Genomic DNA, 60,948 nt, shown 5'->3' on the forward strand with positions numbered 1-60,948 from the left:
TAAAAGGTTTTCTCTCACCACTGTCATTCAAGGCCAAGCCCAAGTGAGGCTGTAACGCACCCATCACCCACCCGTATACCAAGCTGTTTTATCCTTAAACCAAGTTCAGGCTTTCTCCTCTTTCAGCTGGTCTTTAGTCCCACAGGTGTGAGCCAAGATAGGAGTACAGTAACCATAATGAGTGATATGGAAGTCTGCACTCTCTCTTCATGCACTCGTTTGCGCCCTTATTCATGCTTAGTTCGAGATGTACCATTTCATCCTATGTAGAACTCCTGCTGAGGCTTCCCTAGTGACTCAGTCGGTACAGAATCCACCTGCAAAGTGGGAGACCTGGGTTCAGTCCCTGGGTTGGGAAGAGCTGCTGGAGGACAGCATGGCAATGCACTCCAGTATTCTTGCCTAGAGAATCTCTCAGACAGAGGAGCCTGGCAGGCTACAGTCCACGGGGTTGCAAAGAGCTGGACATGACTGAGAAACTAAGCAGCAGAACTACTGCTGATGCTGACCAGCTCTATGACTTGAGGATCCTAGAGAACCCAGCTGGTGATGGATAGCTCAGGAAGCATCATCATTTAGTGCCTCATGGCCAGAGTCCCATTTCAGTACACTAGGAGCTCTTTTTCAAAAGATGTGTAATTCCTGCTATAGGTAGCATAACTTTGCTCCAAAGTCCCAGGAGTCTGCATTGTGATCTTCCTATTGGAGTGTGCTTCACACTGCATCTTTTCTCATCACTGATACCTGGAGTACCATAGCATCTGCCAGAATGTATGGCCCAAGCAGACGGGCTGTGTGCACGAGTTGGAACTGCTACCAGGAAAGACTGCAAGATATGATCTCTGCAGTTGTACAGATCTGCATTATCAGCAAGTCCCCAGGCTTGGTTTAACATTTTGTTGTCATCAACTTGAAATTACTAAAAATATTTTCTTCGAACTTGTGTTTGGTAAGTGAAGTCCCATGGGACAATGGAAGAAGTGCATAACCAGTGGAGATAAACCAGGATTGAGGGTAGAGCAGGCAGTAGCCAAGCACCAAAAAATTGTCATACCCCATCTCCAGGCAAGCCAGAGAGTCTCAGGGCTCCCAGGTGAACAGGCAGAGACCAGAGCCCAGGCTGGCGGCAGCAACAGTGGAGAGAACAGTGGAAAAGCAGCTGCCAGCAGCAGAAGAAAGGAAGATTTTCTACTTAAAACTGATACTGAGACCTACTGTAAGGGTAGAGCTTGTCCATCTGTTCCCCAACGATGTTTGCACAGATCTCTTGAGATCCAGGACAGGAACTGCCAGCTTTCAGGCAATACACTTTGTCCGTAAATCACTACAAAATAAAAGCACACATGTGGGTATTGAAATGAAGCATATCAGAAAAGTATTAGACTTCTTCAAAGAGTTTAGAGTCTCTGGTTTTGAAAACTTCTACAATGTCGCAAATCAAATATCCACGAGCTTAGATAGAAATTAAATTTAAAGATCATTGCATGGAGACTTCCCTGGTGGTGCAAGAATCTGCCTGCCAGTGCAGGGGACACACGTCCCCTGCAATCCTTGGTCGGGGAAGATTCCACATGTCACTGAGCAACTGTGCCACAACTACTGAAGTTCATGTGCCTAGAGCCCGCGTTCCACAAGAGAGGCCACTGCAATGAGAAGACAGCACACCATAAACAGAAACCCATTCACCACAGCTAGAGTAGCCCCTGCTTGCTGCAACTAGGGAAAGCCCACCTGCAGCAACAAAGACCCATAGCAGCCCAAATAGTTAATTAATTTTTTTAAAAGATCATTGCACTGGATGGAAAAGAACACTATTTTCTTATGTAGCTCTGGAAAAATTAGTTATTAATGATGAAAACGACTTAAAATTTTACTTTTTTCTTATAATTGAAGGTACAGTGGTGAAATGCATATACAGGCACTTATATAAAAACTTGAAGCCACTTGAGTTTTCTTGTATACCCTTCACAAGTCATAGGAAATGTCAGAGGAAATATTACAATGTAACTATTACACCAGTTAGAACTTTACAATTGCAAAAATCATAAAAATGTATGATTTACATTTAAAATTAAATTCATATCTAAATAAAACTGATCTGTAGAAATAATTAAATGTTTTTATAAAAATTATTCCACAGTCATCAGCTCTACCTGTGCTAAAATTTGTATTTTGAAATAATCTCTCAAAAATTTATCCCACTGTTATACACTCTATAGAGTACCCTTAAAAGCTCCCGTATAGGTTATATTAGAAGAAATATCCTCCTTAAAATTAAAAATTATCAAAAATCATTTGCAATTCAAGCATTTGCTCAGAGCCACTGAGATTGCTTTCAGTTATATCAATTGAAAAATGACATTGTTAAAAATACACATTTTAAAGGCCTAGGAAATGAATTTGTAGGGAAGCAAGCCAGAAAAATTAGATCAATCAAGATATCACATTAATAAAGTATTATTTATTGTATTATATAAATTATAACACCAAAAAATTTTTTGCCGTTTGTTAAGATTAGTGTTCTTTATTCATCTATCACTATAACCCCAATTGTATTTTGTAAGCAATTCAATATTTCTTAATGAAAATGTTGGTATCTTATCATCCTCAGTGTCACTTTTTTCCTGTTATTTTAACAAAAAGCCCCACAGATTGTGTTAGCAGCCGTGTCTGCTACAGTGTGCTTTTCTGCTCCAGCCATTCAGTCATGTCCGCCTCTCTATGACCCCATAGATGGAAGACTGCCAGGCTCCTCTGTCCATGGGATTCTCCAGGCAAGAATACTGGAGTGGGGTGCCATTTCCTACTCCAGGGGATCTTCCTGACCGGGATTGAACCCATGTCTCTTGCATCTCCTACATCCGTAGGTGGATTCTTTACCACTGTGCCACCTGGGAAGCCCTATCTGCTCCAGCCCCTACCCAAATCTGGTATCCTTTCCAGTCATGCTGCATACGGGCTACAGCAATACTCCTACATAGAATGGGTTGTGTATGAATACCAAAAGGCCTACCAAGCAATGTGCCTCACCCTCCCCTTTTTTTTTCAGCAAGAAGTAGAAGAAGCAGTGATTTGTTTTTACTTCCTGACACAACCCTGGACCCTTAAGATCCTTTGCTGCTGCTGCTGCTGCTAAGTTGCTTCAGTCATGTCCGACTCTGTGCGACCCCAGAGACGGCAGCCCACCAGGCTCCCCCGTCCCTGGGATTCTCCAGGCAAGAACACTGGAGTGGGTTGCCATTTCCTTTTCCAATGCATGAAAGTGAAAAGTGAAAGTGAAGTGGCTCAGTCGTGTCTGACTCTTTGCAACCCCATGGACTGCAGGAGTGCTGGAGTGGGGCGCCATAAGATCCTTTACTGAGTGCCAAGTCCCTGAATTTTCATAGGGTCTCTCTCCTATCCCCAGGAGCTGTGTCACATGAAAGATATCTGCCTCTTGTTCATCTTACCTGATCAGCATGATATCATCAGTGTAATGGATGGATAGATGTTCTGCAGGCTGCCCAGATCTGTTTAAACTCTATTATGACATATGCTTATAATTGGTGTTTTAACACCCTGATCGGCTAATTTATTCATCTTGTCATTTATTATCTCTTTTTACTAACTGATTTTTCTTTTGGTTATGGGTCACATTCTCCTTTTGAGGGGTTCTGTGTAGTAGTTATTTTTTATTGGATCTAGGCCATTGTAAATTTTATATTGTGTGTCTAAATTTTGTAGCCTTCCCTTAAAGAGTATGGGGCCTTGTGTTGGCACGCCAGTTGTTTCTTTCAGATCAGGTTGATATTTTGAGACTCGTATTCTAACTTCCTTATTACAGGCATACAGTACTTTTTCATTCGTGGTAGTTTAGCTCTGTTACAAAAGTGTAACCTTTCTCCGTTCTCCACTGAATGCTCCTTGTGATCAAGAAAGACTTTCCCTTCTGGATAGTTGGATCGCAAACATTTCCAACTACTCTCAGAATTATTACATCTCCCTGGTCATTCATTGCCTAGGTTGTACTGTCTTCACCCAAGGCATGCACATCTTAGTGTTCAACAAAGTCTCACAAGGATATCTTTGCAGATTTATATATCTTTGCACCTACATATGGAGAAGGCAATGGTACCCCACTCCAGTACTCTTGCCTGGAAAATCCCATGGACGGAGGAGCCTGGTGGGCCGCAGTCCGTGGGGTCGCTGAGAGTCAGACACGACTGAGCGACTTCACTTTCACTTTTCACTTTCATGCATTGGAGAAGGAAATGGCAACCCACTCCAGTGTTCTTGCCTGGAGAATCCCAGGGACTGGGGAGCCTGGTGGGCTGCTGTCTATGGGGTTGCACAGAGTCAGACATGACTGAAGCGACTTAGCAGCAGCAGCAGCAGCAGCACCTACCTAGCTTCCTCATCTTTGGAACGTTGCCCCCAAGTTCTAGCTATTTCAGCCCCCCTCAACTGAACCTTTCTCCTTTCAATTCAACTTTATTCTACATTTTATCCCTTTTCTGGCTCCCTGGTTCAGAATGTGCCTCCCCATTGAAAACTGGGGCAATTGTTTATTTTCCTTCATACATAGATTACAATCTTGCACTGACTCTTGTCCATTGTGTGAAAATATACATTTTGTCCTGTTTTCTACTTGTTCAGAGCAGGAGGGTTAATCTGGCCCTGTTTCTCTTTCATGGCCAGAGGCTGGAATTTTGAGGTTATTAAAAGTGAAACAGGTTATGATAAAAGATGGTGTTGTACCTAAAAAATTTTATGGAAATTTTTCAGTAGCTGGATTTTATACATTTCGGTTTAAACTCTTGGGGAAAATGACAAAATGAATAAGCATGACTTTTTTATCAAAATAATTTATGAACAATTAATTGAAGTGATGGGAAAATGCTTTCTTATAAGTGGTAAGTCATGGGACTTCCTAGTGGTCCAGTGGTTAAGAATCTGCCTTCCAGGGCTTCCCTGGCGGCTCAGTGGTAAAGAATCTACCTGCTAATGCAAAAGACATGGGTTCTATCCCTGGTCCAGGAAGATCCCACATGCCACCGTGCAACTGAGCCCATGTGCCACAGCAATTAAGCCTGTGCTTTAGAGCCTGGGAATCACAACTACGGAGCCATTGAGCTGCAGCTACTGAAACCCACACACCCTAAAGTCTGTGCTCAGCAAAAAGAGAAGTCACTGCAATGAAAAGCCACCACACAGCAACTAGAAAGAAGCCCCGCACTCACCACAGCTAGAGAAAAGCCCACGTGGCAACGAAGGCCCAGCATAGCCAATAAATAAATAAGTAAATAAAAGTATTTTTAAAAAAGAAAATTCCACCTTCCAATGCAGGTGACAAGGGTTGAATACCTGTTGGGGGAACTAGGAACCCACATGCCGTGGGGCAATGAAGCCTCTGTGCCACAACTAAGAGCTAACAGCAAAAATAAATAAATGGTTGTGTTTTTTAAAGTGGTAAGTCAAATTCATAACCAGACACCAAATAGTATTACATATTCTGTTCAGGATGTGGCAAATACTGATCAGTTGTCAATTATTGTGCACAACTCTTCTAAAAGGAAACCCTATTAATAATTTTTAATTTTTTTAGCCAGCTGAAAACATTTATGAAATTTTAAAGTGAGACAAGATTTGGGCTATTTTAACATGCAGTTGAGCAACATTTACAATCAGTCATATGTCAGCACAGCTGTTACCACGATTAAGCCAAAAGGCTGCAGGCTCTTTAAAAACAACTTTACACAACAGGAGCCGTGCAAAACTCATTAGCTTATTTTTGTGAAAGGAAAGGCTGCCTTCAAAGTACTTGACATTGTTAACTACGTCAATAATGTGAAACAGCTGTGTATTTTATTTTCAGGTTCAACTACTATATGGAATATTTTAAACACATATACCATTGGGAATTTTTCTTTGAAGAGTCTAAGTATAGTAAAAGGTCTGTGCTTTACAAAGGTGTTCAACCCTTACAACATAAGACTCAACGAAAATGGACTCTAAAGTGTATTTGCAATGATAGAAGACAAACCAGAATACCCAGGAGATGTAATAACATTATTCAACCCATTGCTAAAACTCAAACATAACATTTTAATTGAAATTTTAAAATGCTTCAATGAATCAAGTGATAAATTATAGACTCCTGATGTGGATACATATAATAGTAGGTACCTTCTTTCATCATCCTTAGATTTATTGATTCAAAGCACTGAGATAAAATTGAGATTAAAAATTAATGAATATGAAATCAAAGTGATAAAGATGAGTGAGAAAATCAAGCGAAATTATTTTGACACTGAAAAGTGAGTAGTGATAATTTTTTTTCAGATCGTAACAAAGACAATTAAGAGGAAGAGACAAATTGCAAATAAAATTAATAAATAGGCTCTTGAATCATTTGATAATCAATTGGTAAGGAGAAGTGAGTCATATAAATTCATTTTAAAATATTTAAATTTTTTTCTGATTTGACCTCAAACTAACATCAATGAAGATGATCTAAACTCAAAATAGGTGATTACAATGAGTGCACTGATCACTAAATTAGTGCTGTCAATTCAAGGAATATCTAAGATTAGTAACTATGCAAGAAAATTTGAAATGTTCATGTAAAATATTTGATAGAGCTTCTGAAATTTCATACACACATACACACATGCACACAAACAATGAACTATGAAGATGAAAAGATTTTTTCTGAGGTATTAATGAAAAACAAATACTGATCATGCTAGAGAAAAAATAAATTATCTTTGTATTATCTCTATAGAAAATATTACAAACCATTGTCATATGAAGAGTCACTTAAAGACTCCATAAAAATTGGGGAGAAAGTTTGGAGAGAAATGTCTGACAGTTACCTAATAAAATATTTCATTACTTAAAAATTTTGCATTTTTCATAATATTTTTCAACTTTTAGTAATTTATAATATTACGTTTTCTTTTCTGTCTGGTGTTAGTTGCTCAGTTGTGTCTGACTCTTTGTGACCCCATGAGGGGACACGCTGTAGGCCACCAACCTCTGTCCATGGGATTCTCCAGGCAAGAATACTGAAGTGGACTGCCATTCCCTTCTCCAGAGGATCTTTCCAACCCAGGGATCAAACCTGAGGCTCCTATATTGCAGGCAGATTCTTTACTCTCTGAGCTACAGGGAAGTCCCTTTATTTATTTTCTCAGTCTCAATACTAACTTTTGTATTTAAAATTGCTATTCTTTCGCTTAAGGAGCCCCCCAAATTGTATATAAGCTTCAGGTCATATAAAATCTGTTTTTGCCCAGTCATCATCATCTTCTCATCTAACTGGTCTACCTTTATGCATTCTTTTCCTCTTCTAGTCTGTACACCATGCCATAGCCAAAAGGATCTTATAAAAATTTATGTATGACTATTTTTCTCCTCTACTCTTCCAGTGATTTCCCATTAGCCTTAGGCTAAAGACCAAAATATTTAACATAGGATATGGACCCTGCCTACCTCTCCCTCTCCTCTCTGCCTCAGCTGCAATCATGCTGGCTTCTTTGTTATTTGAATGCACATCCTTAGAGCCTTTGCACACGCTGAAGTCCATGTCTAGGAGACTTTCTGTGTGTGTGTGTGTGTGTGTGTGTGTGTGTGTGTGCGCGCGCGCGCGCGCGCGCGCACGCGCACACGCACCTTCGCTCATTCAAGTCCAACTCTTTGCAACACCATGGACTGTAGCCCACAAGTCTCCTCTGTGCATGGAATTTTTCAGGCAAGAATACTGGACCATTCTTTCAGGCAAGAATACAGGTTGCCATTTCCTCCTCCAGGGGATCTTCCCAATCCAGGGATCAAACCAACATTTCTTTTGCCTCCTGCATTGGCAGACAGATTCTTTACCACTAACACCACTACCTGGGAAGCCTAGGAGGCATTCTACCACCAACTATTCTATTAATATATTACCTTCTTTAAACTTCAGACTGTCATTCAAAGTTATTTCCTCAGGGTATCTTAGATCAGTAAAACTCAAACATTCAAAAAATTAAGATCATGGCATACGCTCCCATCACTTCATGGCAAATAGGTGGGGAAACAATGGAAACAGTGACAGACTTTATTTTGAGGGGCTCCAAAATCACTGCAGACGGTGACTGCAGACATGAAATGAAAAGATGCTTGCTCCTTGGAAGAAAAGCTATGACCAATCTAGACAGTGTATTAAAAAGCAGAGAAATTACTTTGCCAACAAAGGTCCATCTAGTCAAAGCTATGGTTTTTCCAGTAGTCATGTATGGATGTGAGAGTTGGACTATAAAGAAAGCTGAGTGCCAAAGAATTGATGCTTTTGAACTGTGGTGTTGGAGAAGACTCTTGAAAGTCCCTTGGACTGGAGGGAGATCAAACCAGTCAATCCTAAAGAAAATCAGTCCTGAATATTCATTGGAAGGACTAATGCTGAAGCTGAAGCTCCAATACTTTGGCCACCTAATGCGAAGAACTGACTCATTTGAAAAGACCCTGATGCTGGGAAAGATTGAAGGCGGGAGGTGAAGGGGATGACAGAGGATGAGATGGTTGGATGGCATCACCGACTCAGTGGACATGAGTGTGAGCAAGCTCCCGGAGTTGGTGATGGAAGGGAGGCCTGGTGTGCTGCAGTCCATGGTGCTGCAGAGTCAGACAGGACTGAGTGACAACTGAACTGAAGTACCCCCTTAAATGCTCATCACATTCTACTTTTCCTTCATACCATGTTTCCCTATTTGCAATTATATACTTTTATGATTGTTATACTGTGTGTTTCTCTCCTGTGCGTGCATGCTCAGTCATATCTAACTTGTCGTGACCCTATGGACTGTAGCCCTCCAGACTCCTCTGTCCGTGGGATTTTCCTAAAAAGAATACTGCAGTGAGTTGCCATTTCCTTCTCCAGGGGATCTTCCTGACCCAGGGATCAAATCCGAGTCTCCTGTGTCTCCTGCCTTAGCCAGGTGGATTCTCTACCACTGAACCACCTGGCAAGCCCCAAATTTCTATCCCACTAAATTGCAAATTCCATGAAAAAGGGAGTGTGTCTTCAGCATGAGCCTAACATTTGGAACAAAGCTCGTATCTAATTATACAATCTCTGGCCTCAAATAATTTGCAATCTAGTTTCAAAACAAAAACAGTGATAAAATTTTACAATTTGGAGCATCAGTGCAGATAGATTATTTTTATTTGTGCAGAAAGTCTTACTGGAAGCCTTGAAATCTGAATACATAGGGGTTAGTTTTTCCATCAGGGTGCAAAATTAGCCAAGCTTGAGGCTGTAACACACTACACTGGCCATCTGGGGAGTACTCTGACCAGATTCCCAACACAATTCTCTTTTGCAGTGGAAACCTACTGCATTCTCTTTTTTCACAGCACTTTAAAGAAACTTTTTTGGAGTATAGCTGATTTAAAATGTTGTGTTAGTTTCTGCTATACAGCAAAGTGAATCAGTTATGCATACGTTAAATCCACTCTTTTTTAAGATTCTTTTCCCATATAGGTCATTACAGAGTATTGAATAAGAGTTTCCTGTATTATATGATAGGTCCTTCCTAGTTATCTGTTTTATATATTCTACTTAATTTTTAAAAGATTCTCTTGTCTTCTGTACTTACTTTTTAAGAATAGTAATTAAACAAAGGACAATATCTTTTGCATAAGCCTGATTGTATGTATGACATTCCTAAGCACTTCCATAATGATTTTTACCTTATACTACTACAGAGCTTCCACAAGTTTGAAGATTTCCAGTCAGAGGGCTCAGCTTAGAAAAAATACACTTTATCTGTTAGGAAACAGAAGGTACAGCCTGCTATTCTCAGTTGATAATAAGGCTTGTTCACCTTGCCAGGGATATTTCTTTTACTATTGTTATATTCACTAGTTTGTTTTCTTTTTTCGATTCCACATATAAATGATACCACACAGTATCTGTCTCAGTATGACTTACGTCACTAAATATATACCCTCCAAGGCAGGAGATAGTTCTGTTTCCTAGACTTGGGCAGAGTAGCAGCTGTTCTAGAGCTATCATAGAAATATTTGGAGTCCTAGGTTCATGGAATTTCGCCCCAAAGTTTACTTAATATTTGGTTGGGTAACCATAAAGCAGTGTACTTATTTTTGCTTAATTGCACAGTCTCCAACTTCATCTAAGAGGTCTTTCATAAACTCACCAATTGAATGTTAGGATAAATATTCCAAAATCCATCAGGGGTTATTTAGGCTGCCAAAATATCCTGAAACTGTTGGTTTGAAATCACGGTATCAGCTGAGGAATAGTATAGTCAGGTTTACAGTTAAAATGAGTTGCAGGAAATATTAAAAGCAATTATATATATAAGGGCTTTCAATAAGCATTTGTTGACTCAGGGATTCAACTTCAGCTTCTTCAGCGTTACTGGTTGGAGCATAGACTTGGATTACCGTGATACTGAATGGTTTGCCTTGGAAACGAACAGAGATTTTTCTGTCGTTTTTGAAATTGCAACTAAGTACTGCATTTTGGACTCTTGTTGACTATGATGGCTATTCCATTTCTTCTAAGGGATTCCTGCCCACAGTAGTGATATAATGGTCATTTGAGTTAAATTCACCCATTCCAGGCCATCTTAGTTCACCGATTCCGAGAACGTTAATGTTCACTCTTGTCATCTCCTGTTTGACCAATTCCAAACTGCCTAGATTCACGGACCTAACATTTCAGGTTCCTATGCAATATTGCTCTCTACAGCATCGAACCCTGCTTCCATCACCAGTCCCATTCACAACTGGGTGTTGTTTTTGCTTTGGCTCCATCCCTTCATTCTTTCCAGATAAGGCAATGGCACCCCACCCCAGTACTCTTGCCTGGAAAATCCCATGGACGGAGGAGCCTGGTAGGCTGCAGTCCATGGGGTCGTGAAGAGTCGGACACGACTGAGCGACTTCCCTTTCACTTTCATGCACTGGAGACGGAAATGGCAACCCACTCCAGTGTTCTTGCCTTGAGAATCCCAGGGACAGGGGAGCCTGGTGGGCTGCCGTCTATGGGGTCACACAGAGTCAGACATGACAAGCGACTTAGCAGCAGCAGCTTCATTCTTTCTGGAGTTATTTCTCCACTGATCTCCAGTAGCATATTGGGCACCTACCAATCTGGGGAGTTCATCTTTCAGTGTCCTATCTTTTTGCCTTTTCATACTGTTCATGGGGTTCTCAAGGTAAGAATACTGAAGTGGTTTGCCATTCCTTTCTCCAGTGGACCACATTCTGTCAGACCTCTCCACCACGACCCCGCCATCTTGGGTGGCCCCACATGGCACAGCTTAGTTTCATTGAGTTAGACAAGGCTGTGGTCTGTGTGAGAAGGGGACGACGGAGGATGGGATGGCTGGATGGCATCACGGACTCGACGGACATTGAGTCTGAGTGAACTCCAGGAGATGGTGATGGACAGGGAGGCCTGGCATGCTGTGGTTAATGGGGTCGCAAAGAGTTGGAGACGACTGAGCAACTGAACTGAACTGACTCAAGGATTAAACACAGTAAGACCCAGACTTTGCCCACCAGCTTCCACTACCTGGGAGGCATATTCCTCCTTTTTCTTAGTTAGTTCAGTGGCTCAGTCGTGTCCAACTCTTTGGGACCCCATGGACTGCAGCACATCAGGCTTTCCTGTCCATCACCAACTCCAGGAGCTTGTCTCACCCTCTGTCATCCTATTCGCCTCCTTCAATCTTTCCCAACATCAGGGTCTTTTCAAATGAGTCAGTTCTTCGCATCAGGTGGCCAAAGTATTGGAGTTTCAGCTTCAACATCAGTCCTTCCAGTGAATATTTAGGACTGATTTCCTTTGGATGGACTGGTTGGATCTTGCAGTCCAAGGGACTCTCAAGAGTCTTTCCCAACAACACAGTTTAAAAGCATCAATTCTTCGGCACTCTGCTTTCTTTTTAGACCAACTCTCACATCCATACATGACTACTGGAAAAACCATAGCTTTGACTAGACGGACCTTTGTTGGCAATTTCTCTGCTTTTTAATACGCTGTCTAGATTGGTCATAGCTTTTCTTCCAAGTAGCAAGCGTCTTTTAATTTCATGTCTGGAGTCACCGTCTGCGGTGATTTTGGAGCCCCCCAAAATAAAGTCGGTCACTGTTGCCATTGTTTCCCCATCTATTTGCCATGAAGTGATTGGACCAGATGCCGTAATTGCTTCCTGTTGACTGATTCCCTCCTCCTTTTATCCGATCTTTCCCCCATTTTCTTTTTTTTTTTCTTTCCCCCATTTTCATCCCTGCGCAAAGCACTCCGAAACAGGTCCTACCAGAACCCAACCTCTGCCCGAGTTGGGAGCAAGGGCGGGTTCGCCGGCCGGCAGCCTCCTCGCCCCTTCCAGGCCACTTCCCGCTTTCCCTACCGGCTGCTCCAGCCCAGCTCCCTTTCCGTCCGAAGCCCCGCCCCGTCTCCCGTCACTTGACCGCACGGCGTGCTCCGCCTCCTGCCCCCGATTCACGTGATCGCGCCCGGGAGAAAACGCCTGACCTGAGCTCCTGCCCCCTACTGTACACCCTTATCTTCCAGTTGCTCGTCAGTCATCCGCACGTCTCTACACTCCGCCCGGGGTCCCCCCCGGAGCCCTGTCTGCCATGCGGTTCCTGTCTCTGGCCCCAGATAGGCCCCGGCGAGGCGGCCCCCGCCACCTGCCCTCCGGCAGCCCAGCGCCAGCGCCGCCGCCGCCGCTGCTTCTGCTGCTGCTGCTAGGTGGTTGCCTGGGGGTCTCCGGGGCGGCGAAGGGCTCTCGGAGGCCCAATGTGGTGCTGGTTCTCGCTGATGACCAGGACGAAGTGCTCGGCGGCATGGTAACTCTTCTTTTTATTTCTGCCCCGCCCCTCCATTTCCCGGGCTGACTCCTGGGTTTCTGGCCCTTTTCCCCGACCCGAACTCACTCACCTAGCTACCTCTACCCCGAGCTGATTTGCTTTCGCCGCGCCGGGCCCATACGCAAGCTTATAAAGGTGAAGGACTCTATTTTCTCTTTCTCTCGTGTCGGTTCTGGGTCCACACACATGCATGCACCACACAGAGCTTTTAGTCTGGACCTTACTGCTGAGGAGTTTGCTTCATGTCTCGAGACAAACATGTGGACGTCAGTTAGGGATGGGGTGAACCAATAAGTAGCAGATGATGGCTAAGAGTACGCAAGCCTTGATTGTCTTTTGGGCTAGAGGACAAATCCAGGCCCCTCTGTGAGGGACCTAGGCCATTTACGCATTTGACCCTGGGAACGATGTCTGTGCCTAATGTTTATAAAAGAAGTGCTGACATGAACTGTTCTGGTAGGTAGGTTGTCGAACTCCTCAGGGAATGCTTTGCCTTACAAGAATCAGGAAGATTCAATTAACCTAATTGAACACCTGGCTTATGCATTAAATACTGTCAGCATTCCGTTTTGTATCAGATGGATGTTTTTCCGAGACTTCGTTGTTTGCCAGGGTGAATTTTACTTCTGTATCTTCGTGTTCTCTTATTTGTGACCTTCAAGAACATCTACTTAACCAACCCCCTACCTCCAGGAGGCCCAGAAGGTGGCTTGCCTCAGGCACATGAGTGGTTGTGGCAGTACAGACAAAATCTTGACTAGTGCTCTGATCCTGGGCATGGCATTCCTCTTAATCTTTTTAAAAACAAGTTCTTTATTGCTTTCTTCCTTTCAGTTCTCTTTTTGCTTTGCAACACTTTAGGCACGAGGTTCCTAAGTTTTACTGTGTGGGAACACTCTAGCTCAGTGTCCTTCAGATTGCTGATTTCAACCCATAAGTGAGTTACGAAATTAGTTCAGTGAGTAGCCACCAGCTTTTTTACTTTCCTATGGAATAGAGTAGAATAGAAAATGTGTGATACATGGCAGTCAAGGTAAGCATATCCATATGTAGATATGTTTTATCTGTGTTCAAGAGTATAAGAATCTTTTCTAAATGATGTTTAAGATGCTTGCATTTTAACTCCATACTTGTACCTGCCACGTGTACCTCATTGCCTTTTAGTTTCTGCCCAGTCCCACTAACATTGAAGAATCTTGACTTAATGGCCCTCCTGGATTTTACTTTTTTCCCACCATTCCAGCTGCCACACTTGCCCTCCTAAACGAAACTTTTACCCACACCCCCTGCATTGGGAAGGAGCACAGAGTCTAAGCCACTGGACCACCAAGGAAGTCCCACGTAACTCCTTTTTAAGCACATTTTTGTATGTATTTTTGAAGTGTTTTGGCTAGAACAATCAAGCCATCTCCATCAAAAATTAATAATGGTTTAGTGACTTAATTAAAAGGCCAAGTCTTCATAGCTCAGTTGAATACAAAATGCATCACTTGACTGTGAGATATTCAGGATTCAGTTTCTTCAGCTCTCATAGACCACCAGTGTGGTTTGTGTGTATCTGAGGTTTCTTCCCCTTAGAGTGTTAGTCAGGTTTACTCCTTTAAACCAGTAGCAGATTCTTTCTATAGATGTTTGTGCTGGAGAGAAGAGCCAAAATTAAGTGGAGGAAAAGTCAAATTTAATACTCTCAATTTTCTGGAAAATTCTGACTTCTGTAATCTTTTACAGACTATTCTACCACTAATAGTCAAACAAGACTTGAAAGGGAAGAGCAAAGAAATAATGGCATTTGAGAACCTACTTGGAGCTAGTTGGACTTCCCTGGTGGCTCAGATGGTAAAGAATCCTCCTGCAATGCAGGAGACCTGGGTTAGATCCCTGGGTTGGGAAGATCTCCTGGAGAAGGGAAAGGCTACCCACTCCAGTATTCTGGCCTGGAGAATTCCGTGGACCACATAGTCCATGGGGTCGCAAAGAGTTGAACTCGACTGAGTGACTTTGACTTTCACTTTTGGAGCTAATCAGAGTGTGAAGTGTTTTATCCTGTGTTTCAGTCATCACAGGAATCCTCTGCTGTAGGTATTATATTTACCTTAAAAAATGAGAAACTTAAATTTAGAAGGGGCTAAGTAACTCATATAGCAATGTGGTTGATGCTTTTATTCACTCAGTTGTGTCTGACTCTTTGTGACCCCCTGGACTGTAACCTACCGGACTCCTCTGTCCCTGGGATTTCCCAGAAGAAAAGACTGGAGTGGATTGCCATTCTCTTCTCCAGGAGATCTCCCCAACCTGGGGATCGAACACAGGTCTCCCTGCCTTGCGGGCAGATTCTTCACCACTGAGCCACCAGGGAAGCCTCACATAGCTATAATTAGGGGCAAATCCTGGCATCTTGTAATCTCAGAACCCTGAGAGTAAATGCTTTTTCTCCTATTCTAAAATACTGTGATAATACTGATTTACCAGATATCATTCAACATACCCATATCAGCATAGTCACTTATACCATACATAGATCAGAGATTTTTTCAGGTGACATTCAGGAACACAAGTGAGGTCATGCAACTCCTTAATTTACATGCAATACTTTGTGTATATTATTTTCTTTTTTGTGGAGAGAGGGAGGTCTCTGACCCCCGCTCCCCGCAGAAAAGATTATGAATTGCTGCCATAGTTGGCAAATAAACAGGTGTCAATCCCCCAGACTAACTTAACTTAGGTCGAAGGATTATAGCACTTGTATGGATTGTAGTTTGATGTGGAATCTTGCAGTCATCTACCAAAAAAGTAGTAGCTTTTTATGTGGTAGCATCATCTTTAACAGTTCATCTTTTTTGTTGTAGGTTTCATCTGTGGAACTCCATTTTTAGTTTTTGTCCAGGGAACTGTTCATCCGTTTCTTGGTTTTATTGGTTTTGTTGTTGTGGTGTGACGGACATACTGTTCTTCAGCGAAGCACAGGTTGCTCTTTGTAAAGTCATTCTCTCTAGAAAAAGTGATGTTTGGTCAAAATCTCAAGGAACTGAGGAAAGGGGACATAGCGGGAAAACAAATACATCATGTCTTTGCTTAAGGCAAAGTGATCTTTCATTTTTAAAAGTTAGCCATAGAACTATCAGAATGGTCTAAATGTTGTTTCAGAGCAGCTGTGTTTGGGGCCCAGGAAAGTAAATGAGTCCTTTAGCGTTGTGGGTTTTTTTTTTTGTTTTTTGTTTTTGCTTCAGACAAGTAAAGCAGCACATTAGTCATATGCAAGTGTAAGATTGGTGGTTTCTTAAAGAATGTAGTTTGGCCTTAACCTGTCCAGCCTCTATCTGTGTTGAGATCTCAAGGACTGACTTTATCATTCAGGTTAGCATGAGTTCACATATACATTTTTGGTACAAACAAGTTCCTGTTCAGGACTTGTTTGATTAAGCAATGAGCGTGGTTATCCCTTGTACTACTGTTAGCAGTATAAAGGTTATGATTATTAATACCCCTTTGCTACTTAAACTGAAGGGCTTCCCTGATAGCTCAGTTGGTAAAGAATCCTCCTGCAATGGAGGAGACCCCAGTTTGATTGCTGGGTCGGGAAGATCCGGTGGAGAAGGGATAGGCTACCCACTCCAGTATTCTTAGGCTTCCCTTGTCGCTTAGCTGGTAAAGAATCCGCCTGCAGTGAGGGAGACCTGGGTTCGATCCCTGGTTTGGGAAGATCCCTTGAAGAAGGGAAAGGCTAGCCACTCCAGTATTCTGGCCTGGAAAATTCCATGGACTGTATAGTCCATGGGTTCTCAAAGAGTTGGACATGACTGAGCGACTTTCACTTAAACTAAAATCTGAATACCTATACGGCCCTGCATCGACATCTGGCTCCTGCCTCCCTGTCTTGTCTTTTTACTGCATTCTTCCCTTTACTTTTGCTACTTCTAGCACACTGGCCTTTGTTCCACCCTCATGGGTGTTGCTTTCCTTCTCTGGCAGCGTTTTACTTGTTGTTCACTCACCCTGAAAGCATCTTCTCCTGCTTTGCTTGACTGACTCACCATGTGACTGTCGGTACTGAAGTTACATCCTGAAAGAGGCCTCTCCTGACCACCCATCTAAAGTAGTTTCCCCCTTTCCGAATCTCATCAACCTCAAGTACGATGTCCACTGCCTGAAATAGTTGTCTGTTTCCCTGTTGTTTAAGTGCAAGGATCATGAGGGCAGGGACCTTCTATCTTTTGTCCACCACTGCCTCGATCAGTGCCTGGCACACTTTGTTTAGTAAATGTGTTATAATCACACAATTTAGTCTTAGTAAAATCACTCTCCAGTAGCTTTGTATGAATACCAGTTTGACTATTAAGTTCCCTATGATCAGCTCACACAGTCCTTTTCCCATTTACACATTGCATTCCTATTTCCCCTCCCTATGTATTCACTGCAAATGGCATATCTTCATTCTTTTTTACGGTTGAGTATTATTCCATTGTGTATACATTCAGTATCCTCTCTACGCATTCATCCATCAGTGGACGTTGAGGTTGTCTCCGTGTCTCGGCTGTTGTAAGTAATGCTGCAGTGAACATGGGGTACATATATCTTTTCAAGTTAGCGTTTTCATTTTCTGCAGATACTCAGAAGTGAAACTGCTGGATCATATGGTTAGTTCTGTTGTTAATTTTTTTAGGAACCTCCATATGATTTTTCATACTGGCTAAACCAGTTTATATTTCCATCAACAAATGCATAAGAAAGAAAGAAAGAAAGTGGACTTGTTCAGTTGTGTCCAGCTCTTTGGGACCCCATGGACTGTAGCCTGCCAGGCTTCTTCGTCCATGGAATTTTCCAGGCAAGGATGCTAGAGTGGGTTGCCATTTCCTTCTCCAGGGGATCTTCCCAACCCAGGGATCGAACCCAGGTCTCCCTCACTGCAGGCAGACTCTTTACTGTCTAAGCCATCAGGGAAGCCTGGTATGGGTTCCCTATTTTCTGTATTACCAACACATTTTTTTTAAGTTGTGCATGTATTTAATTTTTAAAAAAACTTTTAATTTTGTATTGGGGTATAGCTGATTAACAGTGTTGTTATAGTTTCAGGTAAACAGAGAAGGAACTCAGCCATGCATACACATGTATCCATTCTCCCCCAGACTCCCCTCCCATCCAGACTGCCACATAACTTTTAATCTCTTGTCTTTATAATAATAGCCATTCTAATAGATATGAGGTACTATCTCATTGTGTTTGTAATTGTCTTTTTGAGTATAGCCATTTTATCAGGTGGGAGGTTCTATCTCATTGTGGTTTTCATTTGCATTTCCCTGACTATTAGAAACATTGAGTATTTTTTCGTGTACCTTATGGCCATTCATATGTCTTTTCTGGAAAAACATCTATTCAGATCCTCTGCCCATTTGCATATTAATCCTTTGTCAAGTATTTTCTCCCATTCAGTAAGTTTCCTTTGCTCTGTAGATTTTTTTTATTCTTTAATGAGCTGTAGTTGATTTACAGTATTGTGTTTCAGGTATACAGCAAAGTGATTTAGTTGTATACATACATATACTTTTTCAGATTCCTTTCCATTAGCATTTATAGTACGATAGTGAAATAGTCCCTTATTATTGTTGTTTAGTCATTAAGTCGTGTCTGACTATTTTGCAACTACATGAACTGTATTCTACCAAACTCTTCTGTCTATGGAGTTTACTGGCAGGAATACTGGCATGGACTGCCATTTCCTCCTCCAGGAGATCCTCCCAGCCCAGGGATTGAACCCACATCTCTGGCATCTCCTTGGCAGGCAGATTCTTTACCAACAGTGCTACTTGGGAAGCCCATAGTTCCCCATGGTACATAGTAAGTCTTTGTTTTTTAATCTTTTTATATATAGTCATGTGTATCTGTTAATCCCATACTCCTAATTTATCTCTTCATCCCCCACCTTTGGTAACCATAAGTTTGTTTCCTATGTTTGTGAGTCTGTTTTTGTTTTTGTAGATAAGTTCATTTGTATTATTTTTTTAGATTCCACATATATGTGTATCATATAATATTATATGTCTTTCTATGTCCTTACTTATTATGATAATCTCGAGGTCCGTCCATGTTGCTGCAGATTTTCAAAATTTCATCCTTTTTATTACAGAGTAATATTCCACTGTGTGTATATGTGTGCATGTGTACACACACCCACCCCACATCTTATTTCATCTATTGATGGACATTTAGGTTGCTTCCACATCTTGGGTGTCATAAATAGTGCTGCTGTGAACATCAGGGTGCATGTATCTTTGCAAATTTTAGACTGTCTTTTCCAGATACATGCTGAGGAGTGAGACGGCTGGATCATGTTGTAATTATACTTTCAGTTTTTTAAGGAACCTTCATACTGTTCTCCATAGTGGCTGCACCAATTTACATTCATACCAGCATTGTTGGAAAGTTCTCTTTTCTCCTCACCCTCTCCAGCATTATTTGTAGACTTCTTGATGATGGCCATTCTGACAGGTGTGAGGTAATACCTCAGTGTAGTTTTGATTTGCATTTCTCTAAAAATTAAACAGTGTTGAGCATTTTTTCCTGTGTCTGTTGGCCATCTGTATGTCTTCCTTGTGGAAACATCTTGTTAGGTCTTCTGCACTTTTTGATAGGGTTTTTGTTTTTTTTATACTGATCTATTTGTATATTTTGGAAATTAACCCCTTGTGGGTCCCATTGTTTGCAGCTATTTTCTCTCAGTCCATAGGTTATCTTCTTCTTTATGATTTCCTTTGCTGTGCAAAAGCTTGTCAGTTTGACTAGGTCCCGTTTGTTTATTTTTGCCTTTATTTCTTTTGTCTTGAGAGACTGATATAAGAAAATATTGCTACAGTTTATGTCAGAGTGTTTTGCCTCCTCCTTCTAGGAATTTTATGGTGTCATGTTTAAGTCTTTAAGCCATTGTGGGTTTGTTTTTGTGTATTGTATGGGGGAGTGTTTTAGCTTTATTGATTTTCGTGAGGCTGTCCAGCTTTCCCAGTAACATTTATTGTATATTCCTTTCCCATTGTATATTCTTGACTCCTTTGTCATGAATGAATTGACCATAAGTGTGTGGATTTATTCCTAGGATCTCTATTCTGTTCTATTAATCTATGTCTCTGTTTTTATACCATTTCTGTTCTGACTACTATAGTGGTGGGTTTTTTTTTTTTTTTGGTGTTCAGGTATGTTGGTTTATAATATGTTTCAGGTGTGCAACGTAGTGATTCAAGATTTTTATAGATGATACTCAATTTATAGTTACACTGTATTGGCTGTATTCCATGTGCTGTGCGGTGTTTCTGTGTACCTTATTTTATACATTTTATTCATAGTAGTTTGGACCTCTTAATCCTTTACTCCTGTCTTGGCCCTCCCACCTCCACCTCCTTACTGGTAAACCACTAGTTTGTTCTCTGTATTTGTTAATCCCTTTCTTTTTTGTTATATTCATTAGTTTGTTTTATTTCTTAGCGTCTGCATATAAGTGATAACATACAGTGTTTGTCTGATTTATTTCACTAACCATAGTACCCTCCAGGTTGTTACAGAGGGCAAAATACCATTCTTTTTTATGGCTAAGTAATATCCCATTGTAGGTATATACCACATCTTCTTTATATATTCATCTGCTGATGGAGACTTAGGTTGCTTCCGTGTCTTGGCTGTTGTAAATAATGCTGCTATGAACATTAGGGTGCCTGTATCTTTTCAAATTAATGTTTTTGTTTTCTGCAGGTATATATCCAGGAGTAGAATTGCCGGGTCATATGGTCGTTCTATTTTTAGTTTTTTGGGGAACCTCCATACTATTTCCACAGCGACTGTGCCAATTTATATTTCCACCAACAATGTACAGGGGTTCCCTTTTCTCCACATTCTTGTTAGCATTTGTTATTTGTGGTCTTTTTTAATGATGGCTATTCTGACAGGTGTTAGGTAGTATCTTATTGTGGTTTTGATTTGCTTTTGTCTGGTTAATGATGTTGAGCATCGTTTTTCATGTGTCTGGCCATCTGTCTGTCTTTGGAGAAATGTCTGTTTAGGTCATCTGTTTCTTTTTTTAGAATAAGTTTATTAATTTTTTTGTTTGCTGCGCTGGGTCTTCATTGCTGCCTGGGCTTTCCTATAGCTATGGCTTGCGGGGACTACCCTCTAGTTGCAGTGTGGGCGCCTCTTGTTGTGGAGCATGGTCCTCAGGGCACACAGGCTTCTGTAGCTGCAGCCCGTGGGCTCAGTATTGTGGGTCCCAGGCTGTAGAGCAGGGGCTCAGCAGTGGGGGTACGCAGGCTTCTTTGCTCCGGGCCATGTGGGATCTCTGGATCAGGGATCAAACCCATGTCTCCTGCACTGGCGAGTGGATTCTTTACCACTGAGCCACCAGGGAAGCCCTGGTCTTTTGTTTCTTAATCAGGGTTGGTTTGTTTTTTTTATACTGGGTTATGTGAGCTGTTTACATATTTAATGTTAATCTCTTGTCAGTCATATCATTTGCCCCTATTTTCTTCCATTTGGTAGGTTGGTTTTTGTTGATGCTGTTCGGTCAATAGTTTGTTGGGCATAGGCTTTTCAATCTCATTAGGTGCCATGTGTTTTTTATTTTGTTTCTTGCCTTAGGAGGCAGATCCAAAAATATATTACTACTGTTTATGTCAGAGAGCATTTTGCCTCTCTTTTCCTTAATGATTTTTATGGTTTCCAGTCTTACATCTAGGTCTTTAGTCCATTTTGAGTTTATTTTTGCATATAGTGGCAGAAAATGTCCTAATTTCATTCTCTTACATGAAGCCATCCTGTTTTGGCAGCACCACTTATTGAAGAGACTGTCTTTTCTCCTTTGTATATTCTTGCTTCCTTTGTCATATATTAGTAGATCACAAGTCTCTCTTATTTCTGTCTCTCTATTCTGTTCCATTGATCTACATGTCTGTTTTTGTGCTGGTGCCATATTATTTTGATTATTGTAATGTTGTAGTATAGTCTGAATCAGAAGAGCATGATACCTCCAGCTCCATTCTCTTTACTCAAGGTTATTTTGGCTATATGGGGTTTTCTGTGTTTCCACGCAAATTGAAAAATTGTTTGTTCTAGTACTGTGAAAAAATGGCATTGGTGTTCTGATAGAAATTGCATTGAATCTGTAGATTGCCTTGGGTAGTTTGGTCATTTTAACAATATTAATTTGTCTGATCCGTCAGTCAGGTGTATCTTTCCATCCGTTTGTGTATTTTTTAGTTTCTTTCATCACTGTCTTATAATTTTGTGAGCGCAGGTCTTTGACTTCCTTAGGTAGGTTTATTCCTAGGTATTTTATTCTTTTTGCTGTGATTATAAATGAGATTGTTTCCTTAATTTCTCTTTTTGGTAATTCATTGTTAGTGTGCAGAAATGCAACACGATATCAATTTTATTAACTGAATGTTAATGTTGTGTCCTGCAACTTTACCAGATTCATTGAGCTCTAGTAGTTTTTCGGTGATGTCTTTGGATTTTCCATGCATAGTATCATGTTGTCTTCAGACAGTGACAGTTTGACTGCTTCCTTTGCAATTTGGATTTCTTTTCTTTTTCTTTTCTGATTGCAGTGGCTAGGACTTCTGAAACTATGTTGAATAAAATTGGCGAGAGTGGATATCCTTGTCTTGTTCCTGATCCTAGAAGACAGACTTATTTTTTTCACTGCTGAGTAGGATGTTAGCTATGAACTTGTTATATATGACCTTTATTATGTTGAGGCACATTCCTTGTCTATCTACTTTGAGAATTGTTATCATAAATTGATGTTGAGTTTTCTCACATGCTTTTTCAGAGTTCTTGAATAAATGAAAATTCTCAAGCTAGGTTTTCTAACATCTATATAAAACATTGGTGGAAACTTTTATACAGTGAGAATGACCCTATTATTAATATAGTTGTGTATTTGGGTTATTAGTCTGCAAGGAATTTTTACACAACAAAATCCACTTAAAACTGTGTTCAGTATGGTCTCAGCTTTCAAAGGCACTTCAGAATTGTCATCAACCGACTCATCTAATACAGCTAAAATGAGCTTCTTCAGATTGTCCTTTCTTGCTGTCTGGAATCTGAATAAAGATTATTAGTATTTATTACTATTATTTGTATCTGAATGACCAACACCATGCTTTCTGTCCTCACCATAGGATTTGAAACTAGTTGTTTTCTATACTTGTCAGGATCTTACATTTTGAGCAAAAGGTGAAAAGCAAGGATATAAACTAATTTTTGACTATTCTTTTGCTTGATGAGGTTCTGTGTAGATCTGTTTGCCCTTTGGCTCAAGTTTTACCTGAGGTGGTGGTTGGTCTAGTGCAGAGGGCCATGAGCTTATACTCAGAAAGTGGGCATCCGGGCTGCACTGCCAAGTGACTGATATTTGAGTCAGTTTGGGGGCCTTGTCTGACTTTCAGAACCTAAGTGTTGTTTTATTTCTGTTTTAAGGGGTGAAAGGCTCCTTTCATATCATTTTCCACATTCTGCTTCTAAAGATGAATTAATGGAGTTAGATATGCCCCATCTTTTTGTAAAGGGGCTGGTGATAAATGAGAGAAGGGCATCGAGATCTCATTACATTGAAATCGGCGTTGCTAGAACAATGCCATCAGCAGTGAACTTTCCCTTCCTGCAAGCATTCTAACTACCTGAACTTTTGTACAGGACATAACTGACTGTAATCAAACTTGCTGGGTTCATCTCCTGAATCACACAGGACTCTCAGCTGTTTCTTAGTGTCAGATGGAGCTGATCATTTGGGAATAAAAGGTTGAGAGTAATCAAAAAACACAAATTTTGTCTTGTGTGTTTTAGTTCATTGGAAGAAATTGTTTGACAGATATTTATTTATTTTACAGACACCACTGAAGAAAACCAAGGCTCTCATTGGAGAAATGGGAATGACTTTCTCCAGTGCTGTAAGTTTTGAAGCTGATTTAATTTTGTTAAACTCTGTGTTTATATTCTAAGAAGAAACACTCTTTTGAGTAGTCTACTGTAATTTTTATGGTTTTTCTTCTAGTTAAATGCCTGATCTGAAGGAAGGATTCTATTTAATGTGATGTAAGTTCTTTTAATTGAAATATTACTACTTAACTATTGAAGATTTATGGCAAGTATCTTGTAAGCCATTCTGATCTGCAGCTCAGAGCTATAGAAGTTTATTTAAACCTTCATCATTGGAGGTTTGGAAACGGATTGTAAGAATTGGGTGTCGTTTGTACTCTGTAAAGTGTTCCATGGTAAAAGCTTGCAGGCTACTTTACAAAGCCCAATTAACCCTTATAGTCAAACCTAGCAAAGATAATACCAACAAAACAGAACAAGCCTAACAACTATGCATGTGTGTGTGCATACATATACGTGATATTAATACATGTGTATATGTTCATGTATAAACATAAATGCAAAGATCCAAAACGAAACACTAACAAATCAAATTCAGGAACCATGCTCATAACCAAGTCAGTGGGAGCATAGCTTAGTGTCAGGAAATCCTTTGAAGATCAGCACAGTGTTGTGGTGAAGAGCACAGACTCTGGAACCAGACCACTGTGTTTTGAATGTTCTTGCTGTCTCTTTTCTAGCTGTGCTTCCTTGAGCAAGTTGTTAAGCTTTTTTGTCTCTGGTTTCCCCATTTGTAAATAGGAATACTAAAGCCTATCTCAGAGGTTAAATGGATTGTTACAAGTAAAGCAAGCACTTACATCAATGCCTGACTTGTAGTAAGTACCACTGCATAATGGTGGTTATTATGTCATCCACCAGCAATGGTTAAAAGAAGGAAAATTAGATGGTTGTCTCAATAGATGTTTAAAAGTCCTCTGAGGGACTTCCCTGGTGGTCCAGTGGTTGGGACTTTGCTTTCCAGCAGTGAGGGGGTGAGAGTTTGATTCCTGATCGGGGAGCTAGGATCCCACGTGCTTGCAGCCAAAAAACAAAAACATAAATGCAGTATTTTAACAAATTCAAGAAAGACCATTAAAAATGGTCCGCATCCCCCCCAAAAAAGTCATCTGAAAAGTTGGCACCCTTTTTCTTGTAATTTGTTAAACCATTAGAAGAATACACTATGATGACTATTTCAAACAAACAGCATAACTTACAGTTAAGATTAAAGTCTCAGGGTACTATTCTTAGGGACAACAACGAGGGCCCAGTATCTCTCAGTTAATCATCTACTGAACTGTCTAGTCACCGGCATTAAGTCTTGTGAAGACCAAAATTGTTATTTCCATTTGTCTAAAGTTTCTACTTAGAAATCATAAGAGAGTTGTTGGAAACTTTTAAATTAATAGAATTTAGTGAGTTAGAAATGAAAAGCTGTAAATAACTTTCTTCCATGTAACATGAGGTTGGGGGAGAGGTGATCCCAGTGATATAAAGGCAGGAAAATATAGACTCTAGGAATAGCTAGTGGTGCCCAGTAATGGTTAAGTCCTATAAATGCAGGTAGAATATTTGGTGAGTGATAAAGTACTTCATGCATAGTTAAACACATCATTTTCTGTGGGGAGACACATTATAAAATGCTTATTCTAGTCAGAATCCCAGTGGGATTCTTTTTAGGCTGAATTTAGTGATTCCAGAGTTACCTGGAGTAATAAGTAGGTTAGAATAATCAAGGTAAAATTTTTAAAGAGATATCTCTACCAGACCCTGAAATATAATATGAAGATCCAGTGGACAGCATAGCATTGGCCAAAAAATAGGTCAGGAAATAAAAAAGGAGAAGAATTAAGAGAGTTGCCAGTGTGAAAATTACAAAAGTCCAACATCCAACCAAATTACAAAGCAAAAGTAAAAACTGGGAAGTATTTGTAGCATGATTGAATCCTTCCTTAAAGCTTATGTAGTGAGTGAGTGAATTTGCTCAGTCGTGTCGGACTCTTTGCGACCCCATGGATTGTAGCCTATGAGGCTCTTCTGTCCATGGGATTTTCCAGGCAAGAATACTGGAGTGGGTTGCCATTTCCTTCTCCAGGAGATCTTCCCGACCCAGGGATTGAACCCAGGTCTCCTGCATTGTAGGCAGACAGACGCTTCACTGTCTGAGCCACCAGGGAAGTAAAAAAAAAACCTTATATAACAGGAGGGGAAAATGTGCAAAGCACGTGAACAGACCATTCACATGAACATAATTGATCAATATGCATATGGAGAATGTTGATCCTCACCAGTATTTAAGAACACCAATTCCAATTTGAAAGGCCAAAGAAATGTGAATTATTTCAAAGGGATAGTACGTAATTCTGGCAAGGGTGTGCTCAAATGAGCAAAGTGAGCATTCCTGCCCTGCTGCTGTGAGTATAAGCTACTATTACCCTTCTGTAAAGTGGATCGGTAATGAGTGTTAGGACCGAGACAAATATTACTAGGTCAAACACAGTAATTCTGTTGATGATAGGAGCTAATGGATACATAATTAGAGTAGGGGAAAAAAATCTGTGTCCAGTGTATTAAAGTGATGTAGGTAATCTACAAAACTCCAGATCAGCCTGAAAATGACTCCCTACTTCTCAGCTGCCCTAGATTCGAAGAGTATTCTTCATGTTTGTTCAGGACCTCGCTCCCAGCATGCTGTGTTCCTTCTGTGTAACATTTCTTCGGCCGATGAGATTAGAACAGCTTCAGGTTATCCTGTAAAAAGAAACTAGCGGAAAAAGAGGTGTGTTCTCTTGGCTGTTCTGTTTCCTGTCTCCACTAGAGAACTTAAAGCAGCTCTGAAGTGTGTCATAGGTAAAGAAAATCCCTATTCCACAGGAAACTAGAGGTCTGAAGTTAGGGGAATTGAGCCGCTTTCTTTGTTCTGATTAGAAATGGTGAGGAATCCGTCTGTCTTGTGTAACTCTGTCTCTCTGGCTTCTCTTCCTTTTGAAGTATGTGCCAAGTGCTCTCTGCTGCCCGAGCCGAGCCAGCATCCTGACAGGGAAGTACCCACACAATCATCACGTGGTTAACAACACCCTGGAGGGAAACTGCAGTAGCAAGTCTTGGCAGAAGATCCAGGAACCGAATACTTTCCCAGCAATTCTCAGATCAATGTGTGGTTATCAGACCTTTTTTGCAGGGAAATACTTAAACGAGGTATGTTGAATGGTCTAATTATTCCCTTTTGTTTTTTAATAACAGCTCCTGAAATGTGAATTTATATAATTCATGTTAACTGTTTTTTAATTAGTATCTATTCAAGTCATGTTAAAGGGTTTTCGGGTATCTGGCATTTCTCTTCATCTACCTGTTAAACAGGAACTTATTTACATGAATGTAATTTACAGGATTTGGACATGGTGGTTATTCTTTCTTCAGATAGTTTCTGGAGCATTTATTTTAAAATAGTCTTCAGACCACTGTGGTCTGAGACAATCTTCCCTTTTTTCCTCAAGAATTCTGCTTGTCACATGGCCATCACGGTATCTTTGTTTCCAGTTCTCCTTTATCAGGACCAGAGTGAAGAATTTTTTCCTTTGAGCTTCTTTCCTGAATAATAACAACTTAACCCATTTTTGGGAAACAGATTGTGGGGGAGATAAGTGATGAAGGAAGAGCACCCAAGCCTAAGACATTCAGGCCATTGAAGTATGTGCCTGAGTGGTTAGCATGCTGGCCTTGAAGGCCCGGGAAGAAGGGAGGCCTCATTGTGACCTGCCCAGGCCAGACTTCAGGGTCTTGCGTCCACCACACTGGCCTTAGCATTTAGTCAAGAGTTCAGGCTTAATGAGAATAGTGTGTTTGAGAGTGTTTGGGATTATCTTTTAAAGTAAAAGTGGGATTCAGGACAAAGAGAACACGTATGTTTTCTTACGCACTTTATCCATGGTTGCTAGAGATCTTAATATCTGATCTGAATTTTGTTAATTCTCTCCCTCCCTGTAATAATGGGGGAATTGGCAGCTTTGTGGGTTTGATGAAAAATGAGTCAGTTTGAAAAGAATCGTGAGCAATAAATGTGGTGGATTATGGCTACGGGTCATAAAGAGAACACACACTGCTTTTCATGTTGAAGATCTTCTAACATAGACAAAATCAGAAATTCTTCAAAATACAAAGAATTAGTTCTTAGAGGTACTGCATTAAATGGACAGTATTAAGCCTTGTCAAGATAAAATGGGATGACTCTCTGGTCTTCTCACTTAATCTTCACTCTATCTTATCAGATAAAGTGAGTCCAAATGTAGTTTTCAGGGCAGTTCCCTGGTGGTCCAGGGGTTAAGACTCCGAGCTTCCAATTCAGGGGGTGCAGGTTCAATCCCTGTTCAGGGAACTACGATCCCACATGCCATGTGGCATGGTCAAAAAATAAACAAATAAAATAGCAAAAATGGACTTCATCAGCAGGAGAGCTGAACTGATAGACTGAGAGCTTATAGCCTGATTTGGGCTGTTAGCCACAAGGCTGGCTAGCCTATTCAGTCTATGCAATCAGTAGCTCAGCAGGCGAGCCCTATGGCTTTAGCTCTATTGCCTTTTCCTGTAAAGGACTAAGAGTAAATATTTCAGGCTTTTGCAGGCCACATGTCTGTGTAGTGACTATTCAGTTGTGTCATTGTCGCTGGAAAGCAGCCACAGGCCTGCGGAAACCAGCGAGTGTGGCTTTGTTTCAGTAATGCTCCACCATCACTGAAGTTTAAATTTCAGGCAAATTATCACAAAAATAATCCTCTCTTGATTTTTTTAAAATTCAAGTATATTTGATTTTTTTTTTTTTTTTTTAGTGTTTATATTTTTTAATGTTTGGAAGAAAATTCTTAGCTTGCCAGCCATACAGAACAGTTGGCAGACTAGATTTGGCCGACCAGCCATAGTTTGCCAACTTACGCTTCAGACATCCCTAGGTCTTTAGTGGTCTTCCCTTTTCAATTGATTTTTGTACTTGTGGAAATTGAGCACTTAACTGTGTTTCAGGCACTGATGTAAAAAGATTCTGACAGTTTTCGTGTTTCTTTCTGGTCTGGTCACATCCCGTGAACTTCTGATGCATTGCTTGTCTTGCTTTCCAGTATGGAGCCCCAGATGCAGGTGGACTCGGACACGTCCCTCTGGGCTGGAGTTACTGGTATGCGTTGGTGAGTGAGCGATGAAGTCAGCGACAGTTACACACAACCCTACAGGTTTACTTTCTACCGTAGCTCTGATATTGACATTACTCGGTTTGCATTTACGGTTGGCCATTTCATCTCCTTGAAAGTCTGTTGATTTGTGAGTCACTCTGTTGTGAGATATTTTTCTTGCATTCCACAAGGTTTAGCAACATACTTTGCTGTTCTACCGGATCTGTGTCTGGGTTTTTTTAACTAAACATATTATTGAAATTCTGCTCGTAGTTAACAAAACCGTAGTCAAGAAGTCTAATTCAGTACTGACTTGAGCAATTACCTTTTATGTCTTACCACTGTTTAAGCAGAGTACAGTTTAGCCCAGTATGGTTTCCAACTTTCATTTTGTATGCTGGCCTCATTTAAAAAAGAAAAAAAACAACTCACTTTCCTCTCTTTAATAGGAAAAGAATTCTAAATATTACAACTACACCCTCTCTATCAACGGGAAGGCACGGAAGCATGGTGAGAACTACAGTGTGGACTACCTGACAGACGTCTTGGTGAGTTACTGAAGCTCTGTCCTTGCAGTTTAGCTCATGCTTAACTAAAGACTGCCTCAGAAGCCTTCAGTTATCTTTGTTCACATTGAGTAGCTTGGATAAGAACTTGATCTAACTGCTGAAGCATATTTTCAGCTGGTTAAAGATTCCTGAGAGTGTTTTTCTTTGTAATTAAGCCAGGCTCAGATCTAATGTTTTTGAAATTCCAGCAGCAAATCCCTTTCCCAAAGGCTAATCTCTAATACTGTGGAGATTACTTTGAAGAGGTTTTACACTGTAAGGGTTCCTACTCTTGACCCCAGTTTTATTCACAGGCTGCAGGATGACAGCTTCATCATGAGGGTAAGGGGATAAAGGCAGGGAAGTTCTTCAGGCATTGAGTATTATATGTTAAAAAAAAAATACTGAGATGGGAACATGAATTTGGGACTCTCCTTTCCTGTCTAAGATGGTTCTAATGACAACCCCCCATAAGGCATTCATTCACCAAGTACTTCAGCACCCCTTGGAGCTGGTACTAAGCAATAAGTAAAGCAAAGTCCCCGATTCTATGGGAGGTCACCTTTTAGGGGTAGATTTATTTACACATATGTGTGTTGTCTTGTTAGATGGTGATGAGTTAGAGCAATAAGGCAGAGGATGGAAGATACTTAGATAGTATTTAAGCAAAATCCCAGAGGAGATGAGAATGGACTCTACAGATCAGTGGAAAGAGTGCCCCAGGCAGAGGAAGCAAAAAGTGTGAAGGTGTTGCGGTAGGAGTGTGCCTGGTGTGTTGGAGAAACCAGAGAGTGTCTGACGGGGCTGAAGTAAAGTTAGATGGGTGGGATGATGGTAGGAAATTGATAGGGTCTTTTGAGTTTCATGTTGGGAGTAAATGAAGATGTAAATCAACTAGAACAATTAAAAACATAGCATGTATGTATGTGGGAAGCTTTGATTTTCAGAAACTGTCTCCAGAGAAGCAAATGAAGAATTTAAGTCCAGATAAATTAAAATCCTGGTGTGGCATATTTGGACTTAGTATTATTCACTTAGCTTAACTTCAGCTGGCATAATTTAAGATATCCTATCTACTCTCTTGACCCCAGCATTTTTGTAAGATTATGGTAACTTGATTCACTTTTCCGACTATTGTGAATTAGGTTGACTCTCTTTTATATTCATTAAAGCATCAAATGTATATGCTCTGAGCTGCATTCATGTAAATTAATACTAAAATGGCCAAATTATTCTTTTTTTTCCTCATGGGAGGCATAGCAACTTTCAGGTTGTGTAAAATCGTCAGCGTTAGTTGCTCAGTCATGTTTGACTCTTGGAGACCCCAGGGACTGTGGCCTGCCAGGTTCCCCTATCCATGGGGGTTCTCCAGGCAAGAACGCTGGAGTGGGTTGCCGTTTCCTTCTCCAGCTTTCTTAAGAAGGGATGTGCTTTTCAGTATTTTCATGCGTTTGCCTGGAAGCTAGATAATTCGTTCCAGCAACACGCTTGCAAGTGACTGCAACATAGATTGTGTGCACAACTGGGAGAAAGCTCATAGGCCCCTGTACCCCTTTCACCAGAGAACAGATGCTTGTCTAGGCCTCAGCTGTTGGGTAGGGTGAGAGGTGACCAATCTTTCTATGTGTCAGGCCAATGTCTCCTTGGACTTCCTGGACTACAAGTCCAACTCTGAGCCATTCTTCATGATGATCTCCACCCCAGCGCCCCATTCGCCATGGACAGCTGCACCTCAGTACCAGAACGCCTTCCAGAACATCTTTGCACCGAGAAACAAGAACTTCAACATCCATGGAACGGTAACTTCCCCTCAGCCTTGCATCAAGCCAGGCTCGGCCTGATTAAGTGTATAATACACTGGTCAGGAAGCCTTTGAGTCGTGTAGTTGGTCTTCCTTCTCAATCTTCTCGCGGTAATTGTGCCAGTCTGTAGTACACTAGGTAGTATACACGTGCTTCAGAAGTCCAGGTAGGTTTCCGGCCATGCACCCAGTGAGCAACTCGAGAGTCCACGGGGAGTGGTAGAGAAATGCCGTCTTTCCTGCCTACAGTCCCTGCTGATAACCTCCATGCTGGCTCTCCTGCCCAGCAGTGGCCGAGACGTGTCCCTTGGGGCTGAATGGGGCCTGCAGCGTTCTCCTCTGGGTGGAGGCATAGGAAAAAGAGTGGTGACGCAGTGTAGTGTGATTGGAAAGGGAAGTTGGATGGCGAAGTGACCCAGAGCAAGGAGTGTAATAAAGGGCTGTGGCCTAATGCTGTTTGCCTCCAGTGCCACCTACCCTTCCCTCGGTCCAGGAGATAGGCAGTTCACTGGTTCCAAGACTGAAGACTGCTACCTCCTCATGCTTGTCTCCCTGAAGTCATAGTTACTCGTGAGGTGGTAGAAAGAATGAGTCCTGGAGTTAGAGTCAGTACTACCGCTTTCTAACTAAGTGACCTGACGGTTAGTAAGATGCCTAACTTCCGTTTTTCCCTCTGCAGTGGGGGATCCTGACCTCTCATGCAATTCTTTTTTTTTTTTCCATGCAATTCTTGAATGGATGAAAGTTGTTGTCATTCAGTTGCTCAGTCATGTCTGACTCTTTGCAACCCCATGGGCTGCAGCACGCCAGGCTGCACCATCTCCCGGAGTTTGCTCAAACTCAAGTCCATTGAGTTGGTGATGCCATCCAGCCATCTCATCCTCTTGTCATTCCCTTCTCCTCCTGCCTTCAGTCTTTCCCAGCATTGGGGTCTTTTCAAAGGAGTTGGCTCTTTGCATCAGGTGGCCAAAATATTGGAGCTTCCGCATCAGTCTTTCCAATGAATATTCACAGTTGATTTCCTTCAGGGTTGGCTGGTTTGATCTCCTTGCTGTCCAAGGGGCTCTCAAGAGTCTGTACGTAGAAGCATTTAGCACATCGCCTGGCACAGGCTGTGCTTGCTGTGTATGATGTTAAAACTGAGTGAACTGAGTTTTAAACCAAAGGGCTGGTCTCTCTCTGTTCCAAAAGAAGTACATACAAGCTCCCATGGCTAAGTAAGCCTAGCAACTTAAGGTTAAATAAGTCACTGTGCTACAGAATTTCTCAGTTATTCATGTTCTAACATGAATTTGCAATAGGAAAACATGCTGTATAGCATTTTTCAAGCATACTAACTAAAGAAGACTGAGGATCACAGTTTGTGTGGTGGCGGCCTAGGGTTGTATGAATAGGGAGGAGAAAATCAAAAGTATTTGGCAATTTTTTAAAAAAAACTTCTTTATTTAAATGAGAAGAAGCCTTTAGATTTGAAGTTTTAGAAAATTGCTATGATAAGGTTTTTTCCCCGAGGTCTAAGAATGATCTATACCTTAGTAGGAAGATAGAGGGGAATGGAATGATGACTTATTAGGCGAAACTTAGAGGAAGCTAAAGTTAGTATTTACCCTTTCGTAGTTTGAGTGGCAGACTCAAGCACAGATTCTAAGTTACAAATGTAATCTAGTCAGTTTCCAGTATCTTTCTCTAAATGTCTTATGCTGCTCAGGAAGGATCCCAGGCCGTCTGCTGTTAGGGAGGGGTTGGGAAGAAGCTAAAAAATGAGTGATAATTTGCAGAATTTTTTTTTTCTTATAAACACAGAGAAGGGAGGTGGAAGTGGGTGGTGGAGGGAAAATCTGAAGTTGCTTAATCAGGCTTAATCAGTTAGTTCCTTTTTGCTCAAGTATCAAGTGATCCTTTTATTTACTCTAGTACTTTGACTGTGATGACTTGGTGCTAACTTTTTTTTCTTTTTAATTTTAGAACAAGCACTGGTTAATTCGGCAAGCCAAGACCCCAATGACTAATTCTTCAATACAGTTTTTAGATAATGCATTTAGGAAAAGGTAAGAGCTGCTCCTTTCTCAGTCTGGGTGGTCTTTGAGGACCCTCAGAAGCAACCCATGCATAGAGGACTGCACCATGAGAAAAAAATCAGAGCTTAGCAAGTTGGTGGGAGAGATTCTGATAGGGGGTCTCTGCATTTAGCAGTAAGGTGGCCTTTGGCTGTCAGGACTGATTAAACAGTCCTGACTTGTTAACATGTTGCAAATTGGAGCCATTTGGTTGAAATTTTTCTTTTCACTATGTCTAAAGAAAATTACTTAAGACCCAAAGGCTTAGACTAGAGCAAAATATCTGCCTTTGATGTTTTGAGTTTTGGAGAAAATTCTTTTAAGTCAGGTTTTTAAAAGTGTGTTACTTTCTCTTAAGATGTATTTAGTTTTGGACCAGGAATTGGCGGACTGCTTCTGTGAAGGGGCCGATAGTAAATATTACAGGCTTGTAGGCCATCTTGTGTCTGTTGCTGATGCTCAGCTCTGCTGTTGGAGTGCACAGCAGCGCTGGACAGTATGAGAATGAATGAGCATGGCTGTGTTCCAATAAAACTTCATATAAAAACAGCCCACAAGTTGTCGTTTTGGGGGTGTAGAGTTTCAGATTCGCAAGGTGAAAACATTCTGGAGATTGGTTTCACTCTGTGAATATACTGAACCCTACTGACCTATCCACTTACAGATTGTTAAAACAGTAATATTTTATGTCTTGTACCACAATTGAAAACAGAAAGAATGTGGTCCAGCTTTGACCCATGACTATAGTTTGCTGACCCCTTTTAGTCCATTAAACACTGTTGCAGCACAGGTCTGTCTGAATTCATCTCTGTCAATCAGTGCTGATTTGACAAGTTTGCCTTCTGGTAGTGGGTTTTTTGTTTGTTTGTTTTTTTTTACTTGAAGGATAATTGCTTTACAATATTGTGTTGGTGTCCACCGTACATCGACACCAGGAGTCTTTCATTCTCATCACCAGTCATGATAAATAATAAAGCTAATTCATTTTTTAAAAGCCTGATGTATTTCTATGGAATCAGTTAAATTTGGAGTGTTCTGGAATTTTCTAATCTGTGTTTTGCAATGAAAGAAAGGAACGGAAATGTGGGATTGGAGCTTTCAGGGAAGAGTGGCTTTGAGGGGTTTCTTTGGGAGGGAGTTTGGGGATGTTTTGGGTTTGGGAGCTTGTTTGGACTGGCTTCTGCTGTTTTGGCAAGATGGCAGTACCGCAGCCCTTTGTCTCTGAGGTGCTGTTGCTGCCCTCTGTTCACATTCAGGTGGCAGACTCTGCTCTCAGTGGATGACCTTGTGGAGAAGCTGGTCAAGCGATTGGAGTTCAATGGGGAGCTCAACAACACCTACATCTTTTATACCTCAGACAACGGCTATCACACAGGTAAGGGGCAGACCGTGACCTTGGTAAAGGGCCTTTCCGTTCTCACCCAATCAGTAGCGCTGGCTGGGAGCTTCTGTCCTTTTGCAGTGGTGAATAGGCCAGAGGGAGGGTCTTGCCCTCAGGCCTCCTCTGGTTAGAAGGCCAACTCATTCCATTAGGGAAAGACCCAGTTTCATTACTTGCCATTTGACAGGCTAAATTATGTGGTGTTCTAAGGAGTCTAAGCAGAGAATAAGCTTGATGGGTTGGAGGCAGGCTTTATGAAAGAGGTGAGAAACTGAACTTGATTTAAAAGATAAGCGGATCTTAGAGACCAGGGGTATGACATTTTACACAGGAAGGCGAAGAGAGGGTTGCCCTGGGGAAAAACTGTCTTGTGACATTAGGTTTTTGGTGTGTGTGGTTTTTCTTTTGTGGCTTTTGTCTTTTCACAACTGCAGTATGAGTCAACCCCATGTCCTTGACTTTCATCCTTTTTACTTGGACCTTCTTTAGCTAAAAATCAGTATTTTCTTCTTCTCTACTCTTTAAATTTCCTAAACTTGAAGGTAATTAATTTGATATTTGCACAGGAGCAGATTGATTAGGCATTTCATGTGTTACTATGAATATTTTTCAAGTCGAAGTAAAGACTAGTAAATTAACCTTCGTTGTCTAGCTTTAATTTTCAGTGACACAGGGCCAGTCTTTTGAATTCCTCATTCCTTCTGCATGTTTCTTTTTTAGCTAGAAGTTTCTGAAGGCACTCCAGACATGGTGATTCCATACGTCAACACTTGATTGTGCATCTGATTAGTTGATTACGTATCAGAACCTACATAAAATCCACACGCTACCTTTACTTTTTGTGTGTCGTAAGGCTGTCTTTTGCCACTCATTTATCGGAGAAACTGGTCTTTTGTCCTTTAGAGTATCACATTCTAGATATGGCTAATTGCATATGTGATAACTTGTTTATCTATACTCAGCATTTTCTATAGATTGATAGTTAGATCGAGAGTCTTAATAGAAATGCGTGTTTTCCAACAAGAATGCTTTCTTACTGATGCTGCTGTGTACTTCTTACTGCTTCACATCATGAAGCCTGGGTGTATGGTTGCCTCACTTTAGAGATGCTGTTTCTGATTGATGGCTCATGCGGTACCAACCTGAGCTCCTCCTGTGAACCTCTTGTGGCTGAAACTTCCATTGATGGTTGTGCGTAAATCAGTTCCCTCAGAAACTGCAAAATACGACTTCATAACTCTGTCCTTCCTTTTGAACTTAACTAGCTGGAATTCCTCAGGAAATTTGCCTCATCAACTGTTTGGTTATCTTGAGGTACAGTTTATTCAAGAAAGGCTGGATAAATGGTTTTGTTCCTTTATTTAACAGCATTTAGACTAACTTCATTCAGTTGTGATCAGGTGGAGTATCATACATAAATCATGGATATTTGTGCTTCAGTACTTCCTAGTCATTCCTTTTGTTGTATTTGCCTATTTAAAGCCAGGGAGTTCCTCTGGACATTTATTTAAAGAAGATGAGCTCATTGTTTCCTGCCTTGTAATAATTAGGGACCTTGGGGGATTTAAGCTCTTCGCTATAACACCATAATTAGTAAAAAAAAAAAAAAAAGGCTATTTTTTATTTTTACTATTGATTGAATGCATGCGTGCATGAGAGACGTTTCTATCTTGGCTCCATCTTTACCCTATGCATTTTTTTTTCCCAGGACAGTTTTCTTTGCCAATAGACAAAAGACAGCTGTATGAATTTGATATCAAAGTTCCACTATTGGTTCGAGGGCCTGGGATCAAACCAAATCAGACAAGCAAGGTAGGTTCCTGATACGGTGATGCTGTATACAGGTAGAATTTGCCTGAGAAAAGGAAGCTTTTCCTCCCAAGAGGAGACCTATTCTGTTTCTCCTCCTTTGAGGATAAAGGCTGATTGGCTTAAGATTTTACAAGTGTATTTGTAAGCTTTGCAAACAGTGATTCTTATTTCTTTCTTTTTAATTGAAGTATACTTGATGTACCATATTCTGTAAGTTCAGGTATACAGTATAATGATTCACAGTTTTTAAAGACCATGCTCCATTGAGTTATTTGTAAATATTGGCTGTATATCCTGTTCAGTTCAGTTCAGTCGCTCAGTCGCGTCGGACTCTTTGCGACCCCATGAATCGCAGCATGCCAGGCCTCCCTGTCCATCACCAACTCCCAGAGTTCACTCAGACTCATGTCCATTGAGTCACTGATGCCATCCAGCCATCTCATCCTCTGTCGTCCCCTTCTCCTCCTGCCCCCAAACCCTCCCAGCATCAAAGTCTTTTCCAGTGAGTCAACTCTTTGCATGAGGTAGCCAAAGTACTGGAGTTTCAGCTTTAGCATCATTCCTTCCAAAGAATACCCGGGGCTGATCTCCTTCAGAATGGACTGGTTGGATCTCCTTGCAGTCCAAGGGACTCTCAAGAGTCTTCTCCAACACCACAGTTCAAAAGCATCAATTCTTTGGCACTCAGCTTTCTTCACAGTCTAACTCTCACATCCATACATGAGCACTGGAAAAACCATAGCCTTGACTAGATGGACCTTTGTTGGCAAAGTAATGTCTCTGCTTTTGAATATGCTATCTAGGTTGGTCATAATTTTTCTTCCAAGGAGTAAGCGTCTTTTAATTTCATGGCTGCAGTCACCATCTGCAGTGATTTTGGAGCCCCGCAAAATAAAGTCTGACACTGTTTCCACTGTTTCCCCATCTATTTCCCATGAAGTGACGGGACCAGATGCTATGATCTTCGTTTTCTGAATGTTGAGCTTTAAGCCAACTTTTTCACTCTCCACTTTCACTTTCATCAAGAGGCTTTTCAGTATATCCTGTGTCGTACTGTATATCCATGTAGCTTATTTTACAACTAATACTTTGAACCTTTTAACCTTCCATTCCTGTATTTCTCCTCCCCATCCCATCTCCCCTTTGGTAACCACTAGTTTGTTCTCTGTGTCTGTATCTGTTCTCCATATCCATCTTTTGTTATATCTGGTAGTTTGTTGTATTTGCTGCTACTACTGCTAAGTCACTTCAGTCGTGTCCGACTCTGTGCGACCCCTTAGAAGGCAGCCCACCAGGCTCCCCCGTCCCTGGGATTCTCCAGGCAAGAACACTGGAATGGGTTGCCATTTCCTTTTCCAATGCATGAAAGTGAAAAGTGAAAGTGAAGTCTCTCAGTCGTGTCCAACTCTTAGCGACCCCATGGACTGCAGCCTACCAGGCTCCTCCATCCATGGGATTTTCCAGGCAAGAGTACTGGAGTGGGGTGCCATTGCCTTCTCCGGTTGTATTTGCTAGATTTCACAAATAAGTGATATCTTACAGTATTTGTCTTTCACTATCTGACATATACTAACGGTAAACTGCTGGCCACCCACTCTTCGCTGTATTTTCCCCTTGTATACGTATCACATCAGCATGAATAGCTTTCGCTTGTCTCATGGTGACTGCACTTCCCCAGGGTGCTCTTTAAAACTACCTCCTGAAAGTGAAAGGCTCAACATCCAGAAAGTTTTGGATTGAATCACTTGGACTGGACTAGAAACCCTGTCTCTGCTTTTTTTTCCCTCCAGTTCATAGTGACTCTTGAGAGGCAGCCCAGGCTGGAGCCCACAGCCCTGTAGAGCCAGGCTCTTCAGGCTTCTTGTGTGTGCGCATCCCCTGGGGGCCTTGTTGACATGCAGATTCTGATTCTCCATTCCAGCCTGCTCCCAGGTATTCCCGGCTGATGTCCTCCTGGTCTCAGCTCCCTCTGCATATAAGGCTACAGAAAGCTTGTCTTCTGAGAATTTAGTCCCTCTCTGTGGGACTCTTCCCTTACTAATGCCTTTCTGCTTTACCGATTCTCTTTCCTAAAACTATCATAAAGGATCACATTATTCTTCTGTTACCATTTCCATCTGGTTTTAATACTGAGGCAGATGATGGGCACCTTGATCCAAACTCTTTGGTCTAACCTTGAGAGAGAAGAATTGATAGGCTCTACCAGTTACGTTTACCGTCTTCCTGGATAGCACAATTTCAGTCCCAGCTCTGAGAGAGAGACAAACAAAAAACAAGAAAATGGATCATTTAAGCTAAAATTGGAAGATAGGCAAGCATTTCTAGGTATTCTGGGTACTTGAATTTAATTTGAGGGTTTAATGTTTACTGTGTTTAAATGTCTGCAATTTACTTGTTTCCTTTCACAATGCTCTTGATTGGAATTCTGTTAAAATTGTCTCAGAAACTTAAAGTGGCCTTCGTAATTGCCTTCTGAATTTTCTTTTCCTCTCAAGACCCACATTTCTAAAGCCAGTCACTTTCCACTACAAATCCATTAACCTCTAAATGGACATCTCCTTTCAAGAGAGATGGGCAAGATTGGAAGACCATTCAACCATAAAAGCTTCTTCTGGGTGTTGGGAGTGTTTTGAGGAGGCACATCTGTAGCCATGTGCGTGTCCCAGGAAGAGGGCTATTGGGACTACGTCTGTGCAAGGAGGGAGGCTGATGAGCACAGATGTCAGCCAGCTGCCCAGGGAACAGACTGTTCCTTTTTTCCTCAAGTTGACAGTGGCACTAAATGTTAAAATCAGAAACTTCACCTTCTGTAAGTCATTTAAGTGAAACCAGGTCCTACGAAGCCATTTCAACAATAATAACCTTTATTGAATACTTAGGATGCAACAGGTGCTGTTCCAAGTGTTACTGCCTGTATCAACTCACTTAACCTTCACAGCCTTTTGAGATATGAATACAGTTATCCCCATTTTATAGATGAGGAAACTGAGGTTCAGTGATTTGCCCAAGACGGTGTAGCTAAAGAATAGCAGAGCCCTGCATTTGAACTCTGGCAGTCTGGCTGATGTACGCTTAACCAGAATTCATACACTCAGCCATGACTGCGGTTCAGACAGGTATCTTCCTGTGCCAGTGCGCTACACGAGGAGCCTGGGAGTCACAGCAACGGCTGTCATTGGAAGGCTAATCCTTAACTCCCCGTGTCAGGGGGAGCCACATACTTGAGCTGCATTCATCAGCGAACGCCTCTGAGGCATTTAGGCAGAGCCTCAGGTCTCAGAAGGCTTCAGTCATGCTGAGATCTGTGGGAGGGCGTCCTCAGCAGCGGGACAGTGCCTGTAAAGGCGCAGGGAGGAGAATGAGCTCAGCTGGTCCAAGGGCAGAAGGCGGCAGTTGTGCTGAACCCCTTTCACTTCCTACCCCGACCAGACGTCTCTCTCACCCCCTTACCTCTGCGCAGCTGGCCGCTTCTGTCTGCATGCCCACCTCATGCCCCTTTCACCCGGCTAAGTTAATGTCCTCTGGGGCTTTGGTTTAGGGCTCTCCTCTGGGACATCAAGGTAGATACCTACCCCACAGAGAGTGAGTGCCTTTCCCAGGTTCCCAGCTGGCCTCACACTTAACACACCTGACTAAGTTTGTCTTTTTGACTCCAGGAGTCCCTACTTGAGAGGTATTATCCAACCTTAGACTACCCAGCCCTTAGTGGGAGTTTGGAATTAGCAGATGTAAGCAATTGCTTATGCAGTGAATAAACAAGGACCCACTGTATAGCACAGGGACCTCTCCTCAATGTTCTGTAATAACCTAAATGGGAAAAGAATTTGAAAAAGAATAGATACACGTATTTGTATAACTGAATCACTTTGCTGTACCCCTGAAACTAATACAACATTGTTAACTATGCTCCAATATAAAACAAAACAATTTTTAAAGGTCCTATTATGTAGTCTAGGGAACTACATTCAATATCCTATGATAAACCATAATGGAAAAGAATATTTTTAAATAAATGTATCTCTGTATTTGTATAACTGAATCACTTTACAGCAGAAATTAACATGCTAAGTCAGCTGTACTTCAATGAAAAAAAGAACACCTAGCCCTTAACATACAATGGTGGACATCCAAGTTGTGTGAATGGATATTACCAAGGTTACACAGTAAGTGGCAGAACCAAGTCTGAAAGTTAATTGTTCTCAGAAATCCATGGGTTTGGGGGAATTCCCTGGTGGTCCGGTGGTTAGTACTTGGTGCTTTCACTGTCAAGGGCCTGGGTTCCATCCCAGGTCAGGGCAGTAAGATCCCACAAGCCGTGCAGTACAGCCAACAAAAGAAAAACACCATGGTTTACGACATTCTGTGCTGACAGTTGTGGTGTGAGAAGTATGAAATTTCCAGCTTCCATCTAACACAGTGTCAGCGATGGTAGCTGATTCATCCTCTGCTGGCAGCGCAGTTGTCTCAGTGCAGGTTCTGTGTGAGGGTCACAGGGTGGTGAGCTGAGCCGGCAACAGCCTGGTGGCCAGAACAGGGCACATTTGAGCAGTGGGTTTAGCTTTGCGTTGGCTGTTGAGGAGAGCAGGGGCAGGTGGTATGGGCAGATGCCAAGCACTGGCTGTTGAGGTCTTCTTCTCTGGCTAGACATTAACCTAGCTTTAGATTTGGTGGTGGAAGTTCTTCAAAAGGGCTTTAAGAAAGGAAAATGTTGGTAGGAAAATGGAAATGACATAGCATGATTCAGGGGCACCGAACTGAACAGGGAGTTAGGAAGACCGCTGACTGGCTTTAAGACTTTGGTTACACTAAGCCTTGGTTTCCCCATGTGAAATTGGAAAGATGCTAAGTGTGAATTCTCTAGTGTTACTAGGTCTCATCCCAGCTTTCTCCTTGTTAGGGAAGTGGGGGATGAGGAGCCGATCGAGGTGAAGCAGCCCAAGATGTGTAGAGTTCTCCGCTTTCAGTGCTGCTCACTAGGTGGATTTGGGGTGCTATCTGGTGTGCTTCCAGTCTTCTTCTGAAAGCCTTATATGAACTCTTTTAACATCAGGGCTTAAATGTCTGTTCGAAGTCCTTCTGGGAGCCCTTATTCTTTTAGGTAGTTTCTAGACCTAAAAAATAAGCAGGTTCAAGACAAGATGTCCCTCTATCTCATGCCTCAGTTTTTTAGGGCCTTTTATTTGATCAAAATGTCTATATACTTAAATCCTAGGACCATTCCCAAATAAATTGTGAGGCTGTGATTTATGGACTGATCTACTTGGTCTTGTCAGAGCCTTTTCTGTTCCAATGCATAAATGAATCTTTAGGTTTACACTCAGTGATAAAAGCACTACCATTTTAGAAACTTGAAATGCTGATATTTCTAGGCACCCTTATGGTGATGGGCTCACAGTATCCATTGTAATTCCTGGCTGTATAAAAACCAGAGAGAGGTATAATTCTCTCAAATTCTTCAATTACACTTGGTATCTACTAGAAGTCTCCCATCTCCTAACATTATATGCTAATTTTGAGACTCTGCTTCTTAGTCAAACAAAACTCCATCATTTGTAGGGAAGATATGATTATGTAGACACTTGGAAAGAAAGCGTCCTGGGCATGTGTTTATGGTACTTGTGCCGAATCTTAGCGACTTGGTTTGTTCCGGATCTTGCAGACCTCCCCGCCCCAGCCCCCATCTCCCCATCCCCCCACACCCCTCCCCACACATACACACAGCAGACTGCCACTAGAGGGCATTTCCACCCCTAGCTGATGGCTGGAGAGGCCATTTTTACTGAGCTGGGCAGTCACTGTTTTATGTCTGTCCGTTTCATTATTTTGGTGCCTTGGACATGTTAATAATACCTGTGGGACTGGTTTCGTTCATGTTCTGGACATCATTGAAAATATGCCAGGCAGTCACATTTTGAAGCCTTGTTGCATTTGTCTGATTCTGAAGGTGGCATCTCTGCTTGTCTGTCCTTTCCTGCCATGGTCTCTCTCACATTCATGCTCACTCTTGTTGACAGTCTCCTAAGCTGCTCAGTCGACCGGGGGGACTTGGAACCAGGTCTTGTGTAATCCCCAGAGACATAGTTTTTGTGTTTTTTATCCTCACTAACATGGATTGCTTTTCCTGAGTTGCCTGCTGCTGAAGGTTAATTTCCAACAGCTGCAGAGTTATACTAATGATTCAGAGCCAGGATATGTAGATCACTGTGCCCTCCAGGAATCATCAGTCCTTCTCCAGGAGCCAGGAAACCTGGCTGCTACTCAGAAGATGTCTTCTTGCCTTTTGTGTCTGCACTCTTGGGTTTGCTTTTAAATGAAAAGTAGCAGGATTAGTTAGTTTGTTTTCTTTAATCCCCTCTTGGCTTCTCCTGAGACGATCTGAGTTTTCTCTACAGTTTTCTTGACTGGTATTTATTTCTAGTAAATGACAGCTTTTCCAGTTACAGGCTGCTGACTTTGCTTCAGTTACTTCTCTTTCATTTCCTCATCTGTAAAATGGGGGAAATACTGCTTCCTAGGATGGTGCGTGCATGCTCAGTCCCTAAGTCGTGTCTGATTCTTTGCGACCCCATGGACTGTAACCCGCCCGGCTCCTCTGTCCATGGGATTTCCCAGATAAGAATACTGGAGTGGGTTGCCGTTTCCTTCTGCAGGGGATCTTCCCCACCCAAGGGCTGAACCTGCATCCCCTGCATTGGCAGGGGGGTTCTTTACCCCCAAGCCACCAGGGAAGCTCCTAGAATCGTAGCGAGGCTTAAATGAGGATATGCGTTAGGAACTGGCCCAGAGTAGGTGCTTAGTGAACATTAGTTCCTTTCATTTCCCTGGATTGTCTCATCATTCCAAGGCTTTTTCTAGCCTGTGACCATGTGACTTCTAGACCTATACCCTCTGCTACAAAAGTTCATGTTGTTGTTGAGGCAGAACATATATAGGATAGTCCAGACTGAGATGCAGAACACCAGATTTCAAATAATTGGTTCAAAATTTTTTATAAAGTAAAGTCTCATCATTTTCTTTTGTATTGCTTATATGTTAAATAGTTATAGTTAAACATTTGCAATGAATTTTACCTTTTTTTTTCTACTTCAGTGTGATTATTGAAAGTGAGAGTGTTAGTTGCTCAATCATGTCCAACTCTATGCTATCCCATGAACTGTAGCCCATCAGGCTCCTCTCATCTGTGGTATTTCCCAGGCAAGAATACTGGAGTGGGTAGCCATTTCCTTCTCCAGGGGATCTTCCCAACCCAGGGATAGAACCCAGGTCTCCTGCATCGCAGGCAAATTCTTTACTGTCTGAGCCACTAGGGTGGTCACTAGACAATTTTAAGTTACACATATGACTTCTGTTCTGTCCTCTATTGAACTATTCTGGTTGAGACCTAGTAGAGATATTGTGTACAGAAGGAGAATTATCCAGTAAATCAAGGAGATATGTCAAGGAATAAATGCTACACAGTATCTTTAATTTCTAGGATTTTTTTTTTTAAACATCCAGGTTTTGTGCTCATTAAGGAAACTTACTGATGCATTGTTGAGATAAATTTTCTGCACTCTCCAAAGCCTACTGCAAATATTTTTAGCCATGTTGTCACTTTGAAAAAGTATTTAAAAGGTGGATGCCCTAATGGGTGACAAGCATTCAACCTTTGAGCCTTTCAAAAATGTCAGGAGTCAATTTGAAGTCAAGTAGTGAACTAGTGAGAATAATCAAGTTGGAAAACACTTGTGTACAAGTAGCCTGACATATTTCTTGTCATTCATAACAGACTCAAGGCAATCCTAAAGGAATCTTGAAAAATGTTTTGGTCGATAACTGTGTGTGTAAAATAAACATAACTTCCCAGGGGGCCTGTATTATAAACTTTATAAGGCTGTATGTTTTATATCTTAAATTGTCATAGTTATATTTGAATATATGTGATAGGAAGTATGGGTTGTGCAAAAGATAATAGAAAGTGCTGCTTGTTTCATGGATGGGTTTGGGGAAAGAGAACTCTAGTGTAGATGGAAGAGGAAAGTGAGACCAGCTGTGTTCCGAGTCAATTTATCGTTTCTTTCTCTCTCAGATGCTCGTTGCCAACATTGACTTGGGCCCTACTATTTTGGACATTGCGGGCTATAGCCTGAATAAGACCCAGATGGATGGGATGTCTTTTTTGCCCATTTTGGTGAGTATAAAGCCCTCAATCAGCTCTGAGCCAAGACTGAAGTAAATTCCAGGTTGTATAAGTAGAGTTAAATTTTAAATCTTCAGGGGAGACCCTTTAAATCTTAAAACTATTAAATTTGGGAAGCAGAGAATACAGTTTTTCTCATATCTGTAATGAGAAGGAGCTTTCTTTAAAAAAGACTAGACACAGAAAAACAGAGTTCTGTATCCTTCCTTTTCTCCTTCTTCCCCCAAAAGCCCCATCATACACAAAGACAGGTAACAAATTGAGATAATATTTGCAGCATATTTGAAAAAGGGTAGCTAATCCTAATAGATGAGTTCTTAAAAGCAAAAATTAATATCCCAGTATAAAAATGGGCAAAAGAAGTAACTAATCAATTCTCAGAGGAATTAATGACCAGAGTCAGTGCAAAAAGATTGCTTCAATGCTGATCAAAGAAAGGCTTAACTGAAGGAGGCCCCTATTGCCTGTAGAACTGGCAAAGATGAAAAAGATTAATACCTGGTAATTACAGAAGTCTGAGAAAAATTAAAACTACTCAGACTCTGTTCACTGAAGTGTAATCAGTATAAGCTATCAGTAGGCTAATTTAATAAGACCCATCACTTCAAAATACACACGTCAAGCAGATCCATCTGGGAATTTACTCTTAAGAGAACAAAATTCGTTCAAGAATTATTTGAGTACCTACTGTGTCTAGCACTGCACAATGCTAACTATAAAGAACTACATGTAATATTCACCTGGAACCATCACAACATTGTTAATCAGCTGTACCCCAATACAAAATAAAAAGTTTAATTTAAAAAAAGCCTACATACAGTATTAATAGAAAATTAAAAACCTGAATATACAGTAGGGAATTGGTCACACTGTGGTGAAATTAAACAAGACTATTAAAGCAACAGTAAATGCTGTGCATAAGTATACATTGACTTAGAAAGATGCCTGCCACATACTGCAGGGAGAAAAGGAGGTTTCAGACAGCATCTCTTTTTCATTAAAAATGTATGTGAATGTGTTTAGGCATAGAGAACTGTGACAGGTCAGTACTCTATATTATAGGCAACTCTTACTGATTTGTATGAATCTGTCACAGTTATTAGGTGATGTGTGACTCATCCAAGAGAATACATGTCACTCATGTAAGTTATAAGACACAAGAAATACCCATGAACCCATCATCCCATTTAAGAACTGAAATACTCCCCATACTGATGGGTCTTCCTATGCACTCCTCCCCATCCCACCCCTTACCTGCCCTTACCAGTTATCACTTTTCTGAATTTTATGGTTGTTACGCTCTGGCTTTTATTTTTTTAGTAGTTATCATGCACGTAGCCATAAACAACATACCTGTCTTGGGGGGAAAATACCTATCTTTTTTTGCACTCTAAAGATGACATTCTGTTAGCTGTAATCAAGACTTTTTTTCCAATTCAGCATTGTTTGCAAATTGATCCATATTGTTCACTGGTACCTAATATTCCATCAGAAGAAGGAATGCTTCACCACTTCGTTATATAACTACTCAATTTAATAATCACTATAAATTAATTACATATTTCTTTATCAGTGTACATTTGTGGTGTTGTAGTTTTGCTCTAGGCACAGTGCTGCCATGGCATTCTCATACATGTTTCCCAGTGAGCATGTGTGCACAAACCAAGGTCCTGGGAACCTCACATCTTCATTCCTACAAATATCACCAAGTTATTGTCCAAAATCATCATCAGTTTATATTCCACCAGTTCAGTTCAGTTCAGTTGCTCAGTCGTGTCCGACTCTTTGCGAGAATTCCTTTGCTCTAGATGAAACTATCATACTACTTCATTTTTTGCCTATCTAAGGGGTGAAAAAACAACAAAATTATAGTTGGTTCTATGGTATATTTCTTTATTAATGAGATGAATCACTTTTTTCACAGCTTAATTCCCCTACTATACAATTCACCAGTTTAAAGTTGACAGTTCACTCGGTTTTGATATAGTCAGAGTTGTACAACTTCAATATAATCTAACTTTACAACATTTTCATCACCCCCAAAAAGAAACCCCCAGATACACTAGCAGTCGCTCCAGCCTCCCTCTTAGCACCAGACAGGCACTGCTTTCTGTCGCTGTAGATCCGTCTGCTGGGGCCATTTTCTGTAAATGGAATCGTACAGCATGTGCTCTCTCGTGATTGGCTGAAAACTCTGTACGTGGAATCGTACAGCATGTGCTCTCTCGTGATTGGCTGAAAACACTGAGCCTGTCTTCAGGGGTCATCCTCATTGTAACACACGTTATTCCTTCATTCCTTCTTGTTACTAAACAGTGGTGTTCCACGTATTTATCCAGCCACGTGTTTATCCAGCCATCAGCTGGTAGAAGTTTGCATTGTTTCCCCTGTTTGACTCTATGAGTAACACTGCCGTGAACATTTGTATATAGATTTTTGGGTGAGCCAATGTTTTCCATTCTCTTGAGTGTACCCTTAGTAGAATGGCTAGGCCATGTGGTGATTTTTCTGTTTAACCTTTTGAGGAGCTGCCAGACTGTTTCTAAAGTGATGGCACTGTTCTGTGTATTTCCACCACCAGTGTGAAAGGATTCAGTTTCTCTACATCCTTGCCAGCAGTTGCTGTTATCTTTTTACTGTGTCTTAGTGGGTATGAGTGGGACTCATTGTGGTTCTGATTTGCGTTTTCCTAATGATTAATCATGTTGATTTGTTGTCATGTGTCAAACATACCTTGTCATGTGTGTGTTGGACATATGTATATCTTCTTGGGAGAGATGTCTATTCAGATCCTTTGCTTGTTTTTTCAGTTGGGTGTTTGATCAGTGAATCATCTTTCATGTATGTCTTTTGTGTTTCTTCCCTTGTGAAATTCTTTTTGCCCATGATATTCCCCCTGTTTGTGACTTGTCTTTTCCCTGCATTAAGGTATGACAGTGCAGGAGTTGAGTGTGTGAAGCACCTCATTTTATGAGATGATTTAGTGTCCTTTGTGTCTTGTTTATAAAAATACTTTTGAACCTTGAGGTCAGAAAATAGTTCTCCCAAATTTTCTTCTGGAAGTTCTGTAGTTCTGCTTCTTAGCTTTGAGTCTTTGATGTATCTGGAATTGGTTTTCTTGCATGGTAGGAGTCAGGAATTCAGCTTCATTTCTTTTTCTATAAATACTCAATTGTCTTTTCTGTTCCACAGATCTGTCTATCCCTCAACCAGTGTGTTGTTATAAAGCTGTATAATTAAACCTTGCGTAGGTACACTTCTCTCTTAGGGTTATTAGGGGTCTCTTAAGAGTTGTTCTTAAGGGTATCTTAAAAGACAGTTATCTTTCTTCCATCTTCCATGTAAACTTTATAAAAACAGCTTTTCAGATTGCTTTTTGGGCTTCAGCTGGAATTGCAATAAATCTATAGGATCAGATAGAGGGAAATTTTTATCTCTTCACTCTTCCTAGACAAATCTTAGACTGTTAATCTTATTTCTAGTTAGGAAAAAAAAAAACACTACACTATAGGGATAAAATCATTATGCTGTGTATAGCTGATTTCTCTGCAGTTTTGTAAATGCCACCCTGGACCTGGCTATCTTCCTTGTTCTTTTGAAGGTTAGTCCTTTGGAAACCTCTGGCATATTAGGGCTCTCGTACCTCTGGCTCTGCCTTAATATGGTAGCTACTAGCTGCATGTGACGGTTTAACTAGAATAAAGTGAGAAATTCAGTTCCTCAGTGGCAGTAGCCACATATCAATTGCTCCAAACACCTTGTATCAGGCAACAGTCACAGAACATTTCAGTCAGAAAGTTCTGCTGGACAGGGCTGCTGTAGTTGAGGGCGTGGCAAACCCCTGCGGGCCAAGTCAGCCCACCCTGGGGGTTTTGTAAATGAAACTGGATCAGGACACAGCTGTGCTCACCTGTGTCATCTGTGTGTGCTGCTCGGCCTACTTTCCTGCTGCAACAGCAGAATCGAGAAGTGGAAACAGAGACTGTGTAGCCACAGCCTCTAAATACTGTCTAGCCTTTGACAGAAAACACTGAATGACCCCTTCATTGGTTTCAGACTTGGTGGCACATTCGTATCTCCTGGGAAAGAAAAATACTGACTCCTGGGTCCCAGCCCCAGCAAGCCTGATTAATTGGAGATGTGACGTGGCCCCACAGTGGTTTTAATATGCAGCCAAGTTGGAGAGCTCTGCTCTCGACCTCCAGGCACTCTTCTCCTCCCTGTATACTTTTACATTTAAGTGTGGGGTTTTGAGGTCTACTCAAGTCTGACAGATAAGCTCTTCCCCTGACCCCCAGCTTCCAGGGCTCAGGATTGGCAGAATGGGTTCTTACAGGGGAGTTGGTGACTGCTGAAGTCTCCTGTAGCTTAGGATTTCTGTGACCTTCATCTGCACGAGATGGTGCGGGTTTCTTCGTAGAACAGTGACTGAGGACATCAGTTCCTCTCTGACTCTCCTTTCCAAGCAGCTGTGACCCTCTACAGCCTTGAGCAGACCACACACTCGCCCCTGCTGTGGTCACCAGGCTAGATAGGTCCACTCAAGTCCTCAGGGTAGTGGTTCTCACACTAGCACCCATCAGCAGTGCCTGAGGGGCTGGTTCAAGTGCAGACTGCTCCCCGCCCCCACTGGGAATAAAGAATTTGAGTTTGTAACCAGTTCCAGCTGCTAGGGACACATTTTGAGCACCACTCTTATGGAGCAGTGCTTCTCGAATTTTCCTGTACATATGAGTCAGCCGAGGATCTTATTAAAAATGTAGACAGGCTCTTTAAGACCAAAGTAGGGCCTGAGATGGTGCATTTCTAAGCAGCCCCCAGGTGTTGCTGATAGACCATAAACCAGACTTTGACTACTATGACTATAGACCATTTTAAGAGCTCCCTCCCCCTACACACACACCCCTTGGGAGTTACAGTGCCAAGTCCTAACCACTGATCACCAGGGAATTCCCTTAGGAGCCCCTTCTAGCCTGGCCTAGGTCAGATTCTGCTGCTGGGCTACATTTCTAAAGCACAGCCTTGACTGTGTCACTTTCTTGTTCAAAACCCCCAGAGCCTCTCGTCACCTGCCATTCTATGTAGTACAAGCGGGCAGCCTGCTGTCAGGACCTTTTTCTGTTCGGTACCAGCCTGCCTGTCCACCGGCCTTGGCACTGCTTCCTTGTCTGAAAGCTGGGTATCAGGAACCCATATACCAGGTGTCCTGCTTCCATCCTGGCCTTACACTGTCCTTTTGATCCCAAACTCCCTCTCCCTTTCACCATTTGTGTGTCTGTCTTAAACGTTCCCATTTCAAACGCTTCTGCTCTTTTCCTTCTGCTCCACTGATGTGCAGCAAAAATGAAATGAGTTTATATATGTATGGTATCTTCATTCTGACCATCAAGAGGTACTTCAGCCCTGTTAGAGTCCTTAGCTTACCAGCCATATTTAGTTTCTCAGCATGAGCTTAGACGAATTCTTAGGGAGTTTATAGACAGTATTGTTTACTCTGATCTGAACTTTCAGCACCTTGCCATACAATTTTGATTCTTGCTTCACGATTCGTTGGTTTCCATTCCTGACCTGCTTCACAGGAGTAGTCCTGAGAAATAACTATGTGCAAAGCATTTGACATCACTTGTGAGAATCTTAGGGGCTTCCCAGGTGGCTCAGTGCTAAAGAATCCACCTGCCAATGCAAGGAGACACAGGAGACATGGGTTCAATCTCTGGGTTGGGAAGATTCCCTGGAGGAGGAAATTGCAACTCACTCCAGTATTCTTGCCTGGAGAATCCCATGGACAGAGGAGCCTGGTGGGCTACAGTCCATGGGGTCACAAAGAGTCAGACATGATTGAGCAACAGAGCATGTGAGGACTCTACAACTGGATGTGATACTCGGCAGCCTTCAAATGCCTCCATTTTAGTCATTCCCTTCAGTTACTGGACAGTCAGTTCATTTTGACTCCCAGGACCCCTTGAGTGGCAGAATGAATAACATTGTGATTTTATCCTACTCTGGATGCCTCACTGAAACCACTTTTGCTCTTCTTTCTAGAAAGGGGCCAGTAATCTCACTTGGCGATCAGACGTCCTGGTGGAATATCAGGGAGAAGGCCGCAACGTCACCGACCCCACGTGTCCTTCCCTGAGTCCTGGAGTGTCTGTGAGTGTGGCCCAAGTTGTCTTAGACGCCTTCTCACGGACAGCACAGCCGGCACGGGTTTAGACGTGCCAAGTGCTGAAACTCAGTTAATCTGAGTCGTCCTCCTGTCACTTTGACTCTGGGAGGTTAGGAGGTAAACAAAGGTAAAAGTAATCCTGAAAATGATTATCTGCCGACGTACTGTCAAGAACGGGCACTTTGAATTCTTCCAGTTTTTATAACAAGTTCACACATCTGCCCTCCTTCTTACTTTATCAGGACCCCTTCCTTTTTTCTACCCATGCCAACTGTGGTACCACTTTTCATTAGGGATGTGATCAGTGGCATCCAACAGAGAGACAGGGTTTCCACCTATAACCGGGCCAGCATGAGCATCTTGATTTGGTGGCAGCCAGACTGGTCATGGAGGGAACATGAGCGACATCAGCCACTCTTTATAGAGAATGGGTAATAGAGTCAACTCCAAATGGAAGGCTGACACTGACATGTTAAAAGATAGTAAAAACCCAACCAAAAGATGGTATGGAAAACTTGATGGAATCAAAGTCAAGTCCTATTTGGTGATAAGAGTGCTCATAAACAACTTACTGCAAATGATTCCACAAAATTTCAGACTTTCTCCAAGCCTTGAGGATGAAAGTACCTAAAATAACCTGCAGAGTGATTCACCTGCGTATTAATTTCTTCTCCTTACCAACCTGTATGTTTACAGGGGCTCGTTAGAACTCATTCCCAGCAGATGAGCAGGCAGAGATGGCAGCAGTCTACACACAGCAGCCACACCTCATGTTCCTTAATCGAGTCAGCCTTTAGTAGGAGCTGAGCCTCACGTCCGTTTTCAATTTACTTCTCTGTGGAAAGTTTCCTCATTTCTGTCCAGTTGTATGTCTGGCTTGAGCCAGCCTGGCTGCTGCTGTATGCAAGTAGCATTTGTCACTGTTGAAGGTGCTTTTCAGCTAACTTTTTTAATGTCCCTACAGCAATGTTTCCCTGACTGTGTGTGTGAAGATGCCTATAATAACACCTATGCCTGTGTGAGGACCATGTCAGAACTGTGGAACTTACAATATTGCGAGTTTGATGACCAGGAGGTAAGACGGCCCACTGCCCCTCCACCCCTTGTGTCTATTGCCAGGGCTTTGTTAGCTGGACTTGGTGGCAGAAGAGAAATTCCAGGAATGTTCCTTGGGGAGATCGGGTTTATTTTTTCACTGAGGTATAATTGTAGCAGCAGCAGCAGCAGCGTAGTTCTTTACAATATTGCGTTAGTTTCTGCTGTACCATGAAGTGCATCAGCTGTGTGTGTATACATATATCACTGTCCTCTTGAACCTCCCTCCCCTTCCCTCATCCCACCCCTCTGGGTCATCACAGAGCACCAGGCTGAGCTCTCTGTGCTATACAGCAGCTTCCCACTAGCTATCTGTTTATCCATGGTAGTATACGTATGTCAGTCACAATCTCCCAATTCTTATCTGTACTCACACTTACGTTTCCATTGGTTAAGGAAACAGAATTCCACAGGGCCATACTTGACTTCTCTAACTGACCTTGCTGGGTGGGGCTTTCTCTACTTCCACCACCTTCCACACATACACTTGAAATACACACAGTTCACTTTTTCAGAATGCTACATGCCTGGTCAGTTTGCTCCCCTGATAGTTTGGGGTGAGGGTAAGAACTTCTGTGGAGGTGAAAGGAGTCGGGGGCCTTTCCTAGAAAGCTTCCCGGCCACCAGCTGGCTCAGACCCTCCTGTTCCTAGCACAGCATAGTCTAGTGCTGCTCACGTGAATCAGCAGGTTAAAGGCAGCATCCTTGGAGGAAGGGGGCTTTTGGCCAGCCCGGATCAGTGTGGAGTATCTGGAGGACCACACGCACTCCAGTCCCTTGTTTCTGCTGTTCATCAGCGAGTGCACACCTACGCCATCTGGCAGCCTACATTTTGCCATATGGAGCCAGTACTCATCATGTTTCTCAGAAATTGACTCGCTCACTATTTACTTGTAGGTCATAAGCACTTCAGAGAACAAGCAAGAGAGCTTCCCTCAAACTCAGTCCCTTGCACTTGATAAGTGACCGTGTAAGGGCAGCTACTTGAAGCCTTTATAAGCAGAATTTATCTACATCTTCTGAGCCTATCAATTAACTCCAATTTGGAGAACAAAGTACTGATGGAGGGGAAAATAGTGTTATTAGATGCATCTCATTTTAGAAATAATGTATCTTTCCTCAGGTGGTGTTATATATCTAAAATAGGAAAACTTAACATTTTTATAAGATGGGTTCCTTTCATATCTGTTCTCATTTGAATCTTCACAACTGTAAGGCAAAGATAAACTTCAGATATCAAGTCTCACTCGGTAACCTTATTACTTAGTCTAGTTTCTGAGCCTTTGCCATTTGACAGTCCTGCCTTCTGTTCTCTGCTTTAATTATAGAAGGTAGGCTCTTCCCTCCTGACTTTCCCTGAAGGCACAGGGGTGCTGGAGGCTCGTTTCCAGCACGTGGGCCATAGACTCAGAGTAATTCAACCCTCAGAACAGATGGTCCACTGTCTGCTCTGTCCCCTAGGGCTCTTTGAGGATCTTGAGACCAGATGCCATTCTCCCAGGCCTTGGTTTTTAATCCACCTCCTCTCTTTCCATTTAGAAATAACTCACATGAGGCGTACTTCAGATGTAATAACCCTTGCTCTTCTCTTTCCTCCACCTTTTCATTCCCTGTAGGTGTTCGTAGAAGTCTATAACCTGACTGCAGACCCACACCAACTCAATAACATTGCTAAAAGCATAGACCCAGAACTTCTGGGAAAGATGAACTATCGGCTGATGATGTTACAGTCCTGCTCTGGACCAACCTGCCGCACTCCAGGGGTCTTTGACCCCGGGTAAGTTTCCCATCGTCCTCAATGACTGCCCAGTTGTCTTCAGCAGTCCTGCCGTTCCTGGAGGCAGAGGGAGCCCAGTGGGTCCTTCCTGCTCTGAGCTGAGCTGTTTCTCACTGTTCTGCTTTATACGGGGAATGCTGGGTCTCAGTGCAGCAGCCAGTTGTGCTGAGAAAATGAGCTGCTTGAAACTCTTGCTCTCCGCAGGCAGTGGGTGCTCTAGCTGGAGGCACAGCCCTGCTCCCCACCACACAGGGCTCTTGCTCCCCTTCCTGCCTGTGGTTCTTGTCATGTTACCACTTGATTGCTCTGGTGACACCTGGGGCTGCTTTAATGTAAGCTGACCAAGGGCTACCCTGGTCCTAGTGCTTCTCAGAGCCTTGCCTTCCTTTCATTCCTCAGAAGCCCCAATTATAGCAACTTGAATACTTGCCAGTAAATTTAATATATTAAATACACAAAATGAAAGTATGAACTCTCAGATGTCAGAATAAATAAGCCCACTACAATATATGAAGGTTGGAAAGACATTTAACTCACCTACTAAGTTACTTCTGTTCTTGCTACTCTCATGCCTCTTAAATAGTAACTTTGTACCAGGAACATGGTTCACAACACCTTATGCCTTTGAGCTGCCTGTGGCAAGCCGCCTGTCATTTTTGGCTTGATTATAAAATTAAAAATCAAACTCTCTTTGGGAAAGAATTATTTCAGTTCGTAAATTCTGATTATAGGAAAGAGGAAAGAATGATATCCAAGGCTGATGAAAATTAGTAACTTAATTATTTAGCCACCTAACACGTGAAGTGGTATCTTCAATCCAAGTTAGTAAGGAATGTATGTGACTAAAGAGACGGGGTTGTAGACTATTTGTTAAAGAAATGTAACACTTTGCTTTCAAGCACGGCATGCAGAGCCGAGACCTGGAAGCCAGTAAACTGAAACCAGGTGGTGGGGATCCCTGGCTGTCCAGTGGTTAGGACTGCACAGTTTCACCGCTGAGGCCGTGGCTTCAGTCCCTGGTCAGGGAACTAAGATCCTTCTTTGTCTCATATAAGAGTCCTTATTTTTTTTAAGTCAGTTTTGTCTTATATGAGCATTGCTACTCCACCTTTCCTTTGATTTCCATTTGCATGGACTACTTTTTTCCAGCCCCTCACTTTCAGTCTATGTGTTACTGGACAGAGTGTCCATGGTGACTATAGTCTATAGATACGTGTGTGTGTGTAGTGACTGGACATGAAGTGGCTTCATGAAATGGCGTCACTAGACATGAAGTGGCTCTCTTGTAGTCAGCATATATACGGGTCGTTTTTGTGTTTCTTTAGGTTGGAGCATTTAATCCATTCGTGTTTGAGCTAATTACTGACGCATATGTATGCTCTTGCTGCCATTTTTTGCTTCAGTCTTGTAGGTCTTTCCCCCGCCCCTTTCCTTTTTTCTCTCCTCCTATGATTTGATGGCTAACTTAAAAGCTTTAGATTTCACCATCAGAGCTGAATGAGAGCCTTTCTGAGTATTCTTGGTTTTAGGTTCTTCTTTTTCATCACTTTTAATATATCATGCCACTCCCTCCTGGCCTGCAGTGTTTCTGCTCTAAAAACAACCTTATGAGGATTCTGTTGTATGTTATATGTTGTTTTTCCCTTGTTTTTTTTTTAAAATACCTTCTCTTTAATTTTTGCCAATTTGATTAATGTGTGTCTCAGTGTGTTCTTCCTTAAGTTTATCCTGCCTGGGACTCTGTGTTTCCTGGACTTGAGAGACTGTTTCCCATATGGAGGAATTTTTCAGCTATTATCTTTCCAGATATTTTCTCAGGCCCTTTCTCTCTCCTCCTTCTGGGATCCCTATAATGTTGGTACATTTAATGTTGTCCCAGAGGTCTCTTAGACTGTCCTCATTTCTTTTTATTCTTTTTTCTTTATTCTTTTCCAAGGCAGTGATTTCCATCATTCTGTCTTTCAGCTCACTTAACCATTCTTTGGCCTCATCTATTCTGTCACTGATTTCTCCTAGTGTATTTTTCATTTCAGGTTTTTGTTCGTCTTTGTTTCTTCTTCAGATCGTCTCTTTTTTAAGCATTTCTGTACCTCCATTTTTCCCCCAGGATCTTGGATAATGTTTGCTATGGGAACTCTGCCTCTGTTCTTTAGTAGGTCGCCCGTCTATCTCAGTCCGTTGTTCTGGGAATTTATCGAGCTCCCTTGTGTGAGACATATTCCTCTGCTGCTGCATCTGGTCTCCCCTTTCTGTTAGAAGAGTTAGTTGCAGTTTCTGTTCCACAGCCTGTAGGACTGTGGTTCTTCTTGCTTCTGCTATCTGCCCCTTGGTGAATGAGGCCAGTCTGAGAGGCTTTTGCAGGCTTCCTAGCGGGTGAGAAGACTGGTGTGGGCCCGTTGGCGTGGAGTTGGGCCCACTGTCCAACTCCACCAGATCTTGTCCCTCTGGTGGGCAGAGCCATGTCATGGGTTGTGTTTAGCAAGGTGCTGTGGGCTCAGGATGACATTAGGTAGCCTGTCTGCTGATGGGAGGGGTTGTATTCCCACCTTCTTGGTTGTCTGGCTTGAGGCATACCAGCCCTGGAGCCTGTAGGCTGTTGGGTGAGGCCAGGTCTTGTAAGAAGGTAGCCTCCAGGAGGGCTCATGTCGACTAGTACTGCTCGGAACTACCACCACCAGTGCCAGTGTCCCCACAGTGAGCCACAGCTGCCCACCTGCGTCCACAGGACATCCTCCAACACCAGCAGGTAGGTCTGGCTCAGACTTTACGGAAACAGTGCTTTTCCCCTGGTCCTGGTGCACACTGTCCGCATCTTCCAAGAGTGGAGTTTCTCTTTCCTCCCCCAGTCTAAACTCACTGGCCTTCAAAGCCAAATGCTTCGGGAGCTCCTCCTCCCAATGCCAGACCACCTGGCTGGGGAGCCTGATGTAGTGCTCATAACTTTCACTCTGGTGGGAGAACCTCTGTGATAAAATAGTTGACCAGTTTGCGGGTCACCCACCCATGGGTGTGGGGTTTGCTTTTGTCACAGTTGCACCCCTCCTGCTGTCTTGTTGTGGCTTGCTTTCTTTTTTGGTACTGGGGTGTGGCTAATTGACAATGTCGTGATAGTTTCAGGTGAACAGCAGAGGGACTTGCCCATATATATACATGATTCTGTCTCAACCCCTCCCCCCATCCACACTGCCTTGTGGTGGCTTCTTTGTCTCTGGATGTAGGACATCTTTTTGATAAGTTTGGGGGCTAGGGGGGTGTTGCCAATGGTTGTTTAGCAGTTAGTTGTGATTTTTGTGTCTTCATGAGAAGATGTAAGTTCATATCTTTCTACCCAGCCTTCTTGTCTCCATCCTCAAAACAGCCGTTGATCTTGGACACATTATCTTGGCTGAACAAGCCTCAGGTTGCTTGTATGAGAGGCTTGTCTTGGGCGTTCACAAGATGAGTAGATCTCCACACCTGCCTGGCAGAATCTTAAGGTTTATATAGAGACTTTAATGGGGTTCAGCCACTTACATAAGCCAGATGGTCTCAATAACACCTTACTCTCTCATGCCTTCTTCCATGAAGTTGTTTTTTTTAACCATTGCGAAGTGTCTTGTTTACATTCTGGAGGGTTAGGGCTAAGATTCTTGATGCTGGCTTTGCTGATGTTGGCTTAAGCTATTTAAAGTCCACGTGGCTTTTAAATTCTTTTGTTATTTAGTTGCTAAGTCGAGTCCAACTCTTCTGTGACCCCATGGACTAGAGGCTGCCAGGCTCCTGTGTCCATGGGATTTTGCAGCCAAGAAGACTGGAATGGGTTGCCATTTCCTTCTCCAGGAGATCTTCCTGACCCAGGGATCAAATCCACATCTTCTGCATCAGCAGGCAGAATTGATTTTATGTGCTAGATACTTCATGTGAATTGCCTTCCACTTTTATTGGTGGCCAGAGATGTCAGTGACTTCAGGTACCTATGTTCATAAGCCAGGCTCAAGCTCCTGTCTGAAGTGCATACCTTACCTCTTACCCACCACAGTCTGTGTGTCAAAACGTAAAAGAAGACAGGGCTTTGAAAATGCTGCAGGGGCTTTCAGCAAGAGCTGCACTCTTGCACCAGGCTGCTTTATAGTTTAGGGGTTCCTCCCTCCCCCAAAAAGCTTTAACCTTTCCTCCTAACACCTTTCAAGATTTGCCTTACTTCTGTTTTTCTTTTCTCCACTTTTACTATATTATTTTGTGCTCGCTGACTCAGGATGGAATTGCTCTTAATTACTAAGTACTCCTGCTTTGTACTAGACTTTCCCACTAGATCTCTTCTGGTGATTTAGTTGCTGCTTTTGTAATCCCTCCTGCCAGTCTTTCCAGTTAATATTCTGAATGAAGTACTCAATGGCTCACAGCGGTTAATGCCACATTGTTTTATGCTTTTTCTGTCCCCAGGTATAGGTTTGACCCTCGTCTCATGTTCAGCAATCATGGCAGCGTCAGGACACGAAGATTCTCAAAACACCTTCTGTAGCACCTGTGCGGTTGGATCTCTGCTCACCTCTTTCTGATGAAGTGATTGGAGTAGGTGTCTGTAGCTAGTCTTCAAGACCACGCCTGGAAGGGTTTCTGGAGTGGCTTTAAGTCCTGTTTGAAAAAGCAACCCAATCAGCTGACTTCCTTGTGCAATGTGTTAAACTGTGAACTCTGCCTGTGTGTCAGGAGTGGCTGTCCCTGGTCCCTTTATTTAGCTGATGACAATACTCCTGAGATCTTTGTTCTCACCAAACCCTTTTTGTCCTGCGGCCACAGTTTTTAATTAGTCCCCATGTGATCTGGACTTATAAATCCATTCAGATAAATGGCACTGCTTTGCTGGGGGTGGGAAATGTTTTTGGTATCCAGCTTGACCTAAAATCAGGGGACCTGCATAGCATTCCAGATTAAGCACTTCACTATCAAAAATACCAATATCACATGGCTTGAAGAACCACCATCAGAGCTGAACCACCTGATTAAAGACAAAAACCACTGGTTTTAGATAGTAAAAATACACTTTTTATAATAACCATCACAATGTGATAAGGTCACAAATTCAAAACTTATCAACCAAGCTCTGTTCATTTTTGGGAGTTCTGGGCTTGTGCTTCATTGAAATAGAACAATAGCAAGCTTTCGGTACAGGCTAATTCTAAGTAGTTACTGAAGGTGATAGACATCTACTTGCCAGTGACTGCTCACATAGTGAGCCAGTTAACACCAGGGCTGTTGAGGGAATTTCGCCCCTCTATGATCTGAAAGATAAAGTGGGTTAAGTATTTCAGCAGAGAAGGACTTCCAAGGGTTGGTGAAGGTTGTGTGTTCTGAGGGCCTTCTGTAGGTAGGGCTCTCGGGTTGATGAAAGGCCATAAATTAGGTATAGTAAGTGCCTGCCCAGCAAGGAGCCTGGGTTCCAGGCCCACAGGTGAAGTGACACTCCCTCTGCATTTTGCTGACATTCTGTTTGTTATAAGATGTAAGAATTTTAGAGTTGATGTAAAGTACCAACTACTTAGCTTCTTCCCTTTCAGCTAACTTCCTGAGTTTTTGGAGTCTGGTGCAATTTGGGCCTTGTTTACTATTTCTCTGTCAAAATCAGATTTTTTTGACGTTTCGTCACTGTTTAGAACACCTGTATTTCTGTCTCTTGGCTCAAAGACTAATCCCCATTCTTATGTTGTCTTCACAAGAAGGCTAGTTGATGGTGGGGCAGCAGGTAAGAAGAGGAACTGTGCTTTATAATCTGTCCAACTCAGGCAGTTGTGATTTTAGCTTTATGTAAGGTCCTAGGTTGAGCTTTAAGCACTTTGTAACACATGGCCATAATAAGTAACTTTCTGTCACAATCCCAGATTGCCATGTTGGGTTAATAGCCATTAGGTTTATTCCTTTACACAATCCCAGTAACTATGGTGGTATTTAGAGGTGAAATGGGCAAGAGAAATGAATACTTCTGTTTGAACTGTTTTAGGAAAAGAAATTCTAACAGTTTTGTAACTAAAAGCAAACTACAATGTTGAGTATGGGTATCAGCTTTATTCTATGATTCTTAACATTAATCAGTCAGTTTCCACATTAATGAAAGTTGACCAATTATTCCCGAATAAAAAGAAACCAGCTCTTAAGAGGTCTTGTACTGTGATGTGGTATTGTTCAGCTTTATGATGCTGCTTCCTGAAAGCAGATGAGGTCATGAGAGTAACTCAGATCAACTAGCTGCTCTTTCATGCAGCAGATTTGGGGTTGGGTTGGTAGGGGGACGGACTGAAGCCCTCTTTGTACCTCTCATTGTTAAGTGGTCTAATTTTTTTCTCTTGGACTGGCTTCATTCTCTGGATCTATGCTAAAATCATCTTTCATAAAGAAGCCTCAGTTTATAGACTAACAGACCACAAAATGCACTGAAATTCTTCAGACTATGTATAAGGGCCTCACTGCAGGAGGCTTGCCTTTTTTCTCTCACTTGTACTGACTGGAGGTTTATTTTCCCTTTTAAGAAGACCAGGTGCCCTTCAGAATAGAGAACTGTAACTACTAGGAATGAACAGAGATCTTGGGGATGAATAAAGATTTTGCCTTATAAGACTTCCTATCACAAAGCTCTCCCGCAAATACAATAACATTCCCTGCAACTTTGAATTCGACCAGCGGTGCTATTTCTAAATGTTTTAATTAACAACACTAGGGTAGTCTGCCAACTGTTCTTAAATTTAAGTGTCTAAGGATTAGTATTTGAACAGAAGAAGATAAATTGTCCCAGGATCCTTATTAAGAGACAGCAAAGGGGTGTTTAAACTGGTCCACCAGTGGAACTAGGTGGGAATTCTTTCGTTTCACCTCCACTTAGGTCCCACTGAATTTGTGAATTTCTGTGTTTGCCTCATCTGTTCCTGGAAGTTCTCCTGCCCTGGCTCTGTGTCATCTCAGTCATTTGACTTAGAAAGTGCCCTTCGAAGGACCCTGTTCACTGCTGCACTTTTCAATGAATTAAAATTTATTTCTGTTGTAGTGGAAATGTGTCCTTTGTTTTAGTCCACAAGTAGTAATTTTGACTCTCTTTGTTGTTATTATATACTGTTTAATGTTTTAATGGCTCACCTAGTACTGGAAATGGGCTGTTTCCATGGGGTACTAGTCCCTACCTGGAAGGCTCATGTATGTGTCCCTGATGAGTAGCATGCAGAAAATCTTCCTGATAATTCTT

General features: G+C 42.0%; 1 protein-coding gene across 1 annotated transcript; it reads left to right on the top strand.

The window, feature by feature from the left end:
• Nucleotides 1–12,530: 12,530 nt before the first annotated feature.
• Nucleotides 12,531–60,727, top strand: GNS (glucosamine (N-acetyl)-6-sulfatase). The gene is made up of 14 exons (XM_068970123.1): nt 12,531–12,843; nt 23,730–23,789; nt 26,752–26,958; nt 28,872–28,937; nt 29,372–29,470; nt 31,102–31,269; nt 33,237–33,319; nt 34,585–34,703; nt 36,418–36,521; nt 44,590–44,691; nt 50,743–50,850; nt 51,831–51,941; nt 53,578–53,738; nt 58,161–60,727. The coding sequence occupies exons 1-14, from the start codon at nt 12,631–12,633 to the stop codon at nt 58,237–58,239; spliced, it is 1,680 nt and encodes a 559-aa protein (XP_068826224.1). The 5' UTR covers nt 12,531–12,630; the 3' UTR covers nt 58,240–60,727.
• Nucleotides 60,728–60,948: the final 221 nt, after the last annotated feature.

Source organism: Capricornis sumatraensis, chromosome 4 (assembly GCF_032405125.1).
Source record: "Capricornis sumatraensis isolate serow.1 chromosome 4, serow.2, whole genome shotgun sequence".
NCBI classification, from domain to species: Eukaryota; Metazoa; Chordata; class Mammalia; order Artiodactyla; family Bovidae; genus Capricornis; species Capricornis sumatraensis.

Bases quoted from the DNA above. Each gene is read 5' to 3' on its own strand.
- GNS (XM_068970123.1), top strand. From the start codon at position 12,631: ATGCGGTTCCTGTCTCTGGCCCCAGATAGGCCCCGGCGAGGCGGCCCC. The intron at 28,938-29,371 runs GTGAGTGAGCGA...TCTCTTTAATAG, and splicing joins GGAGTTACTGGTATGCGTTG to GAAAAGAATTCTAAATATTA. The intron at 53,739-58,160 runs GTAAGTTTCCCA...TTCTGTCCCCAG, and splicing joins CCAGGGGTCTTTGACCCCGG to GTATAGGTTTGACCCTCGTC.